Below are 72,089 nucleotides of genomic sequence, written 5' to 3' on the forward strand. Positions count from 1 at the left end.
AAAGCTTTGAATGTCAGGAGAAATACTTTTAGGCTGCAGAGAACTGCTAAAGATTTTTGTGTTGGCAGATGGCATGTTCAAATGAGTTTAATACTGCAAGGAAAATCACTTTGAAAATTGTAAAATTTAATTTAGATATAAAGACCAATGTTTTTAATGAAGATGAGAAAGTGATAAAGTTGTTTAAAAATTAATGGGAGTCAGCATGCAAAATGAATTGGAGAAAGAGAGAAAATAGAGATAGAGGCATAGGTGAACAGAAACAAAGTAATGCCAGGCCTGAATTAGAATGGTGGCAATAGAGTGAATAATACCAGATGAGCAAGCAAGACCATGGACGGAGATCCATAGGATTTCATATTTAAATATTTTCACTCAACACTCATTTGACAAATATTAATTCAACACCTAATATGTGCAAGCTTCAGTTTTAGGCACTGATGATTCAATGATAAACAAGGGAAGTAAAGTCCCTGCCTTCATGGGGCTTATCATACAGTGAAACAGATAATAAATAAATATGCAAATAAAAATATAGCTTAAAATAGTGGTAAGTGGTATGAAAAAAATGAAGCAGGAAAGAAGAAGGAAAATTATAGGCAGAGGAGCAGGTATTTTGCATAAAGTATTTGAAGGAGACTCAGTGAGGAGGTGACATTTGAGCAGAGACTTGAAAGATGAAAAAGATCGACACATGCAAAAATCTAGGGAAGAGAATTCCAGGTGGAAGCAATAACTAATATAAATAATAATTTGATTTTCTTTTTTGTCTACCAGAGAAGAAAGTAAAAGATTTTTAAGAAAGGAAATGGTATGACCTAATTTATGTTTTAAGAAGATCATTCAGACTGTTGTATACATTTTCATTAACAGTGAAAAAAAAGAAACCAACTTTTTGAAGGTAGAACGACCAAAACTTGCAGGTGGATTGAATATAGAGTGAGGAGGAGAGAGGACTCAAGAATGACTGCTAACTTTGATCAACTGGCTAAATAATGGCACCGTTAACTAGATCGGGGAGGATAAGGAGAGTCTGCGGATTCAAAGGTTCGTGCTAGGTTTGAGACGGCTCATTGATATATGTGTAAGTACCGTGTGGGCAGTTAGAAAACTGACTGATCTCTGGGGCACTGCAACAATCAGGGGTTAGAAGAAGAGGGGGCAGCAAAGAAAACTAAGGAAGGGAAGCAATAAACCTAAAAGGTGGTAGTATCTGAGAAGCTGAGTGAAATAAAAGTTTTAAGAAAGGAGAGGTCAATTGTATAAAACTTTGCAGAGAGGTCAAGCATGACAAGAACAGAATATCGATCATTAGATTTGGCAAGATGGAGGTCACTGGTGACTTTGACAAAGGCCAAAGAAAAAAGACTGATTAAGTGAGATAAACACAGAATTCAAAAGAGAAATTGAAGAGAAGACACACAGACAACTATTTTGAGGAGCTTTCTGTGTGGTAGAGCAGAGGAATGGAACAGGAGCTGGTGAGAAATTTGAGTATATGCATATCTATTTACATGTATAAATATATTTAGGAATATGACCTATGTATGGGATATAAAATGGGAAATTGAAGATACAGGGCATTAAGGGGATTATTGTAGAAATAAGGGTCTTGCTTAGGTAAGAGGGCTTGGGATATAGTGCACAAGAGGAGGGGTTTGCCTGTCCTGATAACATCCAGGGTAGTAATAAGAGAAAAGACAAAGTTTGTAAACACAGATGCAGTAGAACAGTTAAATTTGACAGAATGCGGATGTTTGTTTTATTACTTTAATTTTGCCAGTCACATAAGAAGCAAGGTTAGGAAGCCATTAGATGGCTGTCCAGAGAGAAGATAGTATAAATTTATTTTGGGTAGTGGAAAAGCAATTTTGCCAGGGAAGTATAGTGGCATTTCCAGGAAAAGTTTAATGTTCCCAAGAGATTTGGGGTCATTAATTAAAGTGAAACCTCAGTGCGATTGTGTGATTTTCTCTAGCTATGCTCGGCTGCTCTGGGAGGTGATGAACAAGATTAAACTTGATTTGGGGTTTTGCAAGGCATTACGATAGAAGGACAGAAGGGCAAAAGAATTGAGAGTATGCAAAAGAGTGATCTCAGTGAGGAAGCGTGAAATCTGTGTTAGGTTAGGAGGAAAGTGAGCAACAGATAAGAGTTACAGTGGAATTAAATAATTGTTGGAATGAGACACCTAGAATAATTCAACTGGAAAAATATGAAGTAGTGGTCATAATGAGTTGTTTGGAATCAGTGTTTCAGAGAGTATGGCCAAACTGTAGGGTATAGGCAATGGAGCCAGTGGCCAACTTGTGGTGAAAGGAAAAAAGCCTTGGAAGGGAAGTCAAAGAACTGAGACATGGGAAGATCAGGTCTGTTTCTATGAGGGTGTTGAGTTTGCCAAAAATGATGATAACTAATGTTAGTAGGGAGAAAGAAAGTGAGCCAGATGCTCAGGTTTTCAGTGAATAAGGGAAAATGACCTGGACATCAGTAGGTGACGGTATCGAGGTGAGTAGTGAGTGGTATAATCTTATAGAGTGAACCTTAAGAGAACAGGAACATTTTAAAGGGAGAAGAAGACATGGTCTGTTGAAAAAAGGATATATGGGGCTGGCCTAGTGGCATAGTGGTTAAGTTCGCACACTCTGTTTCAGTGGCCTGGACTTCACGGGTTCGGATCTCAGGCACGAACCTACACACTCTCATCAAGCCATGCTGTGGTGGCATCCCACATACAAAATAGAGGAAGATTGCCACAGGTGTTAGGTTGGGGCCAATCTTCCTCACACACACAAAAATAATGATAGTAACAAAAAACAGGATAAGGTATTTATTTCTAAGAGATGCTGGAAAATTTAAAATGGTGAAATGAGCAAGGAAAAGATTTCTCTGTTGAAGGATAACCATTCAATGATTCATAGGGAAAATTCAGGTGGAAAACTTTAATAATAGATAATCTTCATGAATGCCTAGAATTATGGCACATTATCTTACAAAGATATTGCAAGTTAGATATTTATTACTCTCATTGGTAATAGAGGAAAATACAGTTTAGGGAAGTTGAGAATATGCCCAAGGTTGTCACAAGGCTTATAGTAGAAAGGGCTGAACTTGAACCTAGATCTGTCTGATTACGGAGGCTATGCTTCTCCCACTTCAGCTTATTATCATTTGTTTATTATGTGGAATAAAAACAGAACATATGATATATTAAGAGCTGAAGAAAGCGCTGAGATAAAACCCTAAAAGACAAGAATAGTCTTGTTCTCCTATGTTTTAAGAAGCCAATATATTAATTTTTACTGAACACTTAAAATGTACAAGGCGTTGTGGGAAATGGAAAATATAAGAGAACTCTCTACTCTCTAGTTGCTTACTATTTATGAGTAGACATACAATTATTCACATACATTGTATAAGTAAAGGTAACTATACACTAAGTCAGTGTTTCAGTGCTAAATAGGTGTTATAAACAATAAGCACAACTGAAGTGTACTGGGGTGGGAATCACTGTGGGCTGGAGAGGAAGAGAAGGCTTTATGGAAGATGCAGAATTCTGCTGGACTGTAAAGGACGGAGAGGACCCACAACGACAGAAGTGAGGAAGGCATTTCAGGTAGAAGTGAAAATAGGAAGCGAAGGCAGAAATGCTAAAAAACATACTCTTATGCAAAAGAATATAAAGAAATGCCCTCAGCTCTACTTGGTTTCAATATGCATGTGTGGAGGTTTGTATGGGACAGAAATAGGGTATTCGACTAGAAGAGTGAGTTAGACCATATCATGAAGAGTCTTGAATTCCAGGCTAGGAGTTGAATGCTAAGCTTAGGAGATGAAATTTGCAATATTATCCACTAAGGAGCTTCGAATACATTCTTGATTATGGGAGTGCAGGGATGAAAGGTTTGTTGCATAAACTCTGGCTCTCCTTCACTGCTTGCACTAAATGCTAATACTCTCCAAGGATCTTGCAAATGGGTCCCTGTCATTCCTATCCCTTTCTTTTTCTTTTTTTTTTCTTGCAGGCTTTTTTTGGTGAGGAAGTTTGGCCCTGAGCTAACATCTGTTGCCAGTCCTCTTCTTTTTTTGTCTCCCCAAAGTGCATAGTTGTATATCCTAGTTGGAAGTCCTTTTAGTTGTTCTATGTGGGATGCCACCACAACATGGCTTGATGAGCAGTGTGTGGGTCCATACCCAGGACCTGAACTGGTGAACTCTGGGCCACCGAAGTGGAGAGCATGGACTTAACCACTACAACACTGGGCTGGTCCCCTATCTCTTTCTTAGTGACATCTCAGAGTCTCTTCATTTTAATCAAGCTACTCCCAACTTCTGCACACATCTGGTCCAGCATTACCTCTAGATGTGTTTTGCTGAGGTTGCTGCCCTGCCTTTAAGGTCCTCATTCCTCAGCTGCATGACCCCTGCTTTGCTTCCTCCAAGACCTTGCTAGAGGCTCCCTTTCTCCTAGATGCCTTCCCAGACTAACTTCCCTCCTCCGAGATCAGCTCCCAGCTTTGTATTTCTTGGCACTGCTAGATTGTTTGTAGGTATGTAATTTTGGCTTTGCTTATGTTGTCCATTTGTTGTCCGTGTGTTACTTTTGTTTTCCTTGGGGTCAATGACCTTGTCTTCAGTTCTTTAGTGTTCTTTAATGTAATTAGCACAGTGCTTTGAAAACAACAGAAGAGTACAAAGAAACACACCCTTGAACCCAGCTTTGTTTCTCTGGATGAGATTCTCTTTGGTTTGAAGGTAACCATAATAACTAACAATAGCGTTTCAGATTGAACTCTCATTTATAATATTTTGGATCTGATCATAAAATAAGATTTAAATAAATTTCTACATCTAAAATTTCAATGCGGTTTGGCAAAATCTTCTTTTTTTCTTATGAACTCTATCTTAATTGGAAAATTGAATGGAAACTTTACTGAGCCTTATCTGGGGACATTTATAACTTTTTACAATTCATTTTCTGTCTTCCAGTTCAAGTCAAACAAAAAAATTATGCATTCTTTCTTTTTTATTTGTAGCTTCTTTGGAAAGAAGATATTTGCCAATCATAGATCTTTTAAGCATGATTTTCCCTGATATTTCATTTAATGAAGGAAAGCACCCTGCAGAATGTGGAAGCCCAGTGTCCCCAGACTTCTGCCCCCAAGTGCAACTTTCACCTTAATGGAACTCCAATCATCCCACAAACGAATATATTCAAAATAGCTCGCTAGGCGGTTTCTGGGTTCTCAGTCTCTCCTCTACCCAATATAGTCCCCCTTTTCCTTCCTCACTTCTTTTCCTTTATCAAATTTATTAATAAGTTCATGGAAGGGCTTCAGTTTAAAAATATATATAATAAAGAAGAAATCCCCATTTAGTGTTAGCTTGGTTAGGTAATTACTTGAAACATGTTAATACTGGTTTATCTATACATAAGAACATTTGTGCTTATTAACCTGATAGAGTATTTTTATTCTCAATATGCTTGCACTGATTTTCTATTTTACTTTTATAAAATCATAAAATTTTAGAGTCAGAAAGGGCCTGTGATATAACTCCTCATTTTAAAGAACTGAGAGATTCGTCTAAAGAGATGCAGCCAGTCAGCTTCAGAGCTGAAACTGGCACTTTTTAAATTAAAACATACAGACACACAGACTCATATATACCCTGACTAAACTTCTTTGACCCAGGTCGGTGTGGACACTGGGGTTAGAAGATGTTTAGGACATGCCTGGCCCTCTGAATTTACAGGGAGTGGGGAAGACAAATAGGTAAAACCATCAATTACAACACAAATTGTTACAAGAAATACATGTGTGGAGCGATACGGGAGTTCAGGAGAAGGGATTTAGGGGAAGTCTTTAGAGAAATAGTCATTTTAAACTGAATTTTAAAGTTCAGCCAAGATTCTTCTAAACTGAGTGTAAGAAAGAGGGCATCAGAAGCAGAGGAAACAATGGGAGTAACAAACATGGAGATATTAAAAGCGCATAGCTTGTTCAAAGAATGGTGCCTGGTTTCATCTAGTGACAGGTTGAGGAGGGGCCTGAAGGGGAGGAAACTGGCCTGAGACAATGAGGAAAAGGGAAGGTAGAGCTTGTTTGGGGTAGACCTTGTGTACCATGCTGCAGGCTCTAGACTTGTGCTTCAGAGACAATGGAGAGACCCTGAGATTTTTAAAATGACTAAGTCATGTGATTAGATCAGTGTGTCAGCAAGATAAATTGTGACCATAGGATAGCATGGATTAGAGGGAAGAGGTTGTTGAAGTAATTTATATGAGAAATGATCAGGATCTGGGGGGCTGGCCCAGTGGCAAAGTGATTAAGTTCACACGTTCCACTTTGGTGGCCTGGGGTTCACCAGTTGGATCCCTGGTGCAGACACGGCACCGCTTGGCACACCATGCTGCAGTAGGCATCCCACGTATAAAGTAGAGGAAGATGGGCATGGATGTTAGCTAAGGGCCAGTCTTCCTCAGCAAAAAGAGAACGATTGGCAGCAGATGTTAGCTCAGGGCTAATCTTCCTCAAAAAAAAAAAAGAAATGATCAGGATCTGAACTAGGACAGTGTCAGAACAACTAGAGGAAACAAGTTTGATTTAAATATTCTAGACGCAGGAGTAACAAGTGTTGCTGACTGAATAGATTTAGAAGGTGAGAGAGGACTTGAAGGTGGCTTTTACAGGGAATTACTGGCTGCCGTTAAAAGGACAGGAAATACACAGGAACTATGTTAATGTTCTAGACATTAAACCATGCTGACAATGGTTACCTCACTAAATTTTTTAAAGATTACCTAAAAGATCTATTTTCAGATATAGATTTTGTCCAATTCAAGTTTTCTTAAGATAATATGTAAGTCCCTTTCTATATTCTAATAATAAAGAATTAAGTTTAAACTTTAGTGTTTAACAATAAGTACAAGAAAAAGTCAGGAATTTTAAGATGCACCGTTTATTTAATTAACTTTTGAAAGAGCAAATTTCAAAAGAGAATAAGCACTGACAAATGTATGAGTTCATGATTGCTTGAACACTGGGGACACATACCGAGAAATCTGAAGTCACAGCCTCTTTATTCACACATATATTATACACACACACACATATGCATGAATATATATTCATATATATATACATACAAAAACTATTTAGGACTTACTAGATTTTTTAAGTGTTAAAAATTGTTCTAAATGATTTACGAATGTTGACTCATTTTTTCTGCATAATAATCCTATAAGGTAGGTATTATTATTATTCCCAGTCTACAGTTATGGAATTTGAGGCACAGGTTGTTTAAGAAACTCAACCAAGGTCACAGAGCTGGTAGGTGTCAGATCCTAACTTTGAACATAAATGTCTGGCTCCAGAGTCCTTGTTAGGTTTTTTTAAGAATGTAAGAAACTATCATTTGCCTTTTTCCGATATGTTAGTATTCGGGTAAAACTGTGTTCATCCTTTACCACATTAGGTGTTGAAAAACTCTATGTACGAAAGGGAAAAGAATGTATTGGTTAGACAGAACTCTCAACAGCAGCATGTTGGATGAATATTCAGCAGATTGGTAAGACAGATATCGTCTGTTCACTGAATCTGGAGTGCAGTTATGGGTCTTTGATTTAATCCTGCATAGACTCTAACAAACAAAAACCTGTCTGCATACACCATTTTCATTTTACTTCTATAAAAAAGCATGATAGCAGACACAAAACTTAAAGGTGTTATTCAGCAATTGGAAATGAAAGTTTACAAGTGTATAAATGAACCTGAGTGTTATAAAGACCAGTTAGTAACATTTTGAGCCTAAGAAATAATCAATTTATTTATAAATAATTCTGCAATTTTTAAAGTATCTTTTTTTCCCCAGAAAATAATACACACAGACTTTGAGAAGTCAGCAGCAGGAGGAAAGCGAAGGGAGTTCAGCTTCACTGGATTGTGTCAAGGAATAGAAAAAGCCACAATGACTACTATTCTGTTTCCCTTAGCTCTCACGGCCTCTTGAGTTACCATTTATCATTGAGGGATCCTATCCAGGCTCATTTTATCATGATGCTTTCCTTGACTGTCCTTAGCAGTCCCCCTCATTGAAAACCTCCCTCCCTTTAGACTCTACTGGGCACCCAAGGAAATACATGGAACTCATACTAAAAGGGCATTGAACAGGTTAATGGCCTAGTGCCCATGGCTCACACTCACAAATGCTTCATGCTAAAGAACTGCCATGATTTTAATTTCTGCTACCCCATATTGGTTAGGTTTCATAAGTCCATTTGAGAAAAATGGCTGCGGGCATGGCAGACAAATGGATTCATTCCAGGCATAGATCTACGAGGGGAGTGTATTTTAGTGAACCTGGGGTAATGTTTAAATGCATTGCAATATATTCCAGTGGAGGAAGACTGTATCTGATCAGGTGTTTACGGGAAGTGCCACCTCATCTATATCTCTTCTATTATCTTCCAAAATAATAGACACACTTCCACTTACTATGTTCTGTTTATTGCTTTGCAAAGAGCTGGGGCTAGTAAATACCAATTCTTCTTGATTTATACTTGATTTATAGAGTTTCTTTTCAGTATGGGGTAGAAGTCCAGCCACCTGGGTACTAGCCCTCAATTCAACACTAATTAGCCAGATGATGTTGGTGGAAATTCCCACCTCCCCTGAGCCTCATCTGTACAAAGGGATACCACTATGTCTTCTACTTCCTAGGATGATGCAATCATCAAATAATATAGCCATTGTCTATTCGAGGAAAGTCTTAGTTTTTCTGAGTTGCTCTGTCCTGTTAATTCTACTAACAGATGAAGAATAAGTTGTAAGTGAGACATAGAAAGGAAAAATTTAAGTTTGTGCATGTGTGTATGTGGTGCTTGTTTTTCACATTTTAAAAGATAATCTATTAGTAACGGACTTCGCTTCATACACTGATTGTTTTTCTCTAGGGTCACAATGAATTGGGCCAGTTCATTCAAAATATGAGACTTAACCATCATAAAAGACCAACTTTGCTCCTGGAATATTGAATTAGGGTTATCACTCACTGACTGTACAGGAAGTATTATGACATAGTTTCTAGCGGCCTGAAACAAATGATAGAGAACAATGACAACAGTCACAAATATTAGCATAGCACCATTTACAAAAGGGCTTTCACAAGCTTTACCTTGCTGAATCCTCATACTATCCTGGGAGGTATAGGTCATTATTATTTCCATTTCAAAAATGAGAAACAGGCCAAGGGACATCAACTTCCCCAGCACCACATAGCGAGAAAGGGACAGCTGTGACCTGACCTAGGTCGTCTGAAATCAGATTCTGAGCTGTTCCCACTATACTGTGTTTCATTTTCCAAATAAAACAATTCTTTTTAGCTAAAAAAAATAAATATTACCTAATTTTTTTTTCTGGTGATTCTCAGAGCCAGAACTGAAGTTGTTAGGAATGAGGCAAGCATCCCAGGGAGGATTAAACCTGGAGATAATAACAGCGTGGATAACATTCCCAGAGTACTTGCTTCCTGGCAGATACTGCTATAAGTACTTTGCACATATCAATTCTTTTAAGGGTTACAAAAATCCTGATTTCTATGATGTAATATTCCTCTTCTCATTCACAGGCACTGAAATTAAATAACCTGCTTATGCCTGTGCAGTGAATTAGTTGAATATCTGAATTTTCACCCAGGAAGCCTAGCTTTGGGGCCCAGTGCATAACCTCTTACACTAGGTCACTCCCACCAGCCTATGTCAGCTACACTTGGTGGCATCCCCAGCATCACAGTACCAGGGAAGGGCCAGACTGGCAGACAGAGTGGTGACGAGGAGACTAAGTTGGAAAAGGTATACAGTGATCAATGATGAAAGGCAAGAGGGCAAGAGGGAGGGTCTGGCAAGCAGAGTAGGAGAATCTCTCCACGATAGACTGTTAGCATCACACAGTGGGCTTAGCTGCAAGGCTAGCACATGGCAGGAGTCTGGTTCCTGAGGACTCTGGGCAGAAGCAGATAGATAATACACAGTCCCAGAGAGACAAAGGAATCAAATGGTAGGATGGTGGGTCTCACCTGGCTGGACCATGGTGGAGTAAGCCAGGACCTAATTGTTGGAAGGGAAATACAAGGTTGCATTTTACAAAAAGAAAGAAGAAAAAAAGAAAAAGAAAAAACCCCAGAACACTGTAAGAGCCTAGGGCACAAAATTGGAATGGGATGACCAGGATGGATTTATACCTCACTGAGTGTGATGGAGGCTGCCGCGTTAGAGAGAATGGCTCTAGGCATGGTATGCTCTAGCTAAGAAGTTAAGGCCAGTTGCTCTTTGAACTTCTATTTTCGGGTCTGCAATAGTACCCACTCTAATAGATTTGGAATAAATAAGATGAGAGCTCATCAGTATCACTGGGGGGGAGGGCTTCAGATTCAGATTCAAGGGTAAGAACAAGCCTGTATGTGGTAAAGGAAATGGTTACAGCTGTGAGATTGGGCATTTAAGGCTCAATCCAGATGTCACCTCCTCCAAAACATTTTCCTGGATCCCCAAGGCTGATTTTATTAATCCTCTCTGCAGTAATATTGAATGCTAAGCTCACTTCCTGCTCTGAATTGTAATTAGCTGTTTTCTTTCCTTATCCATTTTAGGAATTTGGTTGAGGATTGAGTTATTCATACTCCTCAGTTTGTGTCACGTGATCATTAATAATCAACAAAGACCCCTCTTGTCTTATTTATGTATTTATCCAACCCCTTTTAATCGACAGTCTCCATACCCATGCCTCTCCACACTGAAGGCCATCCTTTAAGTGTGTTTCCATATATCCTTTTATTTGTATGGTAAATGGGCATTGTTGATTTGTGTGAGTGTATCTTAATTTACATGTATGGTATTGTTATAGATTTTTTTTTCTGTTTCTTCCTTTTTAATTTAATCAGCATTCTGTGTTATTTTGTTAAATCTAATTCTTTGATTCGAACAGCCACAAAGCATCTCATAATGTGCTTCCAAGGTGATGGAACCTCTATTGCCTCCACCTGGTTGCTAAACCTTTAAGAGTTTAGATGAGCCTTTCCCTGGCGTAGATAACAGGAGAAAGAGTGCTCACTCACAGCAGTTAGATTACAGATTGCCTAATTGCTCTCCAAATGGTATACTTTTCAGTTCATGTGTCTGTCTAGATTATACATTTCTTGAGGGCAGGGAGAGTATCTTACACCTTTTTGCTTCCTCACAGCCTAGCTCAATGCAGAGAAAGGGATTAGTGCACATTTATTCAATAAAGGAATGGGACCAGACAGGCCAGAAGGTTTCATTTCCAAAGGCAAATAGCATGGTGGAATACATGGTGAGAACCACATCACACCAATTCACCTACAAGGAGAGTCCTCTTTCAGTTTACCAGTGAGGGGGGAAAAAACACTGTCTAAAAGCTGCCAGAGCTTAGAGACTCTGTGTCCTGTCTTTGAATTTCTGTTTCCGCAGAGGAGTGGAAGTGCTTTCCATTATTTTGAGTAAAAAGGACAAGCTCTGTGGGGCTTCCCACAATTGTTCTGAGAGCCAGCAAACAGACGCTCCAATACCACTTCTCCCAGAAATCAGCATCGTTTCCTCTCTCACTGTAGCTTCTGGTTTCAAAAAAAAGGAAAAAAGTTCCTGTTTGTGATGAACAGAGGTCAGATCTCTCCGTGGGAATGTTCACAGAGCATTAACATTCTTCTCCAGACAATGTCATAGTGTCATAGAGTACGTTTTACCTTCCACATAGAATCTCCGTGTGGAATGTGCACGGCCTGGGATATTCATCAGGGGATGACAAACTGATGGCAACATCAGGGGTCAATGCCTGTCCAATTGGAAGATGAACATTGGTTGCTGTTTCAAATAAAGTGATACAGGTTCCTGGCATGAAATCAAGGCTGCAGTAGTAAGCAAGTAGCATTATTGCTTAAAACAAAACTCAAGTATTCCCAAGCATTAGTCTGTGTCCTAAAACAATACAGGTCAAAATATCATGTATTTTTCAATTATTTATGCCTAGAAAAAATTAGACAAAATCAAAATAATAAAATCTATCATCTGTTATAACGTCTAATTTTTAAACATTCTACCGTATTTATAGCTCTTATAACACTGGAATTTTTTACTTTATATTTAACATCCAAAATATGTTTTTTTCCTCAAGCAGAAAGAGAAAAATGTTTAATAATAAAGTGATAATAGTTTGGTAGTGGAAGGGAATATGTAGCATCAACAACTGATCATTTTCATTTGGCACTGTGAACATCAGAGCGCCTGAGAATCTGGAGAGCTGTGTTCCAGAATTGGCATTGCTTGAGTGGCTGAGTGGTCTTAGACGTTGTACCTCTTCACAGGGTTTCTGTATCTGTAAAGCAGAGGCTACAGTGGATGATACTAAAATCTATTCTTGTAGATTTGGTAAAGCCAGGAAATTCGAATCTTACCTGTTACCTATTAGTGGGGTTGGGTCAAACTAAATATCTGACCAAGAGTTTTGCGTTAGTTTTCAAATGACAGTGATCTCCAGGAAAGCTCAGCAAAGGATGGGGAGTTTTAGTTTTCCCATCAATCCCGGCAGGACATGTTTTCCAAAAAGAGTGTTATCACACACACTAAAAATGAAAATAAACATGAAAGTGGTATGTAACAATGGACACGATCAATGTGACAAACAAAGGATAGCTTTCCCAAAATCTAATCAAATTGTCTACAAACTTCTTTTAACAAGATTGGCTTACTACCTGATCAAAATATCCATTAACAAGAAATATCTCAAAGATGCCCTCTGAAAAACAATTAAGCTCTGAAATTGTAGTCACCATATATTATTTGGTCGTGGTATCAGAGAGAGATGCGCCAATGTTAACCTTGGTGGCTAATGCTTATTGAGGGGATACATACAGTTCTAAGTTGTTTTTATGGGCTGATTCATTTAATCCTCACAAAAACCCTATCAAGTAGCTGCTAGTATTATATTATTTTATAGATGAGGAATATGAGGCTCAGAAAAGATAATTAATATGTTCAAGGTTCACAATCAATAGGGAATTGAGCTGCAATTCAACTCAGGTGTTCAGCTCCAGAGTCCATGTTCTTATCCATAATACCATGATGAATGAATATTAAAAATGGTGTTACATTTTTCAGAATTCCTTTTTCTCCCTTTCTCTCTTCTTCCCTCCCTTCCTTTGTCCTTCTCTCCACCCTCTCTCTCTCTCCTTTTCTTTCATCAAATATAATTTAAACACCCACAAGAGTCGGATACTTCTGCGTACTGAGAATTCTAAGGTAAATCAAATGGAATCCCTAATCATCAAAGTATTCACTACTCAGTGGGATAAACAGATACACATGAACGTAAAGATGAGATGCTCTGATAACCACAAAATGGCCACAATGAGAGCCCAGTTGGTCCAAGGAGTCTGGGAAAGAGATTCCAAAAACAATACTTAACCTGGCATCAAAGACTGAATACCAAGCATAAATAGAAGGGACAATGCATTGTCAATAGAAGGAGCAGTTTGTGTAAAATCCCAGAGTTTAAAATTTCATAATATTTCTCTGGAGTAGTAAATACTTTCATGTGGCTTCAGCACACAGACCTAGAGGATGAGATAGACAAGTGATAGCTGTACACTCAATAGATTTGTGGTCTCTCCTTAGTCACTTGACACTCATCACCTTGCAATATTTTAAAATTATGTGTTCCCTAATAATTTAGGTGATAAATGTGCTGTGAAAAAAATCAATTCTGCTTAAGATTCAAATCAGCTCTTTGTCAACATTCACATTTGCATTTGTGATCCTCATAATAACTCTTTGAAGCATATAGAATGAATATTTCCATTATTGTCATTTTACAGTTCAGCACAGAGAGGCTCAGGAAGACACAATGGCTTGGTCAAACTGACATTAACACTAAATGGTAGCACCAACATTTTGACCCCTAATCCAATTCTGTTTCCCGCACCACAGTCTATGGACGGACCAATGCTCTGCCCTATATCTTACCACCACATAAGGTGGGCAGAGCAGAAAAATGACAGGAGCGTGGGTCTCTTATGCTTCAGTGAGTCACTATATCAGTTCAATGCTATTTCCAGATTTCTCATTATGTGATGAAAGCCTATTTGCTGAAAAAGACTAAACAAAATACTGAGTAACCAATAGTCAATTAAAACTGAGATCTTGCTTCATTTGATGTAATAATATTTTTAAATCGCTGCAGTATTGGTCATTTTTTCTGATAGCTGTCTGCCCAAATATTTTTATTAGCTAATTGTGTTAAGAAAAACCTTTCATACAAAAAAAAGAAAAAAAGACAGTACAAAGGAAATATCTGTTGCGAGATGTCTTCGTTTAGTTCAGGTTGCCATAACAGAATCCCAGAGTTTGGGGGGCTTAAACAAAAGAAATTTATTTCTCACAGTTCTGGAGGCTGGGAAGGCCAAGATAAGGTGCTGGCAAGGTAGGTTTCACTCTAAGACCTATTCTCTTGGCTTGTAGGTGGCTGCCACTTCTGTGTGTGCTCACATCATCTCTTCTTTGTGCTCACTCAGAGAGGGAGCAAGCTCTCTGAGGTCTCTTCTAATAAAGGCACTAAAACCATCATGAGGTCCCACCCTTATGACTTCATTTCATGCTAATTACCTCTCAAAGGCCCCACAAATGCTTGCCACATTGAGGATTAGGGCTTCAACATAAAAATTTGGGGGGGGGGGTACACAAATATTCAGTCCATAACAGGAGACAATTCTGCATGAGTCTTTTGTGTTCCTGCATGTTTTATGAGCAGAGTCAATGAAAGCATTTTTCTGGACTATCCTTTCAAAGTTGTTACAAAGCAAATGGCTTTGGAAGACAGAGATAGTGTCTCCTTGTGGAAAAGAGGGCAGTTTTATTTACTGTGCAGTTTAGTAAGGAGAGCATCTCTCTTGGAGGTGAGATTGAACAGATTTGCTTGCAATCCATTATAAAAGATCAGGGTTTCCTAAACTCAGGATTTCTCTCCTATGACACAACCCACTGCAAGTGCCAGTGTCACCTGGCCCTGGTCATGTTGGCCTCTGGGAACTGGGGTTCTGGGAACCAGTGCAAGAAAATGCTGATATCCTGCGATTGCTGGTATTGCTGTGAGTAATAAACTGTCTTTGGTCTCACCCAGATTTTGTGTCTTTTGCCTGCATCCATAAATCTGTGGCAGGCTAACTTGTAGCTTGCAAGCAGGATAAGATCTCAGATCCCTCACGGTTCTTCACAATATCTAAACAAAAAAACCACATTGCAATAAGGCAAGAAGAATTTACATATGAATATAAATAACTCCTAGGCTAAAATGAAGCCCAGTATTGAGGCTGTATTACATATTTTAATGTTTCGATTATCATTTTACTTCCAAGGCTCTCATGTAATGTCAGAGGCAGAAATTATCTCAGAATAATTCAGTCAAACCAGTTCAGCAAAGAAGGCCTCATCATGGGGAGAACCAAGTCTCCTTGATGGAAATAGCTTAGATATCAGTAAAAAGCTTCACACATATTTAATCCAACTAATAAAATCAAGCACACGTATTAATTGACTGAACTATTTCTTTATTGAATAAAGTTTATCAGATACGTATGGACTGCTCACAGCTGTGGCAGGTATTCCTCTCGACACTGAGAAAGACAAAAGCATAAAGAATGGTGAAAAGTCTCTGTGCTTAGGAAACCTGGATTCCCATCCGGGAGAGAGTCAACAGTGAATGAATAAATATCATTTCAGATGGGGAAAAGTCCATGAAAGATAAAAAATCACAAGAGGATAGAGAGTAATAGAAGCCAGTGGAGCACTTAACATATGGAAGAAGGCCTCTTTGACAAGAGGATGTGTGAGCAGAGACCTGAATGTCCTGAAAGAAAAAGTCATGTGATTTGGGGAAAAGAGCCTCTCAGACAGACAAAAAAACAGCCAGTCAGGAACAGGAATGAGTGTAGCCTGTTCCAGGAAAAGCAAAAAGGCCACTGTGACAGAAACAAATGAACTGAGTGAGCAAGTGGTTGGAGATAAAACTGGAGCTAAAGGCAGGGGCCCATTCGTATGTGACCCTGTAGGCCACAATAAGGACCCGGACATTGCGGTAAGTCAAATGGGAAGTCATTCAAGCATGTTGGCAGAGGATGCTTGTCCAGCGATTAGACTGTATCAGCGTAAACAGGGAAGCATTTTAGAAGCCTCATGTACTACTTTAGACATTGTAAGAGAAGATGGTGGCGATGATTATAACAGATGATGGTGAAGGCAGTTAGAAATGGCCATCTCAGGGACCTATTTTGAGGGTAGTCACAGAATTTGCTGATAGATTGGATCTGTGGTGTGAAGAAAAGGCCTTATTCAATGAGGATTCCCAGGTTTTTGGCTGAGAAATGGACTGAGTGGTGGTGCCTTTGACTAAGGAAGGGAAGAAGGGGGAGGAGTCAGTTTTGTGGAGGAAATCATGAGTTCTTTTTTGCCATAAGAAGTTGAATTTTCTGTAATATATTGAAGTGAGGCTGTTGAGTGGGCAGGTTCCAGAGTACAGAGGAAGGGTCTAAATAATGTTCTGATTATCTGTTGCTGAGTAACAAAATCCCCAAAGCTTAGTGGCTTAAAACAACAGTAACATGAATTTTGTTTCAAATCTTGAACTTGAGTAGGCTTGATGGGGACTTATTTCTGCTTCATTTGGCATCAGCTGGGGCAATTGGAAGGCTGCATTCTGGATCATCTAAAACCTCACTTACTTACATGTCTGGTGGTTGATGATAATGGCCATCAGCCATCTACTGGGCTAGGCTGGAACTCCTTCACATGGCCTATCCATGTGGCTGTGTGACTTCTCAAAATCTTGTGGCTGGGTTCCCAGGGCGCACATCCTAAGAGAGAGAGAGAGAACCAGGGTGAAGCTGTACCTCATCTCCTAACCTCATCTCAGGAATCCCACAGATTCACTTTTGCCTCTTTGTATTCATTAGAAGTAAGTCACCAAGATTGGTTCATATTTAAAGGGAGAAGAATTGTATTCCATCTTTGGTCGGAGGTACAGCAAATTATTTGTGGATGTGTTTTAACACCATTGCAGCTAAAGAAAGAAATTTGGGAATCAATGGCACATTGATGACACTTATACCCATTAGAGGGGATGAAATAGTTAGGGAGAGAATAAAGTTAGAAGAGAAAGAAGGGCAAAGACTAAGCCCTGGAGGACACCAACACTGAGAGTCTCTTGGAGGAAGAGGAGCCAGAAAAGGAGACTGAGAAGGAGAAGCCATTGAGGTAGGCGGAAAACCAGGAGAACATGGTGTGCTGGAAGCCAAGAGATGAAAAGTTTTTCACGAAGGAGAGAAAACTGGGTCAAATACTGCTGATGACTCAGATAGCTTGCGTAAGATGAGGACAGGAAGCTGGTGACCAGATGTCAGAAGATGGACATTGTTGGGGACTGTGACAAGTGCAGTTTTAGCTGCATGGTAAAAACATAAACCTGATTAGAGTGTCTTAAAGAGAGAAGTGGGAGGTGAGACAGCAAAGGCCATTTTCCAGTCTCCTTTCACATGTTCTGCACTATACAAGGCCCCATGGGGTCATAATATGGAAGATAAAGGAGGAGAGCTAAGGAAGAGCAGAAGTGTATAGGAAATCATTCAGGTGGGGTGTTTATTTTTGGCTGTGGTTGAATATAGTCCTTCAGGGCATATCGGCTGCACTTTTTTCCTCATTGAACTTTTGATGGCTGAACTATCTCCAGTTTTAACACAAAGGTATAACTATACATTGATTCTTAAAATTGACTTTTAAAGTAGTTCTTATATCCTGGCACTGACAGTAGGAGACACTTCTTACCCCACGACACTGCCAGAGGAAACTTTGAGTGAATAGACTGAAAACAAAGCAGTATCTTATTAACTACAGGGCACTTCTCAATGAACAGTGGAGACAAGAACCTACTGAAAGTGAGCGCATTTTCAGTTGTTAATCTGTGTTAAATTTCTTTTTCATTTTAAAGAGAGAAGAAAAGAGAAGTTCAAAATGGGTCTTGACCTATTTAACTCTAATTTTTAAACCTATCCTTTAAAACTGTACTAAATTAGGTCAAGTACATTTTCTAGGGAAGAATATTAATGACAGCTAACACTTGGTGACGACTTTCTAGTGATCACTGACCTAATTTTACTGTTTCCCATCACTCTTGAAAATAGTTCACCTTTAATCCCATCAACATGGCATGAGGTGGGTGCATCCCATCTTACAAATGGGGAAACTGAGGCTCCGAGGGACCAGATGACTTGCTTAGACTCAGACAACGAGGAGGTGGTAGAGACAGACTACTCAGTAATCTGGCTCAGAGTCTGGGCTCCTAATCCCTGAGCAGACTGCCCCCTCAAAAACATGCTCTCTTACCAGAAAAGGCAAGCCAAATGCAACTGCTTGTCAACAAGTTTTTTTTAAGTGGCCAAATAAAATTTTATTGGCGTATGAAAAACAGGCACCTTTCAGCTAAGAAGAGAATGTGAAACTCTCAGCCCCGTGGGTGACTTTTGTTTTTAGTAGGGAAAAAAAACATATTGTATTGTTCTAATTAGAAATACACCATCACGGAGGAGACCGCCAGTTGCCTCTGTACTTTCCGACAGCAGAGAGTTGTGTCTTGAAAGCAGCTTTGTTTGAAAGACAAATACTAGGAAGAAAAAGCATTGGTAAAGTTTCATCAGGAGGCAAGCCCTGTTCTCCGGGCTGGCGGCCATCTCCCAGTTCTCAGAAATGTTTAGGGTGCTGCCCTTCTCCAAATTCAAGTTAAAGGAAAGCTATCTGAATAAGTAATATCAATTATGCCCCTGAGGTCAAAACCCGGTGGAATTAAGACGAGAGCCCTGAGACCTTGATATAGCTGGTTTCCTTGCCCATCAGCCCATTGGCATCCAGCTAGGAAACAATATTTAATTTAATTCAATAAAAATATCTTGAGCAGGGGCCGGCCCTGTGGTCGAGTGGTTAAGTTTGTGTGCTCCGCTTCAGTGGCCCAGGGTCTTGCTGATTCAGATCCTGGGCGTGGACCTAGCACTGCTCATCAAGCCATGCTGAGGTGGTGTCCCACATAACACAACCAAAAGGACCTACAACTAGAATACACAACTATGTACTGGGGGAGCTTGGGGGAGAAGAAGAAGAAGAAGAAAAAAAGAAAAAGATTGGCAACAGACGTTAGTTCAGGTACCAATCTTTAAAAAAAAAAACTGAGCAGCTACCATGTACTGGCACTATTCGTAGTCCTGGAGATACAAGGTGAAGGAAATCAAGCTCCCCAAAAAGCCGATAGTCTCTCTAATATGGAAGAAAGACAAGTAAACAGGTAATTAAAGTATAGGGTAGGCACAGTTATTATTGTTTGGGCCGGTAGGGAATAATTCAAGAAGAGGTTATAGTTCAATGAAGCTTTGAATGATAAATATTGACATTTTGTAGCAAGTATGTGGGACAGGGACAGAACAGACATCCTCATAGAAGAACACATGAGATAGTTTTTGAAAGACAAAACAGGAGAAGACGTGCACATGACCGTTTTAGTAAAAATACACATTCATTATAATGTGGTCAAACAATATATAAATAAGAAAGTAAAGAAATCTGAAATCCCAATATTCAGAGACACTGTTTCCCACATTTCCATTAGAGAATCACACGAGAGTAACACTTGTGACCTTTCTTCCATCTTGTTCATCTTTCCCATAGGATAAGAAGTGTTTCTCTGATCATGAACGACACAGCCTTTGGTAGAGTTTACGCTATTGGGCAGGACATGCTCAGCTTTGTTCCTGCTTCCATGCAGCAAGCACACGTTCTAGTGGCAGATCGGAAGACTCATCACTTTGTCCCCACTGCTGGAGCACAATAAGCACAAAGAGGAAAATTTCCCTTTACAGATATCTGGGTAGGAGTCAAGTTTGCAAAATTAGAATCTCCGTTGGGTGGGTTATCCCAAGGTAAGACCCTGCTGGAAATACTGGGAAACGCATCTGGCCCTAGGATCAATTCACATTCTCCAATCCAGAGCTAGCAGCATGAAAGCTTATAGACATTTTAATTTCTGCTTGCTTTCTGTATTTGTTTGTTAATTGTTTCATGTGTATTCACCATCTACAAGGCAGGAACAATCTTACCTTAGAGAGCTGATGTTGAATTACTCGGCATTAAATGTGAATGCTGCCTAAATATGCTTGGCATATATTTGGTGAAGAGCAGTAGTTAGTTCCTCTCTCCTTCAGAATTTTAGAGGCAGAGATCTCCAAAGCGATCTCAGTCTCTTCCAGCCTCTCTACTGATGCATGTTCCTGACCTAGAGTCCTAGGTTTGAAGGAATCTAGTGAAAGGAAAAGTACTATCTGTGATTAACCCTAAATTTAAGACTCATGCAAAACCTTCCATAGATGAAAAGTTTTAATCATTGGAAAGTTCTGCAGTAAACCATAATCTACCTATCTATGAAGCTCCATCACTGTTCTAGAATTTGCCTTCTGGAGAGACATAGTAAGTCTACCATTTCTACTACTTGGTTATCATTCAAATATCATGCCATCCTCCCTCAAGTTAAAGACCCTTATTTCCTCAGCCATTCCTTGCTTAATATGGGACAAACAGTAATTGCTCGATATCAATTAACTGAGCTCCAGTCTCATAATAGCCGACTGTCTACTTGACACATCTCCGTTTGAAAGGAGAAGCTCAAACTCAGTGTACCCAAAATAGTACGATTGATTTACTCCCCAATCCTCCACTTCTAATCTTTTTTATTTCAAAATAAGACACATCCATTCACCCAGATATTCATGAAAAATTTAAGAGCCATTTTTGCATCTTCTCTTTTATACCCAAAAGCAAATCTTGTTATATCTTTAGTAATACTTCTAAAATATCTTTCATCCACCTATCTGCCTCAATCTTTATCTCCTGCAGCCCAGTTCCAGACACCTTTCTGCCTGCCTGGACACTTATAAAGACCTTCTCATTGTTTTCCTAATTCTGCTCTCATGCCTCTTTTTCTTTTTTTTGGTGAGGAAGACTCGCCCTATGCTAACATCCGTTGCCAATCTTCCTCTTTTTTTGCTTGAGGAAGATTAGTCCTGAGCTAACATCCCTGCCAATCTTCCTCTATTTTGTATGTGGGATGGCTCTGCAGTGTGGCTGATGAGTGGAGTAGGTCCGCACCTGGGATCTGAACCTGCAAACCTGGGCCATCAAAGCGGTGTACGTGGAACTTTAACCAAGTGGCCACAGGGCCAGCTCCCCTACACTCATCCCTCTTTGATGCAACTTTCATACAGCAGACGGAGTAATCATTTAAAAATAGAAAATAGATCATGTTGTTCTCCAGCTTAACATCTTACAAAAGCTTTTCACTGTATTTATAATTAAATCCCGAAAAATTACATACTTTACAATCTCTTCTTAGTTCTCTACCCTCACCTTCTATGATTACCTCTCTTTCTCTACCCTACTTCTGTATTCTATACTAGCCTTTTTCCATTTTTGTTCTTGAAACAAGTCAAGATTTTTCCATTTCAGGGCCTCTGTACATGCTGTTCTCTCTGTCTTGACAGTCTTTCCCTCTTCTCTGGGTGTGGTTCTCTCTATTCCTTGTATTCCCGCTGATACAAACTCTCAGACAGGCTTTCCCAAGCCAGCCTAGGTAAAGTATTCTCCCTCCCCACCACGTCATTATTATCTGTCATAGTGCACTTCCACATTTCATTTCTAGCACTTAGCACTATCAGAAATTATCTTAACTGTTGGCTTACTTTTTTATTGTCTGTTTTCCCTTATAGCATATTTCTTGTTCATTACGTTATCCCTAATATCTATAACACTGCCTGGTATATAGTAGGTGTGAAATCAATATTTGCTGAAAGTATGAATAATAAATGAAGTTGCATTTAGAGTCTTGGATGCTAGAAATAGGGGTCTCAGAGATGCAAAATCTGTAAGTGTTGGGAAGATCCAAAATGTGGTCATGAATGTGGAGAAGAATTGAAGGTTCATGGTATAAGGAGGTTAAGGTATGTAGGAACCAAGAAGCTGGATGGTCATCTATATGGACAATCACCCAGATTGATGATGGATCTTGGGTGGGAGAAAAGTGTCCAACTAATGTGTTTTTATTCTTGCCTTTCATTCTTCAAGTTTCTGGAAAAGTCTTCCTTGGAATTTGATTCCTATCGGTATAACAGAATAGTGGTACAGTTTTATTTCCCTAATTTCTACTTAGTAAATTCATGGATTTTGAATTCCCATAAACTCCATGATGTACTGATGTTAACAACTGGCTCCTTGGAATGAAGAAGTCCCAAATCATAGCATTTGCCAATTTCTATGTTATAAGTTTTCCCATCATGACAGATTTCAAGCTACCATTGTGACATCAGCCCAGTCACAAAATTTCTGAAAATTAAACAAGTGACTCCTGAGAGCCCGTATGAGCTGATTCCAGCACACCACTGTGAATAAACCCCATAAGAAGCTCTCTTTCATTCCCATTCAATCTCCCTTTTCTCCTCCAGCTTCCTTTCAAAAGTATGGCCATCTTGCCTGGGAGTTACTCATCTTGTCTAGCAAGTTGAAGATGGTGATAGTTTCCTTAAGCATTTTCATGCTCCTTTGGCATCAGAAGTAGAGTTTCTGTGAAGCTATTGAAACTTGTGTCAGGACCCCTTACTTGCATGAGTCTTTTCTAACACCCAGGAGGTGCCCTCACAATTCCTTATTAATAATTTTTAAAATTATTTTTCTTAGGGGGCAGCTCTGGGGCTGAGTGATTACAGTTCTGTGTGCTCCACTTTGGTGGCCCGGGTTTGTGGGTTCGAGTCTCAGCCAGAGACCTTCATCTCTCATCAAGTCATGCTGTGACGGCGACCCACATAGAAAAACGGGGAAGCTTGGCACAGATGTTAGCCCAGGGATAATCTTCCTCAAGGGTGAAAAAAAAAAAGAAGAGGATTGGCAACGGGTGTTAGCTCAGTGTCAATTTTCCTCAGCAAAAAAAAAAAAAAAGAAAGAAAAGAAAAAAATTACTTTTCTTAAATAAGATGAGGGTCTGCAAAATGTTACAAACTTTAAGATCCCACAAAGCCTGACTCTGCCCCTGTATAGGACATCTAACTGATTACGACATCAAGCAGAAAGATGAATAGACATATTCTGCAGGTGACCACCACAGTTACCTTGGTTTTTATGCTTCTGAGTCTCTGAATGAATTGAATATGCCTCCTGAGCACTGAAAATGTTCCTGTGGATACTGCCACTTTGTGATTTTTTTCTCTCTCCCTATAACCTTGGCTTATCTCTTGGGGTATTAAAAATCTGTACTACTTTGCATCAGGCAATATCAAGCCTAGCCTTTTTTCTGCAAATCCAGATCACACACAGGTATAACCTTGATATCAATATGCCCAAATATTTTAATCATGCTGTCCCTCAGTTTCGTGGCATCAGATTATCTCTATGGTTTTCTCTCAGTGATGGTCCTAGGCCTGTCCACAGGCAATCCAAGGTAAAGCAAACTCAGAGTAACCTCTAGAGAATGAGAGGGTCTGTCTTCTCCTGATGCTGCTCTTCAGGACCAGAATCTCCTTTTAGCTTTGATGAAAAAAGCAAAGACATAATTTTACAAAATAGAATAATACCTGTCAAAGATACAATGACAATAATATCTTTTAAAATCTGAGTTTTCAAAGGTTGAAAACTCTTAGGTATTTTTAGCTAGATAATTCTATTTCCTGTAATGCTTTTAGCCAATACTCTGCAGGTACATGGAAATCCGGAGACTGACAAATGTGGACACCAAAGCACTCGCTGGGCCTGTTTAGAATGTGGGGGCGTAGCCACCTATGTAAGCATGCAGCTGTGTTTCCAACACAATCAGCTGCCTGAATTCCATGCCTAAACTTAGCCAATGCATTTTCATCTGTTAGTAATTAGGAGTTATTTTTAAATGTTCCCTGATTCTTTCTTTGGCATTACCTATAAATCGAATTACCGGAAAACAAATTTGATTTTGAAATCATTTTGGAAATATTTCTTTTTTGTGTGTATTGTGTTGGTATGCAATATTTACAGGCTTAGAAAACAAAACATGAGAAATATAACCAACTATGACCAAAAAAAAGCAAGAAAACACTACAAAAAGAAAAAGTAGAAGCAGAACCATGTAGAAAGCAAGAAAGGATAGATTTCATTGATTTAAAATCCAAACATCAGAAAAGATAGAATTATTTAAGTTGATTTAAAAAAAAAAAAAAATGTGTGTTTTACACTCCATGAATGAATCCTTAGCTTCACTTAAGGTCAAATGATTCTATTTAGTTAGTGCCCCAGGACTTTTAAATGTGATTTAGTTTATAAAAATTCAAATTTCATGCTGCTCTTCAGGAAAGAATCAGTTCTGTAAAATAAAATAAATCTATCGTATCTTTGCTGGTTTCTTCACCATCCTTCAGGCTTGCTCTATATGCTCACATATCGTTGCTTGTCATGCTTATCTCAATCTGGAAAGCTCTTCTGCTTTTTTTTTTTTAAAGATTTTTATTTTTTTTTCCTTTTTCTCCCCAAAGCCCCCCGGTACATAGTTGTGTATTCTTCGTTGTGGGTTCTTCTAGTTGTGGCATGTGGGACGCTGCCTCAGCGTGGTCTGATGAGCAGTGCCATGTCCGCGCCCAGGATTCGAACTAACGAAACACTGGGCCACCTGCAGCGGAGCGCGCGAACTTAACCACTCGGCCACGGGGCCAACCCCTCTTCTGCTTTTATAACTTAACAATTCTCGAGATTTAATCCTCCTCCTTGAAGCTCCATTTGGAATTTTTTCTCCTTTTTCTCAAACTGCGACTTGCTCTACCCCATGTTAGCACTTATTTTACTCTCGTGTATTCAGATCAGTTATTCTCATCTTTCTTTCCAACTAGATTACTTTTAAGATGGAGGCTCTGTCTTAGGCCTCTGTGTATTTCATGGTGCCTAAGAGCAGAGCTTTAGGTATGACAGAAAATATGAAAGTAAAGATGTTTAGAAGTTGGCCCGGTGGCACAGTGGTTAAGTTCGCACTCTGCTTTGGCAGTCCGGGCTTTGCAGGTTTGGATCCCAAGCATGGACCTACACCGCTCATCATGTCATGCTGTGGCAGTGTCCAACACACAAAAGAGAGGAAGATTGGCACAGATGTTAGCTCAGGTACCATCTTCCTCAAGCAAAAAGAGGAAAATTGGCAACGGATATTAGCTCAGGGCCAATCTTCCTCAATAAAACAACAATAAAAAGATGTTTAAGGGCTTCTAGATTTTAGACTATTCTCTCACCTGACAATGTCAAATACCAAGTGCTTAAGCAAAAAATAGTGACAGTTTTTAGGCTTAAAAGAACATAGACTTTGAGTCACATGGCTAGTTTTGAATCCTAGCTCTGCCACTTATACACTGTGTGATTTCAGGCAAATGGCTTAAGTTCTCAGGACATCACTTCCCCCTCCCTAAAATGGAGAACTAATAGTTATCGTAGACTCATTGAACACGCAAAATGAGACATGCACAGAAAGATCTTAGAGTAGTACCTGGCATATAAGCTCTTGGTGTATTCTAGCAATTATTATTAGTCATAAAGCAAATTGATACACTGCTAGAAGAATGCGTAGCACAGAACTATGTTCCCATTATGCTAAACAAGAAGAACAACGACCGACAAATAAGACCTATATCTTGATTCTAATATTGTGACAATGATTATTGGTTATTTTAATTTTCCTTGTAGGCTTTTTAAAAATTTGCTAATTTATCTACATATATTAGTTTATAATGGGAAATTAGATATTGTTTCTTAAAAAATTGAGGATGAATATCAGTAAAACTTTGAAACAGGAGATGGTATAATCTATAAGCTTAGTCCAAAAGTATGCATTTGACTTAAAATTACGTTAGGAGAGTATGAAAATCAAACTTCCACTTCAACCACGAACTATATCAATGAGGAACATGAAGGGAAAGGCCTATAGTAAGCTTCCGGGAGTCTTCTGAGGAGCTGATGTTGCATGCTGCGTTCTCTGGAAACATCTGATTATCTTCCAATGCTGAGATTGAGTTTGAGTTTCAAACTGTTTATTAGGGATCAAGATTTGGAAAGGAAGGAGAAGGAAGAAACTGAAGTGTGATGCAGGCCCACCGAGGCCTTGGTTACCCTGTGGAGATCTCTGGGATGGGTGTTAGCTGTCTGAGTATCCTAGGTCGGGCCCTGGACTTGCTTAATCACTGAGTGTGGGCTGCTGTAAATGTTTTACATATATTTTCACATAATACAAGGTAGTGATGTTATTTGTTTTATATTCGTTTTATCCTTCAGTTTTCCAGATGAGGAATCTGAGACATAGAGAAGTTACAAATCTCTCTCAAGATCACACAGCTAGTGAGTTTAATCCTAGCCAGCCTGACTCTAGAGCCTGATGAATTAACCACCATGTTACTCTGCTTCAGAGATTAAATCTTGTAACCACCTTGTAGGACTTAGGTCACCAGGCCTAGCTGAATTCATTCCAAGATAGTGAAATATATCATAGATTGAATTCTATCAACATTCTTGGTAATGATTCAGATTATGAAAATTCATGGAGAATTAGGTATAAGGAATGGATAGATATTATAAAAATTTCCTGAAAGAAAAGGTGAGCTGTGCATATGAGCCATAAATTGGAAACACTAAAAATGAAAATAATATCATGGACCCAAAATGGGTTCACTAAGAACGAATCTCACCAAAGAATATATTTATTCTTTTACCAGTATGTTTATGTATCACTGGATAATTACAGTAGGATTGGGTTATAAAAGGCATTACTTTCTGTTGTGAAAGAGATTACAAAACAGAGATTAGACCTGACTTTAGAATCAGGCAGAATATGTAGTTGCTTTCACAACATAGCTTGAAGAGGGCATTTGAGAAAGTTAAATCAAATCTATCAAAATCCTGTCATAGGGGATAGATATTACCATTTTTAGTGCTATTACTACTTTAAGCTCTTTTAGATGTCATTCAGTCAACAACAATTATCTTGGGAATATCTGTGGTGTGTGAGATACCACAAAGGCCAAAAGTCTTATGTGAGTGTAAAATTCCATGGTTCTTAATCCTGGGGAGTTTGCATCCCTTGCATTAGCACTGAGTTACCTGGGAGTGCTCAAGCATCAAGCAGACATTGGTTTTTGTAATGTCACGTTATCCTCCACCATCACTCAGCAGATATAGGGATGCCAGTCAGTGTCAGGACTAAACTCACTCAAGAATACTGGTACCTACATCCTTTTAGGAATAAAATAGGAGGAGCATAAGGAAGAAAAGAGTAGCAGTGAAGAATCCATAATCTTCACAAGGTAGCGGTAGTATCCTCCATTTTTGCACTGGGCATCTCTCACAGAATGCCAAGTGAAAACAAGTTATACCTAGGTGATGAGCTGAGGTGTTGCAAGACTTTAAATCTAGTGAAAATACCCAAAGATTTTGCTACATACGCAGTAACATTTTAAACTTCTGAAAGGGGGCAAGGAACAAACCTTTCATTGTTATGTAGATTGTGCGGAGAATAATCCAGCAACTTTAAAGTCAAAGGCATTGCTGACTCATTGGCTTTGCCGAGAGAACAGGCAAGCTAGATATTGACGTGTATTCTGCTGTATGTAAAATTTTCTCCAAAAACAGAAAGGTGGTTTATTTTCTATTTTCTCCATGATTACAAAATATTATAATAATTAAAAAAATAAGAAAAATTAATAGAAGAACATTTAGCACATGGGTATTCAAGATAGGTTAGAGTTGAAATCATCTCAAAAAATATAACATTAACTTCAAATAACTGATATCTCTAGGAGACAGTAATCTAGAGTTGAGAAAAAAAAACAAGGGGTTGATAAGGCCCATAAAAAATTAACACTAGATTTATCTGTGCTATATTAAAAAAATATTGAAATTATTGATACGAGTAAGTGTAATAAAAATAAAATCCTGAATTAGGGGATATATTTTCTTCATAGAGTGTAAGGTACTTTACTAGTTAATTATTTTTTTTTTATTCTCCACATACTACCCCCTCCTTAGTATGTGGATAATAGATTCTATTTGCTTCACAAATCAAGAAATTAGGAGACATAACAAAAGTAACAAGGTCAAGTTATCTTCAGGCAACTTGCCTTCACAAGGACGTCAAACAGAAGCAGGACAGACTGCTCTATAGAAAGTGTTGCCTACTAACGAATAATGGTGGCAACAGGTCCTAATTCTCTACTATATACTTCGTATATTTTCTTCCTTCTTTCTCCCTCCCTATGTGGCAACTTTTTCTCTCTTCCCACTTGTTATTTTTACATAAAGAAAATAATCACTGCTCCATGGAATCCCATGACTCTGCAAGATGAGAAGAGCAGTGGCCAGAAGGAATGGCAGTAGTTGCGTACATACCGCAGAGCTGACATGCAAGCATTTCATTAAATCAGACTTTTCCACAGGGACCATAGAATATCCAGATTGAATTCCAGTTGGGGGATTCTTGGGCAATCATCATAGCAGAAAAACCAAGAGTGAGATTTTTTTTTGTGTGTTTTAACAAAGGTATTGGGCAAGCAATGTCACAAAAAAGATAGTATCGAATAGCAATCAGCTTTAAATATTTAAATTCTGACCTCAAATAACAAAGCAATCCTTTCAGCATGCCAAATAGCAAAAGCTGCTGTCTTCTACGGGAATACAACACCATGCTTGGGATACAAATCTTGTGGCAGGGACTATGTCAGCTGCCATCTGCATGAGGGCACTAGCCATCTAGGGACATGGTCTGGGAGAGTAGGGGTCAGAGGAACAGAGGGAGGGCCCCTCTTTCACCCTCTACTTTGAATCTTGCCTCTTCTCTGTACTCTTAAAAATACTCTCAGAAAGCAGTCAAGTTGAGACGCCTATAAGTAACCAATTGAAAATAGTGGATTAATTTGGCTATCACCTTATTTTAATCAATATCATTCCTCCTGCAAGGTATTTGTCTAAACAAATTTGCCTAGAAGAGTGAACCTTTAATACGTGGATTTTAGGCATCATGAACAGAATGGTGGTAAGACATTGTTGAGTTTTTGTTCAAATCTCTTCACATCTTTTGGGCCTGATTACATACATACGTGTATATGAATGCATATAGATATATATGAACATACATGTATGTATGTATCCACCTTTTATACATATGAACTTCATTTGAATTAATGCAAGGTTTGTCCACTAACCACATCAATGGTTAAGCCAATTACAATTGCCCCCTCTGTTTGACGGTTATTGGAGTTTTTCTGAGTCTTCTTATTGTCTTATTTTTTTTCTCTCCCTGGATGAGGTGAGTAAAGTTGAAGAATTTAAATACTATCTTAATGCTGTTAAAGAAGAACCAGGGGGGAAAATTTACTTTACCAGCTATTAGGAGATAGTACAGAGCCATATTAAAAAAACAAAACGTATGATCTTGATAAAAACAGAAAAATAAATTAACAGACCATAACAAAGCTTAGAAGAAGACATATAGGATATAATTTATGATATCATTGCAAGAAAACGCAACATGAAAAGGGCAATTTTTCTTAGTAGATGACATTGGAAAAATTGGTTTATTATTTGGAAAGCAACTAAAGTTGTGCCCCTACCTTGTACCTCATACAAAAGGAGTCCTGAAGGATTGTATGCCTGAATGTGAAAGGTAAACTCTAACAGAAAAAAATCTTAGGAGGATATTTTTGTGTCCTAGGAGTGAGAAAATATTTCTTCAGAAAGTCTCTAAAATCTCAAACCCAAAAGTGAAAAATTGATAGGTTGCTATATTAAAATTAAAGATTTATGTCCAAAAGCAACAAAAAAGCCAATAGACAGAATAGCCAAAGGTAGTTGGACTATTAAATTGTAATAAGGGATTACTCTCTAGGATATACAATGGTTTCTACAAATCCACAGAGAAAGCGAAGACAGCTGATGGACAAAAAGGGACAAGATAACGAACAAATGACCCCTACGAAGGACAGCCCAAATGGCTAACAAATATATGAAGAGATGCTCCTTCTAATGTTATTTCTAACAACAACAACAACAACAACAAAGGAAACAAAATATCAGACACCACTGTTTAGATACCAGAATATCAAAATTATAAAGGTTCATAAAACAAAGGTTGATGGGAGTGTCAGGGAATACAGCCAGTTTTCTGAAAAGCAACATGAAAGCTCATAAATTAGGTATGCACGTGCCTGTGCACAATGCCGCCCCTGAGCATACCTTCTGGATCATTTCTTACTCAGGTACACAAGCAGCTACGCAGAAGAAGTTTCATCCCAGCATTATTTGTGCGGTTAGGGAATCGGAGTCCATGGCTGGCTCAGGGAACAGACGTGTGAAATGTGGATGCATTGTTTGGAATCCATGTAATTTGGAATTCTATGCAGGGTGAGAGGCAATGGACCAAGTGTCCAGAGAGCAACACGGATAAGCACAGTGTTGAGTGAGAGGAGGAGAAGACAAAATGAGACTTTAGCGCCATTTATGCAAAACCACATGAGCATACAAAACACTGCTGTACACGTGAGTACGTAAATCAAGGACATGAGAGAGGGTGCTTGCAAGGTGAAGTACCAACGGTGAGTGGGAGTGTGGGTTGAGAAATAAAAGGAAAAATAAAACAGAGGAGCCTTGCTCACACTGATTCGCTATGAAATGAACAGAATGACCACTGAACTCCATTAAAAGAAGAAATAAAAATATTGTTTATAAATGAAAATTTTTGTTATAAACTTTCATGAAAACTTCTTATTGCATTTAAAATAATTTTCCCAGTAGCTCCCCTGGGCCTGCATTCCCCCTGCATGACCTGGTGCCCGTCTATCTCCTATCACCTTCCGGCCATATTGGCCCTACCTCAGCTCCTGGGACACAGCACGTGCTTCCATAGCTCAGACTCATTCATTCGGTTTCCTCTCCCTGGAAGGCCTTTGCTCCTCCTTGTGCGCTTGCTTAATTGTTACTTCCTGGGGATATGATTTCTGTTCATGCTTTCGGGAAGGCCCTCCTCTCTTATTCTCTATCACAGCCCCTCCTTGATTCTTTGTTCGCACTTACAACAGTTTGCAGTAATTTTGTTTGCCTCTTCATATACCGATTATTCCCTGCTAGCACGTATGCTCCATCAGAGCAGGTGCTGTGTCTGTCCGGTTCATCACTATATCTGCAGCAACTAGCACATAGCGAGCATAACAGCATTTGTAGTGAATGAATGAATGAATAAACTTTAGATACAAAAGTTCACAAGTTTGCAGAACTTGAAAACTTAAAATCAAAATTAAAGGATATTTTTTGTGCATGTGAGGAAGAATCGCCCTGAGCTACCATCTGTCGCTAATCCTTCTTTTTTTTTGCTTGAGGAAGATTAGTCCTGAGCCCACATCTGTGCCCATCTTCCTCTACTCTGCATACGGGTTGGCTCTATAGCATGGCTGATGAGTGGAATAGGTCCACACCTGGGATGTGAACCCATGAACCAGCCACCGCCGAAGCAGAGCATGGGGAATTTTAGCCACTCAGCCATGGGGCTGGCCCCTAAAGGATATTTTTTTAAAGGGATAGATAGATATGACGGAGTTTTTTATAAAATCATCTTCCTACCTTAGTATATTAAAAAAAAAAGCTCTCATCCATAAGATTTAGGGAACATTTTACATGAATAGAGTACTATATTTAATTCAATTAATGATTTAATTATTAAAAATATTTGCATTGTTCAATATGTCTTGTATTCAAAATATCAATATTGTTGCTATGACATAGTTACAGCTTTCAAACGTTATAGGTATATTTTCAGTTGTTCTTGGTATGTCCTATACAAACCACTCTTTTTTTTTATAAAAAAGAAATATACATATTAAATATAAAAATAATCTTTGAGAAGAAAGTAAAAATGGATACAGATATGACTGAATTATTCACTTGTGAAGAAAAGAGAAATCAAAATTTAAAAATAAATTATGTTTTGCCTTTTAAGATTTTAAAATACCTGTTAATATCAGCTGAGGCTCATACTACTAATTCCCTCTATTATGTGAGAGCTATTTGCCTTGAGAAACTGAGTCACAAAAGGATTGTTCAAGGTCAGACCGTGAATCAGTGACTTTGCTCGGAATGAAAACCCAGAGTGCCGACTCATTGCATTCTAGGCGGTGAGCGCTCAGCCACAGTCCTCAGCTGCCTTATTCAGTTAGTCTGAGGTCAGTAACTGATTTAAAGAAACCACAACTGTCTTCAATCATGGCAGTTGGAATTCTATAGATATTGACATATGTCCTGTGGTATTTCTATTTTTCTTAAAAAAGGAAAGCCTATGAATAAAACAATCAAAGTATACTAAAACAGCAGGAAAGAGAATCTTTAGAATTTTTATTTACGTTGCATAGATTTTATAAAAACCCAAAGCCTTCTCAAATACTCATGCACAACACCGCATTTTACAAAGAACAAAATTCTCAGTTCCTTACTATTAACAACCCAAGGTACATCAGCATTTTCCTATTCTGTTATAAATACTTTCAGTCATAAATGAAGTGAGTTGTTTAATTGCTGAAATGGCTGGTACTTTTGTACACCAAGGTCAGTTGTATTCATTCATTCAGTCAGTTATTCATTCAGAATGCATTTACTTAGTGTGTTAGGCGCCGTGCTAGGTGGCAGACACAATCCTTGCTCTCATAAGGCTTACCTTCTGTTTTCATGAATAGATAAACCGTGCTTGTCCATGAGCTTAAAAGACTAGATCTATTTTATTTTTTCCTATTAGACTGTTTACTGAAAAGTGACGCTAATATTAAAATTTTTCTCTAAAATATAATATCTGCAGATATTTATTGCTAAACTTGAAAAGAAGCAAAAATTATTTGAAGATGTGAACTGCTTGCTATATGCACTGAAAATGAGCAGTGATCGTGCATAATGAAACGTGGTTTGTTACTGGGCAGAAATGACAAGTCATGATACATTCATAAGGATGTGGATATTATGCTTCTTTTGAAAAATCAAACTATATATACGCCATAATAGAACTGAACTCTGCTGGAATATTTGGTTGATTATTTTTCACTATGGCCCTAACAGACTGTTAAACTCCATAGTAGACATTCAGAATCCCATTTAATAATGATCATGTAGAACAGACTTTGAGTACAATTAAAAAGTATATGTAGCTTCCAAGTGGACACCTGATAATTAGGAAATTGTAATCCTTCTGTGGTTAAGAAAATATTTGTATGTTTTTTATGATAAATTACAATTCAAGATTTGAAATTTGACTTAGAAGGGGTGCCCTATCTTTCTCACAAATGTGCTTGTGAGATTTAAAAAAACGAAAAATATACCAGAATGGAAAAATCGAAATGAAGAATGCGCCATTTAGGGTTGCACAGCAAACAAGATTTCTGTGACTAATGGATAAAGTATAAAGCTAGACTGTTTGGAAATCTACATATGTGGACAGAACAGAGGCCAGAAGCCCTGATTCAGTTCCCAGCTTTTAACCACTACCTTACTTCAAATTACCCTGACTCTGGTTGGGAGGGAACAACACATGAAAGAAAATTGCAAGGAATGAAGTTTCTGAGTTGCAGAAAGCAACAGGGTCTAGTGGGAAGAGTTTCGAAGATAGAAAAACAGAGTGAAAATCCCAAGCACACATAGTTTTTCCTCTTTAGATTTCAGTTTTCTCATCACTAAGGTAGACATGATAATGCTTAGCACTTACGGTAGATCATGACGATAATCGCCATTGGTGATGATGATGACTGCAGATGGTGGTGAGAATTCCTAACATTTATTTCATGCTCGTCCTGTGGCAGACCGTGTTAGGTGCTCTGCATGTCTGTGCAGCCTAGAGTAGTGATAAGAACTTGAGCTATGAGGGACTCGGAGGGAGCAGGGTCTGAGAAGTGGCCCTGCGAATACTGTATGTCCTTTGGTAAGATAGCTTGCCTCTGATTCTCAGTTTTTTAATCTGTAAAATAGCACAAATAATCATACCTTATTCTGAAAGTTGTTGTGAGGGTCAAGTAAAAAACTTTATGTAACATGCCCTCCTCAGTTCCTGGCATATGTTGGGTCCCTTCCTTCCTCCTTGATATGACACCTGAACACATGTAGCCAAACCTAACACTGGCTTGGTTTTCTTTATGTGTGGTGAGAATCTCTCACTTATCTAAAATAAAAAAGGGAGTGGTGTTATGGGCTGAATTGTGTCCCCTCAAAATTCCTCTGTTAAAGCCGTAACCCTCATTACCTCAGAATGTGACTGTATTTGGAGACAAGACCTTTAAAGAGGCGACTGAATTAAAGTGAGACTGTAGGGATGGGCCCCAATCCAAACTGACTGGTGACTTTAGAAGAAGAGAAAATTTGGACACACAAAGAGGGGCTCTAGGGGCATGCACTGATAGAACAAAGACCAGGTGAGGACACAGAGAGAAGGTGACCATCTGAAGTCCAAGGAGAGAGGCTTGGTTTCAAAAGCAAGCCTGTCAACACTTTGATTTTGGACTTCTAGCCTCCAGAACTATGAGAAAATACATTTCTGTTGTGTAAGCCCCCTGGCCTGTGGCATTTGTTATGCAGTCCGAGGAAACTAACATAATGTAAGGGGTTGGACTACCTGCATGGTGCTTGCCTGGCATGTGTCTAAAAAGGTGGCTAGGTGGCAGCCTCCAGGCAGTTCCTGTAGCTGGCTCAGCTGTGCCACCAATGTAGTCTCTAAGGCCCAGAGTTCCAGGCATTCACTGTCTAAACTTCACATCAGAACTCTGAGGTCTGCTTTTTTCTTACCCAGAAGATTGTATCATTAAAATGAACATTTGTGCGATCCATTTTTGCATATGCCAGTGGTTTAGAAAATACACAATGAGTGAAACCAAGCATAGAATGTATTACCAAGGAAAAATGGATAAATATTATTATGAGTGAACAAATGGATGGGAGTGCAAGAAATTTAAGAGGTACCCATCCTTCCAAACAGCACAGGGTGTCTCCTATACAACGGGATATGTGGTCTTATACTAATGCTTGGTTGAAAAACTTTATACTCTATTATCTCTGAAGAAGAAATGTATTCCAGCTTCTACTGACATTGAAAAATAGAGCATGCTATGCTTGAAAAAAATTGGACATTTTTAGAAAAGCCCTTAGGCATTTGAGCTTTCACAAGATGCAATACAAAACCAGGCAGTCTGCTTTAAAACAAAGACTAGTGATGGAACAAACATGGGGGGCTGGGGGACAGAACAACTCTGAAAACTAGGATTGTGTAGAAAGTGGAATGGCAGTCAGTGGAAAAGTCTGTAGAGTAGAAGCAGGAGAGAAAAAAGAAAGCACAAAGTAAGTTATGAAAGAAGACATTGAAGGTATTGTGGAAATTCTTAATTCTTAAGCCTTTTTTTGCTTAATATTTAGGAGACCAATTAATAGGTACCCAGGCTAGAACTATAATTTAGAGAAGAAAAGATTGCCTCCCCTGCATCGATTCCTACTGCCTCGTTGTCTTGGGGCCCCGTTTGCATATGCAGTTTCCTCTGCCAGCAGTGCCTTCCTTATTCTTGCTTCCTAGGAAACTTCTCATTTATTCAAGAGCCAGATCACTGTCTCTTTGTTGTATGTCTCCTGACTCTTCCACATAGATTTGTCATTCCCTGAACTGTGTCTTTCATCTCTTTTTGTTAGCGTGACACTGGGTACACCTTGATTATGGTCCTTGAGATGGTGTGATTCTTCACATGATTCAACATGCTGAGGCATCTATTTCTCCTAGCAGATCAGACACTTGAAGGTGAGGACCCTATTTTTGTATCCTCAGTGCCTTATTCTGTGCCTACCATAAATAGAATCTCAATAAAAGTTTGAAAAAGATCATTTTTCAAATATATATAGAAATGTACATATTTCAAATATAACATAAGCATTGATATAGTCTCACTGGAAAAATTCAAATTATGCAGAACTATAGTTAGCAAAATGGGAGTCATCATTAATAAACTTACTCAAGCTGTAATATTCCTTTTTTCTCTTAATATATATGTAGATATTTTCTTGTCAGTAGCTTATGTCTATTGGTGACAGCTGTGTAATATTCCAGAACTTAATTTTATTATAATTTAAATAACCACTTACCCATTCATAACATTTAAGTTCTCACCTCTTTTTTATTTGTTTGGTGGGTTGGTTTTGCTATCACAGCTAATGAAGCAATGATCATCTTTGTACCAACATCTTTCAGCACGTGTATTGGTATGTTTTAAAAATAGATTACCAGAAATAGAAGTGCTCCAACAACAAAAAAATACATTTAAAATATACGCAGATATTGACCATTACTTTCTAAAAAGATCTAACCAATTTAGACTGTCCTCGACAATGTGAGAATATTCTTTTCAATGAATTCTAAGCAATAATTCATGTTGTCAATCTTTGAATTGTGCTATTCTGATAGAAAATATTATGTCATTAAAATCTTTTATTTTCCTGATGACTGTTGAGAGTGAATCTAATTTCAAGTGTTTACCGGGCGGTTACATGTCTTTTAGAATTATCTTTTTTGTCTTTTTCCCCCATTTTTAAAAACCTAGATTGCTTGCCAATTTCTTATTTATTTATAAGAACTCTTTATATAGTCTGATATTAATGTTTAGTTGTTAAATAAGTCATACATATTTCTTTTCAAACTGTTGCTTGAGTTCTCACATTTGTATGGTGTTTTTGTCTTATAAAAGTTTTTTGCTCAAATATATTTGGTAAAATTGTGGCTAAATTTGTTGGTTTATTCCTTATATTTTCTGGAATGTTTAAAATCTCGCTTAGGAATGCTTTCACTGCATACAATTATAAAAATATTCTCCTCTATTTTATTTGTTTTATAGCTTACTTTTTATGTCTACTTTTTTATTCATTTGGAGTTTATTTTGCATAGGATATGATACAAAGAGGTCTGATAATGGTTTTCTAAATGAATAAACCATTGTCACAAACTATTTATTACATCTTTCTCCTACTGATTTGAAAAATGACCATTATCATAAGTATGTGCATATATAGGTGAATTCCATTCATCTCTTTCTCTATATTTGCACCAAATATAATAATGACAATTACTTTAACATCATAGAATCTTTTGGAATATGATAAGGCAAATCTTCTTTCATTCTTTTTTTTTTTTTTTTTTGAGGAAGATTAGCCCTGAGGTAACATCTGCTGCCAGTCCTCCTCTTTTTGCTGAGGAAGACTGGCCCTGAGCTAACATTCATGCCCATTTTCCTCTACTTTATATGTGGGATGCCTACCACAGCATGTCTTTTGCCAAGTGGTGCCATGTTTGCACCCAGGATCCGAACCAATGAACCCTGGGCCGCCGAAGCAGAACGTGCGAACTTAACTGCTGCGCCACCAGGCCGGCCCCCTTCTTTCATTCTTTTTAAAAATGTTTTGCTACTAAAGATTTCTCTTTTCCATATAAAGTTTAGAATTAGCTGGTCAAGTTTTATTTTAATGTAACAAGTGGGATTTTCATGGATCCATGAATTATAGATTAATTTGAGAATAGAGTTATTTATGAAACCTAGTTTTCCCATCTAGGAACATGACATAATGAATGACTCTAATTATGTGATTTGGGGCAAATCACTCAAACTTTCTGTGCTTTAGTTTTCTCACCTATAAAATGGGAATTCTAAGAGTGCTGATCTGAAGGAGTTATTATGAGGATGAAATGAGATAATATAATAAAAGATTGCATGATACTATCTGATATTTAATATGTGCTAGTAAATAATGTTGTTACTAATATCATTATTGTTATTATTAGTTGATTAGACTATTCTATGTCCTTCAGTAAAATTTTATAATTTTCATCTTCATTTAGATCTTATACACTACTTGTTAGATTTAAATGTAGGTATTTTCTATTTTCTAATTGATATTGTGGTTTTATAAATTATTGATTTTTGTTTATTGATACCATAACTGGGAGTATTGATTGAACTTGTGTTACCTTTAAAAGTTTTCCAGATGATTTTCTTAGATTTTCAGATAAAACAATCATACTGTCTGTAAAAAGTGACTTTCCAAGACTGATGTCTCAGGTTTTACTTGTCTCCCTGAATTAGCAAGGCTGAATTGTGGCAGTGGTCACAGACTCAAATGTCTGTGGAGGCCAATTAACATACATGAGTGAAGTGGGAACTGAGTAAAAAGAGGGAAATTGGTGGGAGCCTTAGTAAACCAGGGAATGCCCTGTTTAAAGGCATTAAACATATAGGGAGGGGACCAATATGTTTGGTCCAAGGAATGCCATTTTTTGGCTCCTATTTGCATAGTCATTACACTAGATTAGAAATTCCCAAAGTGTGGTCTGCTGGATCCTGGGAGTTCTCAACACCCTTTGGAGGTCAAAACTATTTGCATAATAATGCTAAGACATTATTTGCCTTTTCACCATGTTAATATTTACACTGATGGTGCAGAGGCACTGATGGGTAAAGCCGCTGGCTCCTTAGTACAGATCAAGGCAGTGACTCCAAACTGTCCTAGGAGTTCTTGCATTTTTCATTGCCATGTGCTTACAGTAAAAAACAAAAAAGAAAAAGGAAAAGAGAAGCAAGTATCACTTAATATTCTTGAAGCAATAAAAGCATTAAATCTCAATCTTGAGAACATCTCTTTTAATGTGCTGTGTGAAGAAAGGGAAATATGCACAAACACCTCTGCTGCCTACGGAAGAACAGTGGTTGTCTTGAGGAAAATCACTTTTGCGATTGATTTCTGAGCTGAATGAACTAGCTCCTTTTTTCATGGAACACCATTTTACTTGAAATAAGGGCTAATGGACAAACCATGGTTTGGGGGACTTGGGTGTTTGGCAGAAATCTCAAAAATGAACACAGTGAGCCCTTACCTTAAGGAAAACAACAGAACTGACTATTTACTGTAAATGATAAAATTCAGGCTTCCAAACAAAAATGAGAAATTTGGAAAACTTCCAACCAACACCAGGAGCTTCCCAATACTAAAAGACTTTTCTGATGTGTTCAGTGGTGATATTAACTGATGCGGGCTCGGTGAGTCAAGAAGTCAAAAGAAAGACTTCTTGGACTCTCAGGGTCTGGCAGTAGTGCTCTCTTATTCAGAGAATAGCATGGAGTAGCACGGGGACAGGACCCATGGGCAGTACAGAGCTGTAGGCATGGGGACAGGACCCATGGGCAGTGAAGAGTTGCAATGTGTTGAGGGTTAGAGCTAAATTTATAAGGCATAGGTATGCGAGTTATTTCTTTACAAGACAAAGGAAAGATGATGTAAAAAGTCATTAAATGGTATCAGTGCAAGTGGGGTCTGGTTATTGGGTAGTCCTATGACTTTAGATAAGAATCAGATTGGATTGAGTCAGGACATCCTATGCTTCCCGGAGGATGATATAGATCACTGTGTAGGGCAGGTCACCTTGGGCTTCTCTCCCTGGGGCAGCCTTGATCCTCATCATTAACGAATGTTCTTTCTTGATATTGTATAATGAAATGCATCAACATTTAGCAGTTGTGTATTACTCAGTGACTCTGTATTTTCCTTATGACTAATGTGCAATGTTCTAAAACCACACATGGGTAAAAAGATCCATTCAAAGTGCAAGATGGACCAATGGATTATAATGTAACAGAGAATGGAAAGTTCATGACATGGTTTCAGATCCCCTGTTGTGATAATCTTAAGAAACTGTAGCTTGTTGAGTTTTGGTGTAGTATCAAAGAAGAATATTTAGAATTATCCACAAAGTCTACTTTTCCCTTTTCCAACTACGTATTTGTGTAAAGCTGGATGTTCTTCATCGACTTCAATCAAAACAACATGTTGCAACAGACTGAATGCAGAAACAATATGAGATTTCAGCTCTCTTACATTAAGCCAGGCATTACAAAATGTTTTTCAATAAAAAACGTAAATGGCACTCTTTTTGCTAATATTTTTCTTTGAAAAATACAGTTATTTTTCATAAAATCATTATTGGTATGAGCTGTAAATAATATATTAAGTGTAAGATCACCCATGTGATGCGTTTTTTGATATTTCCAATGTATTAAAAATATCTCCGTTTTTACTGCAAAGACTCACCTTCCCCATAGGACTTAGTAAGAATCACTGCCAACTTTCTCCTGATTCTCGACTCCCCACGACTCCCTTGTTCACCTTTGACAATGCTAAACACAGACTCTCTAACTTCCCATTCTTTGTCTCCTAAAGAATTAGCTGGGTTTCCTCTCCCCACCACAAAAACCTATTTAGAAGCAGGGACAAACATTTTGTGTTCAACAGACTGACTAAGACCCTTCTAATGAGAAAACCAGTCCCACTGTAAAATCACCCACCTCTGACTTGTCTCCTCCTCCCTATAAAAGTCTAGGAGAAAACCACCCTACCAAGACACTCTCTGACCTTTGGAGCTAGAGTGTTCTCCCTATTGTAATAACAGTCAAATAAAACCAAATTCCTCCTCACTTGTATGTTGATTTTTGTTGTTGTTGTTTTCACCTTTGATCTTAAGAATAATTTCATACTTTTGTTGTCTTCTAGCTTTCAAAATATGTTGAAGCCTACGAAAATAAGAAACCCTTGGCTGACCTTTATTTTTAAAAACATAAGATTACAATGCAAAATTTATCTATTAAAACTTCAACGTCATGAAAATGAAGTTGTATTTCCTTATGTACACACAATTTTCCCTATGATTTCATTCAAAAGAAGGAAAGCACCAGATGAATCAGGCAGGGGTTATGTGGCAATACAAGAGAAAGGGCTTCCTATGTGGGCCACACGATAGGATGAAAGCTGCACAAATTACATATAGTGCAATTTGTAGAGCAGAGAGCAGTCCTTCAATCCTAAAATATCTCTCCTTTACACTTGGGCACCTGTGTGTGTGTGTGTTGGACGGAAGGAATCCAGAAAGTGGCATTTAAGTGAATTCTGCATCAAGAAACAGAAAACATGAGACATTGATTCAACACTGTACATTGATATCAGCCTTGCCTGAGCAGGACCTAGTTGCCTGCTAAGAAAGGAAGATGACAGGGTGGTTATCACAAAGTAGGAGTTGCGGGGAAGGAGGGAAGGAAGTACATGGAAGCTGACTGCAATGTTGAAAGAGTCTAATTGTTCTTCCTTCGCAATTCTGCCTAGGGCCTATCCTTCCTGGTTTCAACATGTTGGTCTTTTGAATCCATTCAGTGACTCAGGAAATCAGGCAGCTCCCAGAGAGATCAGGAGTCAAGTGTTTTTTATGGGCCGTTCATCCCTGCCCTACTGCTGGACACAGCAGCCTTCAGGCTACGTGCTTGCATAAGGGCCCCAGCTAAGAAGCAACCAATGGCAGGGCTGAAACTTCCTAGGGAAAGACATGCTGTCCTCTAATACTTGAATCTGTAACTACTGTCACCAATACAAAGCATTTTCAATAGTAATAAGTATAAAAACAAAGGGAAAGGACAGTGGGTAAAAGGTCCTGGATGAGTGTCCTGCTCCTAATATAATTCTAGCTTCCTGTGAAGAGAAATTATTCCCAGGAAATACAGAACTCTACAAATACAGACTTTTGGAAGCAGATATACTTGTTACACTTTGGCAAGGTAATGCAGTCTAAAGACTACCAAGAAGAATCTTACCAACTACATCCTGTATTGTTACAGAGAACTCAGAGTTGAGGAAAAAATGCCATTATTGAATATTTTAAAAGTCAAGGTACTTAACATTGGCTATTAACCCTGAAATGTTTTTGATTGGTTTATATAATACAACCAGAGAACTTATTGTAAATTGGGCTATAAATTGATCAATTGATATAAAATTAAATCTTCACCAAAGTTTTCCTACATTGAAACATTAAATGTCCTTTATCAACATTAATGTTGATAAAAATACAAAATATTTTGTCAATAATACCTTTGGAATTATGTATCATCATTCTACTAAAAAATTTAAATAACCTTATCTTTTGGGAATTAATTAGTCTCATTCCTAAGAGACATTTAAATACATTCAGATATTTTAAATTATTTGGTTTCTTCCCTTAGATATCACTAAGCTTAATTTGGGAACTGTAGTGAGATGAAATCATATTACATATTACATATAGGAAGTGTTTTTTCTGAACACAACTGAATATAAAGAAAAAATTTGAGATCAAAATGTTTCTGCATAATTTGAAAAACAGGAAGCTATCAATGTTTTGCAAATTTCAAGATTTACTAAATTTAACAGAATTTTTAGTGGAATATTAAAGCAGACTACTATTGGAAGGCATACCTATTATGTCCCCATTTTTAGTGAGACAGAAAGAAAAAAGGTAGATTAAATATTTTAGACATTTTCATACTATGTAAAAATGTAATATTGAAAATTCTCTAGAGAGTAAAATTTCATAGTAACTTATTTTTTACTATTTTTCTACAGCAACTTCTTCTGAAAAGAGGACTGTTTCTGAAGTGAAGGGCTGCTTCATAAGACAAAACAAATCAAAAGCTTCTGAACTTAGGAAAGCACATAGCCAGTGCGATAATCCTCTCACGCGGCTCTTGGAGGCCACTCAACAGACTTGTCATGACAGTGTGAGAGGAACTTTCCAGAGTTCTGCAGTGAATCAGTCCTCAGCAGTTCAGAACGTACCAGAAAGGAAGCATGATGAAATCATCTCCGTATTTTCATCAACAATATCCTTGACTGTAAAAGCTTGAAGTGCATTAAATAAAACTTCAGAGAAGTCCCTCACAGAAAAAGACCAATCATCTCACTCTTCTGTGAAAAGAGCGTTTGCCATGAGTGCAAGGACTCCAGTTCAAGTCTCAGCTTGGCTGTTAACTCACTGCACGACTCTGGGAGAGATTCCTGCCTCCCTGGGTTTCTCCGCACATATCATCCAGAAGATAAAGAGATTGGGCCAGATGACCCAGAAGATTTCTTCCAGCAAACTTACTGTGTTCCAGCCGTAATTAGTTAAAGAAAAGTTTTTTACTATCATGAATACATATGATTATAAAAGAAAAAAAAAGTCAACCATTAATGACTAGAAAATTCAAAATTTTGGAAAGAAAACAAAATGATTCTGTGACATTTGTGAGACAAAATATATGCCCCACATAGAAAAAGCATTTAAAACAAAAAAAACTAGCTAATTCAATTTTCTCTTCCATCTTCTCTCTCCAGTAATCCTTCTGTAGTTTTTACCAGGAATGTACGGTATGACCAAAGTTAACAAAAGCAGTTCTCTACGCATGGATAATTCCTACCCAGTGATCAAGGGCGAAAAGCAGTGACCATGTGTTAAAGGGTCAGAGCTGTGTGTCCGAGGATGGTCCACATTCCCACTGAGAACAAGGCAAAGCTCTTGGACCCTGTGACCCCGAGTCTGTTTCTTTGTAAAGTTCAAAAAGAGACTCAGTGAAGTGCTAAATAACAAACTTAGCCACGGGTGCCTGAGAACGGATTGACTCCACAGGACATTGAATCGGAGCTCTTAAGGGCCTGAGTTCATCCGCATTTTTTTAAAATCCAGTTTCTTACAACATAACCCAAGGCCTACTTTCATTGCACCACCCACTTCACTCGTGCTCATGGAACACCAATTTTCTCAAGCCATTGACACATTAAGATCAAAAAAAAAAGGAAGGATGTGCATCATGGACACAGAAAGTTTTGGTTTTTCTTCGACATAGCTTTGTTCTAAAAAACAGAACAGAAATAGTAACATCAAAACAACAGCAAAAACAAATTTAAGATTTCCTGCTTGAGACGGAGAACTAAGATAGAGCAGCATATTTCAAGCTGGGATAGGATAGAAAATCTCCCTCGGATCATCATGCAGTTTGATACTTAATTATACGGACATGGATGCAGCACATTTTTGTTACAAAACTAAGGAGTTGCCCAGCTTGTATTTTTTACCTTAGAATTGGAAGAGTAAAGCCAATAAAGATGATAAAGCATAAAATACTGCTCTGGATAGATTTTACATCATAATTTACAAGTTGGCTTGGAAATACTTATTCTTGTTAGAGGAGGTAGCTAGCTATAAGTTCCCAACTCTATTGGGCAAAAACTTAAAAAAGAAGGGGAATGAGAGGGAGGAGGAGCGGGATGGTGAAAATATCTTCTTATATCAATAAATTTAAGCAAATTTGAACTATTTTTATAGAAATGAAAAGCATATAAACAACATGTAATTCTAAGTTAACTTATGCCTTAATAAAAAAATCCAATAGTTTTTGTTCTTGATTTTTAATGACAAATGTCCTCATAACATTATGTATCACTGTTGGAAATCTCTTCCTGGGTTTCTAATTTATTACTTAGATTTCTGTTTTCCAGTCGCTCTAATTCTTCCGTCCATGATCTTTTCCCAGCTTTCCTCTTCCTACTACCTCAGTTTTCTCCTGTGAGCGTTTGATGGCGGGGCCCAGCCCTCAATGTCCCCACAGACACTTTAAATGGAAAGCCCTGAGGAGCAAGTGTAGGCGAGCAGTATGCAAGGGGAGGTCAGGACAGCAGTCAGGCTGCAGACCACCGGGAGATGAGCTAGACTCAGAGAGTCAAGCAGACATCAGAGGCCCAGGGAGGAAAGTCAGAGTGACAGCTTGCCCTGGTTGTAGGCAGCTGGCCTATTTTTATTCCAGTCCCTCTCAAGGTGGCCTGTACTACCTCTCTGTACCAAAAGGTCCCTTCAGTCTCTCCAAGATAGCTTCTCTTCCTTTTTCTCCTCCTGCATTTTTATTTTTAGTCTTTGGAAAGTTGGTTTTAACCAGACAAGCTGCTATAGACTGTTTGTGACCCCACCAAATTCCTATGTTGAAACTGAATCCCCAAAATGAGGGTATTTGGAGGCGGGGCCTTCAGGAGATGATTCGGTCATGACTGTGGAGCCCTCCTAAGTGAGACTAGTGCCCTTATAAAAAAGACCCTAGAGGACCCCCTCATCCCTTCCACTATGTGAGGTTACAGCAAAAAGACAGCCATCTATGAACCAGAAAGTGGATCCACCCCAGATATCAAATCTGCCGGCACCTTGATCTTGGCCTTCCAGCTTCCAGAACTATGAGAAATAAATTTCTGTTGTTTATAACCACCCAGTCTATGGTATTCTGTTATAGCAGCCTGAGCTGACTAAGGCATGAACCCTGATTTGTAGCTGTCCCTGTGCATATTATTCCTGCTATGGTATTTTCAAAATAAGTAGTGGTTTATGGCTTTAAAACAATGGGAATGTCCTATGTTAATTTGACAGTCTGAGAGAACAGAAGATGTTCGTATCAACTATTTTCGTTAAGTATCCCTGGCTAGTTGTTACAGTTTTGAGCATTCAGAAAGAGTGAAATAAATATGTACGAATTGACAGACAAGTGCTGTCCTTCAGGAGAAACTGGGTCAGCAATGCAGCACTTCCAGAATTAAGAAAGAGGAAGGGAGCTGACATCTATTGAGCAGTGTAATCTGATATCTCATTTAATTGTCACCCTGCATCATCTTCTTGTTGAACCCCAATCCTCCTACTTTCTTTCTGTCTTCCTTCCTACCGTCCTTCCTCCCACCCTTCCCTTCTCTCTCTCTCCTTCCTTCTTTCCTAACCCATGGTAATTATGCTAATTAGATCCCAAATGGGCCCTGGAAAATTATAGAGGAGAAGCCCTGAAGCATGAGGACAGGGAAGGTATCCTTTAGGAAATGCCAAATGAAAGAGTCTACATGGACCACAACTTTTTCAGAAATTTCAGAGACAGTTGGAGTGAATGGGAGTTTCTCTGGATGCAAATATTTTTAATGTTCCGTGCAACCTACAAAAGCTGTTTTCTTGGATTTCTGAGTATATTTAATTGACCTTTATGTTTGGAGTTAGAGGAAACATGTTCACTGCTGTCTCCAGGTCCCTCCTGGACATAAGAGGAGAGGATCTCTCTTCTCTCCCAGACAGGAGTGTGGTAAAGAACACATCCTGCTTCTCTCCAGGCTTGGCTCACCCCTCAAGAGGGAGGCCCACTTTGCTTCTGCTCTCCTGTTCTATACGTGATGCCAGAGGCTGCATGACCTAATCTCCTTGTTTCGGGTTGTCCTATACCTCGGTGCGTGCATTAAGCTAACATACTGCAGAGGGGCACTCTGTACCCCTGCTAGTTATGTTCTTCAGAACTTGAGATCCTTACTGATGTTTTGTCTACTCATCTACTCAGTGTGCCCACAGGCTAAGAAAGATGCATTTAAAGTCATCCACCACCATTCAAATTTTAGTGATTTCTTTGTGTTCCCTTCAGTTTTTGTTTTCTATATATTGATACTGTGTTCTTTGGTTCATCAGTGTTCACAGTAGTTTTATGCTTGTAGATTGTACTCATGAATGTTATATAAAGACAGTCTTTGGACTTTTAATAACTATTAACTTCACACTGTTAAATACTGTTATCAGAACCATAACTCTAAGTTTCCTATGTCTGGTATGTTTGCCCGTTTTTAGTTTAAATATTTTAAAATTATTTTTCACAGATTTAGCTCCTATTTAACATATAGTTAAAAAAATTTTTGTGGTTGCAAATGAAAAGTTTTTTCTTTTAATAGAGCATTTTATCCTATTTTTTAAACAGTTGCGTCAGATGTGCTCTTCTGCCATCTTCTATGTTATCAACTCTTAATCTTCTCTTGCTATTTCTTTTTATTAAATTTTAATCTTTAGTTATATAGTTTGTACTATCTTTTGTCCATTCAGCCAAATTTAAAATATATTGCCTATTTTTAGTTCTACTAAGGATTGCACAATTTTAAATAATATATTTAAACTATGTCTCTTATTTTCTATAATTTCACAAGTGAAATACACTGATGATCCTTTGAGAAATCAGGAAAAGTAGTTGTCTTTTGCTATCAACTTTTCCTTACTCAATTCTTACTTTTTGTTTTCTGAAATTTTTGTTTCAGTTTGTATCTCATCAAATTAATATTATCTTTTTGCACTATATATGTTCTGCTTTAAGAACTATAAATGTGGCATTAGATTTCTTTTTCCTTGTAAGGAAGATTGTCCCTGAGCTAACATCTGTTGCCAACCTTCCTCTATTTTATATGTGGGATGCTGGCACAGCATGGCTTGATGAGTGGTGCTATGTCCACGTTCAGGATCCAAACCGGCAAAACCCTGGGCCACTGAAGCAGAGCGCCTGAGCTTAACCACTCGGCTATGGAGCCAGCCCCTTTTGTGTTATTATCATTTTTTTTTTGCAGGGAAATATTTGTCCTGAGCTAACATCTGTTGCCAGTCTTCCTCTATGTCTTCCCTCTCCAAAGCCCCAGTGTGTGGTCGTATATCATAGTTGTAAGTCCTTCTAGTTCTTCTACATGAGCCTCCACCATAGCATGGCAACTGACAGACAAGTGGTGTGTTTCTGTGACTGGGAGCCGAACCCAGGTTGCTGAAGTGGTGAGAGTGCTGAACTTTAATCACTAGGCTATCAGAGCTGGCTCTGTTTTCATTGTATTTTAAAAATTCAGGGGGCCGGCCCTGTGGCCGAGTGGTTAAGTTTGTGTGCTCTGCTTCAGCAGCCCCAGGTTTTGCCGGTTCAGATCCTGGGCACGGACCTAGCACTGCCCATCAGGCCATGCTGAGGTGGTGTCCCACACAGCAGAGCCAGAAGGACCTACAGCTAGAATATATAACCGTGTACTGGGGGGTTTAGAGGAGAAGAAGAAAAAAAAGAAAATGGAAAATTGCCTACAGATGTTAGTTCAGGTGCCAATCTTTAAATAAAAAAATCCAGCTTCAAAAATCAAAAAAAAAAATTCATGTTCAGTGTGGCTTTATCTAGGGAAATATGTTAAATTTGTGGTGAAAGAGGTTTTGCATCTTTTTCTGCTGAGTATCTCAGGACTATCATTTATCTGACTTTACATTTTTATTTTTATTCCTCAATGTGATGGTACTTGGGCCATATACGTGGTATAAATTTGAACCGCAATCCCCTATGAGGGCAGGTCTATGTTTATCAATTCCTGTGAGGGCAGGAAGACACAGAAGAGTTTTTTGTTTTCACTAGCTGCCAATGAGTGAATTTGCAATAGTCTGTTTTTCACTGTATTTATTTCAGTTTTATGGATAAGGTGTGTTTCTGTACTAACTTCTCCTTCCTCCACGTGGATGCTAAATCCAAACTCTCCAGCAACTATGATTGACAACATTCCTATCTTCATTCTATCCTCAAAAATGCGGTGCCATAAGTTCATCAATTTATTTTTCTGTAATTCAGTTATTTCTAGAAGTTTTTAGTCAATTTAAATTTCTGTCAATTTCTTGTGAACTTGTCTATTATATCTTCAAATGTTTCTGGTAGTTTTCAGCCATCCTATGGTATTTTCATGCATACTAGTTCTCTGAATATTTTATCATCACTATTTTTCCATCGTAGCTATCATATTTTCTCCAATTTCCTCATTTCTGCTTTTTGCAGCATTTTCTCAAGAAAAATCTTCATATCATTGATTTGTTTTTCTGTAGTGTCTGTTTAGATCAGTTTCTAATTAGATTTTATGTCTTTCAGCGTCATTGCCCTTGATTTCTTTTCTTACTTCCTCCATTTCTTTTTTATAAAGTCTACTTATTGGTAAGTTTCCTTAAAAATATGAAGAAGTTATACTCTGTAGTTTTCTTCTGCTACACGGACTATGTCTTCTAAAATACTGCTCATATCTATATTTTCCAATTGGTATTCATTTTCTTCTTGTTCTGTAAAATTTTTGCTCATACCACAAACATTTGCTTCTGCCTTCTCAATTTCATCTTTTTGGATGATTTTAATTTACATGGGTCTGTTAGTTGTCTAAAATAGAATGAATGGAATCTCCTTGATAGTCTTTTCGGCTTTTCTGGATATTGTTTTTGTTGAAGATATTTGTTCTATGTTTAATTATCTGGTTGCACGAGAGTGACAGAAAGCCAAAATTGTGGTCAATGTGAAAGCTTTGTGCAATGTCTCCTTAAATTTTTTTGTAACTCTTCACCTGACTCCACTGGGCTGGGGATTTTCCTGTCACTGTGAGAGTTATCCTTTAACATCACTTAGCTTTCCACCTTTAGGGTGAGCTAACAATTTTTCTAAGAATTGAATTTATAGTTTTTCCCTCAGCTTACAGGCCATATGCCTTATTAACCAACGTGTATTTTTCTCCATGTCTTTAATTCTGGTCTGCTGTCATAAGGCTATCATGCTCCATATCTCACTCTTCTTGATTAGTCTGATGAGAAAAAAAAGGGAATAGGGGGCTTACATCTTTATTGAACAAATTCTCCTCTAGCCCCACTTCCCTTCCCACTTTGCAAAGGGAAAATGGACCTCCTGTCTGCTATTTCTTGACCTTCTTGCAATCCACTCACACTTCCAGCCTGTGCCTTTCCAAGTGTGGTGTGAACCATTGGGCATTTCTTCCATCCTCTCCTTGTAGCACTGTCCTGTGCTCACAAACTAGGGGATTATATGTCAGCTTCCAGTGTCCAGTTCAATTTGGCCCAAATTATGTTACATATGATAAATATTCCTCAGAGATTTTAATATTATATTGGGACCTGTCTTATTTTCACCTTAGATGAAAATTTATTTTCCAGTTCCCTCTTTGCTTATTTCTATGTGCATTTTTAAAGTGTATTTTCTTTCAAGATGCACTCTCACTCATGGAGCTGGAATAGTAGTTTATTTATACTAGTGGAAACTCAGATTTAAAGGAATCCTCTGTTAAATACGTGAGACCATACGTTCTTGTCACTTTGGGCAAGTCACTTTATCTTTCTAAGCTTTAATGTCCTCAGCTGTAAAATGGGGATAACAATACATGGGTTTTTATCCTTGGGTTGTTGTGAGAATTCAATTAAGTAATAAATACAAATCCAATGATCACATTGCCTCAGTGTTAATGATTGTTGCTGAATAGTAGTATTTCAAAAATTGAGATTTTTCTAATTGGGGGTCTGTTTTTAATGTAAAGCACCATATGTATATTTCTTTTTAAAGATTTTCTTTTTCTTTTTTTTTCCAAAGCCCCCTGAGTACATAGTTGTATATATATTATATATATATATATATATTTTTTTTTTTTTTTTCATTGTGGGTCCTTTCTAGCTGTGGCATGTGGGATGCCACCTCAGCATGACTTGATGAGCGGTGCCATGTCCCCACCCAGGGTCCGAACCAGCAAAACCCTGGGACACCAAAGAGGGGTGTGCAAACTTAACCATTCAGCCATGGGGCCGGCCCCAGGACCCTATATTTTTGAAGAGACAGAAGCACACTTAATTTATTTTAACCAATCATTCTCTATCACCTGGCAAGGTTTGGTGATCACGGGAGAATCCTATCCAAAAAGAAAAGCTGTGAGCTACTGTTCTGAATCTGCAATAAAAAATAACTATCTCTACCAATGGACATTGGCACAGTCTGGTAATTACAGCATTTCCATCAGGATAAAAGGAGGTTAGAAATGAAAGCTACAAAGTAAACAAAGCAAAAAATAAAAAAGGAAAGCTTTGACTTTTGAGCCATGTCATGGCAAATGTACAAAGCAAGCCCAGTCTATTACCAGACAAGAATATAACCAAAAGTAAAAAAAATAGACAATGAATAATTAACGTGTTCTATTGACAGTGTCAAAAACACAACACACATAGCCATTTTAGGTAACATATTAGTAAGAAAGATTCCTTTACTGATGGCTTTGAGCTTACATCATTCATTTTTGCCATCTGCAGCCAGAAAAGATTCACATTAACCTCCAAGAACAAAATGTGCCAGACTATGGTTCCTCCTTTAAATCAAGTTTCAGTAAATCTGAAGAGAGGAATGATGGAATTAGATGTTGTTAAGGAACAGTTAATAATTACTTAGGTATTTCTGGCTGAATATTATCCTTAACTCTGTAACCTAAATATTTTTAACTCAGTACTCAGTGACTAAAAAATCATGTCATGTTACATTAGAATCCCAATTGCCATGCACTGGAGTGTCTACCCACTTCCCTTATAGAAATTCCAGTCTTCTTCAGTGCTCCCTCGCCCAAATATCTTGAAGTCTCTCAGTGCTCAGGAATCAATTCTCTCTCCCTCTCTTTTTTTTTTTGCCCGCTGAATAGGAATTCATTTGACCCAGTCTATACCACTTCCTCCCAAAGAGCCAACTGCTCAGTCCTTCTGAATTCTGGAGGTTCCCAATCCACTGTATTCTGGAGCCACTGAGAGTTCCTGAGGTTTCCATGGCCACTGCCTTCCTTGGGGTGATAGTTTAAGTGCCAGGTCTTGATAATGTCATAGACTTCTGGTAGGTTTCATGTCCATCTTCAGGCTCACTGCCACTGAAGCTTGGGTCTTTGAGTCTGCTAAAACAAAAGTTTGGCCGTGACTGAGTCACTAGCTTCCATTAGTTTAGGTGGATCCTCCGAGAAAAGGGAGGATGCTACTTTCTTCAGTCAAGAATTCCCAACCCACAGGCACATTAACTCGGGCCCCAAAGCTTACAAATCTAGTGGTGTGAGCCCAACTTGTCCAGAATCGACATTCTCTACTCACATTCTCATCTCCATTATCCTTTCCTGACATCTCTCCTTGGTTGGCGCTTCCCTTGTCTCATTGTAAATATGTATTGAGTGCTTTCTACGTCCAAGGCACTGCTCAAGCAATGGTAGATAAAACAGAAACAGTTCACCATTTGTTTTAATCATTTTTATCCTCAAAAAGAAGGCATGATACCTTCCAAATCCTTTTCTCCTAGAAGGTTCTTCTACCTCATCCATATTTATGTATTCAAATAGCTCTGTGGGGTCAGCCAGGTAGTGCCTAAGGCCCAATCAATATGTTGCATGAAGAGTTGTACAACTCCAAACATCTACAGATTCTTAGCCCTAGGTCCCTACTCAGTCAAAAACCTCTTGTACACCTGTGGTACACCAAGGACGGGGCCGTGGCTACAAGCAGTAAGTGTACACCTTCTCTATGGTTGTTTTGCTTTTTATTATCACCAAACAACAGGAATTCTAAACAATATCAGAGTTAAAATACTCTTCCCAGAAAAAAATATTTTAGTGGTCTGAAGTTGTCAGCAAACCTTTTCTGTAGAGGGCCAGAAGGTAGCTTTTTTAGGCTTTGGGGGACATAAAATCTCCGTTGCAATTTTTCGACCTTGCCATGGTAGAGAGAAAGCAGCAATGGACAGTACATAAATGAATGGGAGTGGCTGTGTTCCAATAAAACTTTATTTACACAACCAGGCAGCAGGCAGGATTTGGCCTGCAGGCCCTAGTTTTTGGTCTAAATTCTAAATAATGGTTGTGTTTATTGATGAGTTGGTCTACATTCTAAATAATTGCTGTGTTTATTATGAGTTTTAATCATATATGTAAAATTAGCATTTTTTTAACTTATCTTCCAGTAAACGTTGTAGTCTATGTGCAGATTAATTCAGAGAACTCCCAGTTATACAGAGGCTCCAACATAGACTCAACTACAGGGTTTAATTTCTAGAGTAAATTCTTTTTTTTTTTTAAAGATTGGCACCTGAGCTAACACCTGTTGCCAATCTTCATTTTTTTCTTCTTCTCCCCAAATCCCCCAGTACATAGTTGTATATTTTTAGTTGTGGGTCCTTCTAGTGTGGCATGTGGTATGCCACCTTGACATGGCCTGATGAGTGGCTCCTTGTCCACACCCAGGATCTGAACTGGCAAAACCCTGGGCTTCCAAAGCGGAGCCACCAACTTAAACCACTCGGCCATGGGGCTGGTCCCCTAGAGTAAATTCTTAACAGTGAGGAATCGTTTTTTTTTTTGAGGAAGGTTAGCCCTGAGCTAACATCTGCTGCCAATCCTCCTCTTTTCTCTGGAGGAAGATTGGCCCTGAGCTAACATCAGTGCACATCTTCCTATACTTTATATGTGGGACACTGCCACAGCATGGCTTGTTAAGCAATGTGTATGTCCGCACCTGGGATCCGAACCCATGAACCCTGGGCGGACAAAGTGGAGTGCAGGAACTTAACTGCTACAACACTGGGCCAGCCCCAATAGTAAGCAATCTGCTGAGTTTGCTTCTGCCTGGTTCCAGTCTCAAACCCCTGTAGTACTATGTATATTTGTGCATCTAGACATAGATTTAAAATAAAGAATGATCACAGTGGTGAAAAGAGAAGGAACAGAAGCTGCGTCAGTTTAATTTTATTATACTATGTCAGAGTTGGCAAACTATGGCTTCTGTAGGCAAGCTAAGAATGATTTTTGCATTTTTTAATATTTGAAAAAAATTCAAAGGGAGAATAATATTTCATAACATGTGAAAAGTGTATGAAATTCACATTCAATGTCTATAAATAAAGTTTTATTAGAACATAGCCCCATTCATTGGTTTACGTATTGCTACAACAGCAAAACTGAGTAGTCACAATGGAGATCATATGGCCTGCAAAGCCTAGAATATTTATTATCTGGCCCTTCATAGAAAACATTTACCAAACCATTTATGTTCTATGTGACTACTTGGAGTTTAGAGTACAGTATTTTTGTTTGGTAAATGTAAATTTTTATTTATCCATGAGATGTTTTTCAGGTTTTGAATATTTAAAATTGAAAGTTATTCTTCTCTTTTACTTGGTTAAAAACTAAGAAGGAGGGGCTGGCCCCGTGGCCGAGTGGTTAGGTTCGCGCGCTCCGCTGCAGGCGGCCCAGTGTTTCGTTAGTTCGAATCCTGGGCGCGGACATGGCACTGCTCATCAGACCACGCTGAGGCAGCGTCCCACATGCCACAACTAGAAGAACCCACAACGAAGAATACACAACTATGTACCTGGGGGCTTTGGGGAGAAAAAGGAAAAAATAAAAATCTTTAATAAAAAAAAAAACAAACTAAGAAGGAGTAAAACTGATTAATACTATTGTACATTGTATTAGTCTCCTAGAGCTGCCATAAAATATACTACAGACCGAGTCGCTTAAACAACAGAATTGTATTTTCTCCCTGTTCTGGAGGCTGGAAGTCTAAGATCAGAGTGCTGGCAGGTTAGGTTTCTCCTCATGCCTCACTGCTTGGCTTGCAGATGGCTGCTGTCTTGCTGTGGCCTCCCTCTCATGGTCTTTCCTCTGCACAAGAATCGCTGGTGACTCTGTGTGTCCAAATTTCTTCTTCTTAAAAGGACACCAGTCAGATTGGATTAGGGCACATTTAATAGACTTATTTTAACTTCATCACCTCTTTAAAGGTCCTATCTCCAAATACAGTCACATTCTGAGGTTCTCTGTGTTCCAGCTTCAACATATGAATTTGGTGGGGGCGTGGAGGGGGAACACAGTTCAGCTCATAACATACACAATAAATTAAAAGTATAATCTTAGCTTTTTAAACCTGAAGGGAAATTGGATTCCACTTGTCTGTTTTACAGATGAGTGAATAAAAATCTTTCCAACGCAAGCCAGCAGCAAATCCATGGGAGCCCAAACCTGAGGTCAATGACTTTTCCACTAAAGTTTGGAGGATTTTTTTTGTTTCTTTTACTGGCTGCCATTGAAATAGCAAATTTGCATTATGTCATTATGTTACCTCTAGTAGAAAGTTTCTCATTTTGGTTTTTACACATTATTGTAGATACTTCTATTATCATACTATGCAAAACATCAATTTGGAAAAGTCTTCATCAAAAAAATAAAAACAAAAGGTCTAGCAGCTCAGTTCTTTGGTAGAAATGCTGATAGGAGCCTGACAGAAAAAATTTGTACAGGAAGTCAATATTTTTGATTATTTTAAAGGGCTTTGTCCTTCTCGTCTGTCCCCCAAGCTGCCTTTTAAGGAAATAAAATATATTTGGGAGAGCTTAACAAATACTTCTGATTCAGGGAAAAAATCAGGCATCATGTGTTTTCCATAAAAGAGCAATTTAAGTTCCATTCCAAGAGGATAGAAATATTTGCGAAACAAAAAATGTAATTTTAATTACTAAAATCAAAGAAATTACACAGTGGAAAGATTATTCTTCCCAAAAGAGGAATATTTAAAAGCTGCGGACATTTTTCCTGCAAGTTTCTTTGCAAATTTCCCAATTTCTAAAAGTCAGTTAGTGATCATTCACAAATGAAAAGCACACATTGTTATCTGGGGCGGAGGCCAGACCAGTTTGTTTATAAAGAGGTCAGAACATTTCAAAATGCTTATCACACACATAGGCTCAGGCAGTAGGCAGTGGGATGAAGGGAGGAATTTTCTTATAAAACTACCAGAAAGTGATCTTGAAAGCATACCTAAGATTTTTCAGATAAGGAAGAAGCACGTAGTGCCTTTTTTTAAAGGGTTAGGGTGACCCTGATTTTGTAGAAACCTTTTTTTCTCTACAAATGTCTGAGACCCACTCCGGAGTTTTGAATCTGTTAACAGCAGTGGGTAAGGTGTACTTTAAAAACTAAGGCTGACTGGCCCATTTTCCTGCACGTGTGCTCTCCCAATCTAGCAACATTTTAGACTCTTGGCCTATAATATCTCGGCTACTGGAATTTTGGCCTCAATTTTGTTCTGTTCTCTGTAATCCCTATGCGGATGGTATAAATTAGGGTGGTTAATAAAATTATGGAATACTTTGAAGCACACTAATTAAATTTGCAACAATAGCTGAAGTTTTGATTTTTTTCTTTCTTTTGGAAATAATATCTCATTGTTGTTTTGAGCTCTCTTTCTTCTAGGGTTTATTTACACTATCCTATTTTCCTGAAGGATTTGCAATTAGTGGCCTGTAGAAAAATGAAAGAAGTTTCTCACTGAAAGGAATTTTAGAGATAATCTAACTAAAGCACGAGTTCTTAGATTTGAGGCAGCTGAGATGTAAAAGATTGAGGTGATGTCCTAATACCATGTGTTAAATAGTGGCAGAGTGAACACTTGATCCACGTCAGATAATTCTTCATCTACTTGTCCCGATGTGCCATGCAAAATATAAAAATTCAGATGTGGTAATGATCTTTAAAAGAAAATATAATAGCAAGTCTTATCAATGGAAGAGCAAAGGTCTTTTTCTTTTACCAGTTTAGTAGCTGTTTTTTCCCTTCTGCAATTTCACTCCTTACTGGATATAGTTTTGATTTTTTCAATGTTTAAGCAAAGAATTAAGAGGACTCATGCTACCATTTTTGTAGTGAGAGGCCAACTGGTTACTCAGACAGGGCTTTGGCAAGAAAGAAGCTTTAAAGTGAGCATTGCATTCCAGAGATTGATTCGCCAGCTTTCTAGATCCTTAGAATTTTTTATCAGTATACTTTGAGATGATGAATTGTCTTATGAAACTGACACACAATAAACTTACTAGAAACTGATTTATAAAGAAAGTCCAGTGACTGACATGCAGTGAAAACTATAACTACCAAGCAGACAGCGTATTTGTGTTTACTGAACAGCAAACAGAAGAGATGCCAAATTATAATTGAGAGACTGCTCAGAATGATTCAATCAGCATGAGGCAAATTAGACAGGTTTAAATTGTTAGCGTTGGCAGTCTACTGATAACATGATTTTTAACTCAAGCTTATTCACAAATTTTAGTTCACTTGCATAATGAGAAGCCAAGGCACAGAGAAACTTTTTGAAAATGTATTGTGTATGTGATATTAATAGTTAACATACACTTTTATATCTATAAAATAAAAATGACTGTGCATGTAACTAAGCACATTTCCTCAAATTTATGTTATTCCTTGCAACGGCTTTTGACTCTTTACATCTATGTTAAGAAAACATCCATTTTAAAGAAACATTTGGATATGTGTAGTGGTAATACTTCAGATTCCTACCTTAACAGCAGAAGATTACTTTGAGATCTGTTTTACCCACTGTTAGAATGTTGCTCTGAACACTGATTTAGTGCTAGGTGTTCAGACTCTCTGTACTGACCTCTAGTAGCCTCCTAAGATAGTCATGTACATTTACCTGGAAGGTCCACTCACTTTAAATGTTCTCTGTCCATAAAAAATCAGTCCCTCACCTCTTTCAAAATTCATCTAAGAGTTCCTTACCTCCTCAGAAAACTCTGCATGATGAATTCTGTCTGATTCTGACTATGCTATTATTTCAGAACTACATTTATTTTTAACTCTATTAATATGCATTTTTTGATTTTAAATGTGCTTTTTGTCCACTTTATTTAATTACTGTGATAGCCAGCCTCCAGAATGGACACAAACATTGCCCCTCCTGATATTCTTGACCTTAGCAGTACCCTGCCACAGTGAATAGGGCTCAAGTGGATAACCAATTGGATATTGTGAAAATGACAGGCTGTGACTTCTGAAGCTAGATCATAGAAAACATAGAAACTTCCCCCTTGCTCTGTTGCATCACAGAATCTGGGAGAAACCATCTGCCATGTCGTGAGGACACTCAAGAAGATCTATGAAGAGATTCCTATCGTGAGGAATTAGGGCTTCCTGCCAACATCCTTGTAAGAAAGACATCTTGGAAGAGCATCTTCTAGCCCCAGTCAAGCCTTCAGATGATTGTAGTACAAGATAACATCCTGATTGCAACTCATGTGAGATCCTGAGCTAGAACCACCCAGTTAAGCTGCTCTCGTTTTCCTGCAGCAACTTTAAGATAATAAATGTATATTGTTTTAAGCTACTAAGTTTTGCAGTATTGTGTTATGCACTATAAATAACTAGTATAATGATCAATGGTGTTCTAATATTTAAGCTACTTGAGGTCATAAAATTTGCCATTTATTTCCTTTTTTGCACAATCCTTCAGGCATAGGAGAAGCAGCAGAATAGAGATACAAGATTAAAGACAAATGTAATAGAGAAAGGGTGACCTTGCCACTGTGATTTGCTGTCATAGGGTTTTTCTCTGTAAACTTATTGATGGAAGGGACCACAGTTTACTCGTTTTTATATTCTGTAATCTAAACTAGATGAGCAGGTACCATAATCCAATCTTTTTTTTCCTATGACAAATTCTCAATGGTGGAATACTTCTTTGGTAGCCAGAAAAATGTTCACTTTTTTCTTTGTCCCAAGTCCCCACATTAGGTAATAGTCTACTGAAGTTTTAGTAAACTGTGTAAAATTATTTTCAATTTCTCTCTCTCCCCCTCTTTCTCTCTCCTCCCCTCCTTCCTTTTTCAAATAACTAGCTGAGGATGGAGAAGAGGAAATTCCTTTGAATATTTTTATTATTGATGAGTAATAGTTTTAAGAATTTATTGCATATATGCCTTTTTTCCCCTATTTAAAGTAGGAATAATCTCTTCTTCTGAAAGAAAATTTTAGAGAATTGCCTCAGTTTTTTATCTTTGACTTGTCATTTGACCTAATCAATCACACAATGTCCAAAGGTGGAGTAACCAATGAGGAATTGAAGTATAGAATAGAAATCAGGTTGATTGAACAAAAGACGAATTAGGGAGTTTTAATTTACAGCCATTGCTGGCTTATAATGAACAGTGACAACCATTTTGCAAATCCGAGGGCTGTTTTCATCCATGTAGAAAGGTTGTATTATTTAGAAGGTATATCAGCCAGTGTTCTTCAAAGAAGGAGAACAAGTAGAAAACATACAAATGCAAGTATATAAAGAAGCTTATTTCCAGGAATTGGCTCATGCTCTCATGGGGGCTAGCAAGTTTTTAATCTATGAGACAGGTCTGTAGGCTGGAGACATCAGGAGCTGATGCTCAGTCTGTAAGTAATTTCTTCTTCCTCGCAGAAACCTCAGTGTTTGCTTTTAAGGCCTTTCAACTGATTGGACAGGCCCACTCACATTATGGAGAATAATCTCCTTTACTTAAAGTCAGCTGACTGTAGGCCCTAACCACATCCACAAAATACCTTCACAACAATACCTAGTTTAGTGTTTGATTGAATAACTGGGTACCATAGCCTAGCCAAGCTGACACATAAAACCATCATGGAAAGTATGAATTTAGAATCAGGCATGCAGTTCCCATCAACTGTAGGAATTAGAAATTTCCTAAACGAGTTTATGTTGGTGACCAAATGCTTCTAAAAACATTCAAAGAAGTCAACTATAAATTGATTTTTGCTGTTGCTGAATTTAAATAATTTTTTTTTTTAGTGAACTGGTTTGTCTTAGCACCGTGTCTAAAAAGAGGTCCTTAGAGGTGTCTTAGATTTCCAACTTTTAACATTAAACTTCTGTTTCTCAAAACAAAATGACCAAGGGCCTCTAGCACATCATCTGAGTGGGAAGAAGAAAGTGGAGATCTGCACAGTCATGTGACACCCACATTTTTTTCTTTTTATCTGCTGTAGATTCTCCACTGGTGAAAAGCTTTGGTTTAATTTTAATCGGAAACAGCTGTTTCAGGCAGATGCTCAGAGTTCAAAGACGTTATGTACACAATTATAAAATCTTCCATTTTGAGACAACAGGAGTAAACCAATCTAAGTTTGCCTAAGTGTGCCAATCTAGCATGCCTACAGATTCAAATTATATCCTTGTGTTTTATTTAAGAATCTGCCTAATATAATGCTTCCCGCCAGCTAAGGAAACAACTCTGTCAATTCTCAAGGCCTGGAAAAGCCAGTGTCGGTCCCTGGGGAGTCTGCCTTTTGTCATCTCTCCAGATATGCAAATTGCTTATCTAGGAGCAGAGATGTTTACTCTATCTCCAAATAAATGTTGCTTATCTTTTCCATTGGCAGCATTAACAACAAATATTACTCAGAGTTACTGACCTAATTACATTTTTCAAAGTAAAATTCTTGGCTACCTGTTCTTCCAATAGGCTGCCAAGAGATACTAGAAAGAGTTTCTAACTTCCACTAACATTTCCAAACCATTTAAAATCCAACTGAGAATTCTAAGCCCTTGCCCTCCTGGAATGTGAATGTTTGTCACTTGCTAGGCTGATGTGTGGTCACTTAGCTTCTCTCATTTATTAGGACAGAATTGCCTAATGGATTAGGTATTTCTGAAAGGATGAACCAATACTAAAAGTAAATACAAGTGGAAAGGCAATATTTTTATATTGGGTTCTCTCCTCAAATGTAAGTAATTTAGATATGCATAACACAGTTGTTTTTTTTTTTTAAAGATTGGCACCTGAGCTAACAACTGTTGCCAATCTTCTTTTTTTTTCTGCTTTTTTTTCTCCCCAAATCCACCCAGCACATAGTTGTGTATTTTTTTTTTTTAGTTGTGGGTCCTCCTAGTTGTGGCATGTGGGATGCCGCCTCAATGTGGCCTGATGAGTGGTGCCATGTCCACCCCCAGGATCCGAACTGGCAAAACCCTGGGCCGTCGAATTGGAATGTGTGAACTTAACCACTCAGCCACAGGGCCGGCCACCTGCATAATACAGTTTTGATAATCCAACAAGTATTGCAACTTTTAAAACAATCCATTTTAGGAAAAACGTTCAAAATTCTGCATGGGAAATGAGGCCATTTATAATCTTCAAAAAAGTTATATTAATGACCACTGATAAAAGACTGAAAATGGCTGGTTCCAGGCCTGGCGCTGCCACTGATTAGTTAGGAGATCTTGAGGAAGATATTTCATCTCTCTGGGCCTCCATTTCTTCCCCTGCAAAATGGAGAAGTAGGTTGACAGCATCAGCTCCCATACTTGTGGGATTCTTGGGTAACTAAAATTAAAAACAAAAGAAATCAACATTGGGCTGCAACCTTTTTTTCTGTTTTCTTTTTGCTAAATAAGGGCATCATAAAAATACAGACTTCTGCAATCTACTATCCTCATCACTTGATCAAAGTAGAATTTGGATACCATAAAGTCAGAACAACATGATCTTAGAATAATCAGTCTTTTAAATGGAATAAACCTAGATTAAAGAAAAAAAACCTACATTGTCCCTATTTATCTCATTTCTACATAGACTTATAGAACATTCATAGCAATGTTTTGGAATGACCAGTGAAAATGATCTCCAAGATTTCCTCTCCCTCCCACTCACAGCCTTCAACGTCAGGTGGAGCCTATAATTCTAAAATTGCACATTTATTGATCACTTCCATGTTGGTTTATTTTTTGTTTTCATCTATTTGCAATCCATTTTACAACATAGATACTTTTACCTACATTTTTGTGTAAAGGCACATTTATAGTTCTATAGATAAACCTAAAGATTTATAATAAGTCATTTCTCTTACTTCTCTCAGTAGTTGTGTTTGTATGTGTGAGATGATACTAGCTCTCCACTGTGTGAGACCTTCTTTATCAGGTCATTATCAGAGTGTATGAAGTGCAGGGAATACATTCAAGAAGAGCTGGTGAGATTCTCTTCTGTAAATGTTGTGTTTGACCTTGGGAACACCATGATTTGTTCCCTATGTATAGCTATATAAATAATCTATCTGACATTTTGAGAAATGACATGTTCTTCCTAAGAGCATTTTACAGGCAAATAAAATCTAGGATTTTTTAAATTAAGAATTTTTAGCAAAAGAATATTCACCTTTCCTTGCCCTCTTAAAGTAAGAACAACATGCAAGCTTTAACTTCTTTTTGATAACTAGGTCATACTGATAAACTCCAAATACTGTGACTTTGAGTGCCATTGAAGTGAATAGTGCAGTTTTGCTCCCATACTGAAAGTGCCCACGCTACTATTCTATGCTACCATGACTAAGATTCTATGTGGCAGAAATTGTACTAAGTATTTTGCAAGCATTATCTGATGTGATCTTTCCAATAACTGTATTAGGACATAGACATCTTTGGGGTTCCTTATTCTGCCAACCACAATGACCCAGATTTTTAAAAAATAAAGACACAGACTGAAATAATTTGCACAAAGAAGATGGAAAAGTCATACTTGAACCCCACTTTTCCCACTTTGTAGAGACCACTGATCTGCCCGTGACTCTATGGCTTTGTCTCCTCTCACAACGTTCCTGTCTCATCCATCTCCCAGTGCTCTAACAATGCCATGCCCACAAACATACTCCCAATTTAGAACTTTTAATGCATATCTGGACCCAAACCAGAACATCAAGGCTGTTAGAATTAGGGTTCAAACAAGGAAAAGGCTTTGACTGAAAAGTTTTTCTTCAAGTATAATTTGCAATTTTAACACTTGGATTTCATGACACTTTGTGTCTTCTTAGAGGCCTTCTTGCTTGAATTCAGATCTTTGTCCTTAGGAGAGCATCCTTTCTGTGAAGTACCCGGTGATGAGGTCTGCATATGAGGTAAATGTAGTGCCTATGTTATCCATTTGATGGTCTATTATTTTATGTATCTTCTACTTATCTAGTCATACTCTTTAGCTATATTGCACCATAAAGTGAAACAGGGTGAGCACCTCAGAATGGTCCCTCGTGTTTTGCTTATTCCTGTATGACATCAATGTTTAATTTATGATGTTCTTCTACAAAAAGCAATGACAATCATGATAACTGTGATGTTGTGATTTGTAATAAGAATTATATATTTGGTGGTCCCTGTTTCTGGCACAGAGCTACTAAAATCCTTGGAATTCCCTGAGTGACTCAAGCAACAAGGCTGTCTTTCGTTATGTTCATAAGGGAATTTTGCACCATACCTAAGGATGGGGACTTGTTGCTAGGGGAACGAACCACGTGAGTGGAGGGGTGGAACTTGCAGTTCCATTCTCCTGATCTCCTGGGAGGGGAGAGGGGCTGGAGGTTGAATTGATTGCCAGTGGCCAATGATTTAATCAGTTATGCCTAAAACTGAAGTCTCCATAAAAACTCAAAAGGACAGGCTTCACAGAGCTTTCAGATTAGTGAATACTGTAGATACGGGGAGAGTGGCATGCCTGGAGAGGGCGTGGAAACTCAGGGTCCTTTCCCCATAAGTTGCCCTATGTGTCTCTTCTCATCTGACTGTTCCTGAGTTTTACCCTTTTATAATAAACTGGTGATACAGTAAGTAAAATGTCTCTCAGAGTTCTGTGAGCCACTCTAGCAAATGAATTGAACCCAAGAAGGAGGTCATTGGAAACTCCAATCTATAGCCACTTGGTCAAAAGCACAGGTGATAACCTGTGCCTGCAACTGCCATCTGAAGGGGGTGGGGGATAGTCTTGTGGGATAGAGTGCTTACCTTGTGGGACCTGATGCTGTCTCCAGGTAGATAAAGTCAGAATTGAGTTAAATTATAGGACACCCAGCTGGTGTCAGAGAATTGTTTGGTGGTGGTGAGAAAAAAACCTGCATCCTGGAATTGGAGTCAGAATCATTCATTAACTCAAGCTATATGTCATAAATTAACCTTAGTTTAGTAATTGCACAGGCCAGGATCTCTTGAAAACAGATTCTTAGATGAAAATTGGCCTGTGGATGGTTTTTTGATGAGTCCTTTTTGTGACAACGTTTTGAAAGATAAGAGAAGAAGGATTCGGCACCGAGAGAAGCTGAACTGCAATGCAGTTGCAACAGAGACCTCGGCCAACCCCACAGAGAACTCTGCACTTCAGAGATGTTCCAAAGGCAGGAGGGCTGGGCCTTTGTACTCCTGCATCAACTAGTCATTAGATGCAGGCTTTCTTTGGAAGGAGGCAAAACCTTGGGCGCATCTCCTTTCAGCAGAAAGCGTACTTGAGAAGACTTAGCTGACAGCCATCAGCAGATCACACCACGACCAGCAGCTGTGGGAATGAGAGCCTTGGCCCTTAATGAGGCAAGGGAAGAGCACCAAGGCCTTCATTGTAGTGTACCCTGCACTGCGCAGATCCATTTTGCTTTGTAAATAAGTTCACTCCATCTTGGAACAGCTTTTTCTTGCTGTGTTGCAAGGCATAGTGCTCACCATCATTTTTAAGCATTCACTTTCAAGAGGGAACAGTAGGTTTCCTCTGCGGGCCCACAGGGTTTAAGGGAATCTGGGGTTACAAGATTTTTAAGTACATTGACTCTGATGTCCCATCACAAGTTTCAGGGTCCTGTTCCTTCCTAGTTAAGTCCCTGCAGGAATGTTGAGAACTCATCCGTTCTTTGCAACACCCTTATATAAGGCCTGGACCTGATCCTCAGCTTTTTGTGCCTCTGACTACAGAAATGAGTCTCTTTATATGCTTCCAAGGCCTTCTGGTTTTCACACTTCACTTGTATTTTTAGTTAATTGCCCTGGACATTTTATTATGTTTTTCCTAACGTCTCAGTCCCTTCTGGCAACAACCATCTAATTCTACCAGCTGTATAATTACTACTTTTTATGAACCTCTAAAACATCTGAAATATTTCCATTATCAGCTTCTTGCATCCCATCCCAGTTGCACTGTGGCAACACTCCAGAGACACTCTGAACTCCACCTAATATCGGTGATAGATCCTCATTGCTGCTGGGTGGAAGTTGATTCCGCTCCAAAATCCCGTTTTAGAACAGACTCCTACAGCCAACTCTCTTAGATGAGTTTTCCAGGCAATAGGCTTTGATAGAGGTTTAAGTGCAGGAAAAACAACTCTCAAGGAAAGAGAAACAAGAGTGGGAAGAGGGATACCCAATATGCGATGCAGTGTCTACGGGGGCTCTCAGATGATCCCTAGTTGAGGCAAGTGGGTTTGCGCCCTTGTACCCCAGTATCCAACAATCACTGGATGTGAGCAACATCACCTTGGGTGAAGAAGAGGGCGATTCCTGGGGAGGGACTCAGCTGTGAGCCATCAGTGGGCAATGATCCTAGCAGCGAAGGGATTGAGCACTTTGATCTGGAATGAGAATCTATACTTAGCGACTCAATCACATCTTTCAAAGTAAATTCCTGGCTACCTGCCTTTCGTATAGGCTGCCAAAAGATACTAGAAAGAGTTTCTAACTTCTGCTACCACAATAGCTATTGCAAATAAATTTTTATTTGTAGCCTAGAAATGTTTACATCTATTATCTTCTTCAGACTCTGTCATTTATCTTGCATTCAATAAATATCTAAAAAATAACTAATGAGCACTCATCAAGCAGGATGGGTGATGGGAATACAGCAGTATATCTGACATGCAAGTTCCTTCCCTCATGGAAATTACATTTTTGTGAGGAAGACAGGCAATGAACCACTTATTAATTCATTTAGTTAATATTTGTATTAAGCATCTACTATTTTCATAGATTTTACTCTAAGTACTGAAGAAGTCACAAAGAATAAAACAAAGAATGTGCCCACTCTCAAAGATCTAACGTATTAGTGGAAGAGATGGAAAACTTATAAGTGAGCAAACGAAAGAATAGGATCATTTAGATAGTGACAAATGCTATGGTGAAAATAACACACAGTAATGAGGTGGAAAGTGACAAGGCGTGGACGATGATCAAGAAGGGCATGTCTAAGCAGGTGGCATTTGAAATAAGACCTGAATGATGAGAGCACACCAGTCTCATAAAGGCCAGAGGGATATGTGTTCAAGCATAGGCAACGAGTGAATGCCCTGAGGGGAACAGGAAGAAGCCAACAGAAGCATAGCTAGGCAGAGGGAGGAGGGAAGGTAGATGGGGAGGTTAGAGAAGTGGGCAGGCCATGGTAAGGAGTTTGGATCTCCTTCTAAGTGCTGGGAAACCACTGGAGAATTTTAAGTAAGTACATGAAGAATCTGATGTAAGTTCTTCAAAAAGATCATTATGACTATTATGAAAAAATTGAATATGAGGGGATGGCTGTGGAAGCAGGTCCTCCAATTAGGGGGCTATCACAGTAGTCTATTGTAGAGATGTTGGTAACTAGACAGCATAATAAGAGCAGACATGAAAATCCATGAATATTTACTGAACACAGTTTGTAGTTAGGGGTGATTGGCTGGTAGACTGGCCACAGGAGTGAGGGAAAGACAGAAATCAAGGATGATCCCGTTTTCATTTGAGCATATAATAGACAAATACATGAGACAAATGAAGTGGTAAGTGCTGTGAAAATGATGTGATAGGGAGTAATAGGAGAAATCTTTCTATGGAGAGAGTATGGTCATGGAGTGCTCTTGGGAAGCTAGTGTCTGAGCAGAGATCTGATGCATGAGAATGAGTTGGCCAGATGAAGATATGGGGCAAGGGTGAACAGTCCAAGGAGGAAAGTCTGGACATCACAGCAAAGGCTTAGTATAAAAGGAGCCCTTTGTGGCTGGAGAAATGCTGTGATATGATTGGAGAGGGAAGCAAGAAGCATAAAATAGCTACTGACTACTTTGTTCCTAGACCTGTATTTAAATCAGCAAATGCATTGATTAGATAAAAAGCTATGAGTGCGAACTGCAAGAAGATCAGTATGGCTGGGGGCACAGTGAAGTTTTTACAATTCCCAGTATTTGGCAGAGTTGATTTGTTTTACCACTTATTTCCAAGGGCCACTTAGAGATCTTTTAATTATGCTTCAAGGTTCCGTATGACTGAGTTAATGAAAAATTCATTTGTGGCTTTTAGTTTTAAATTTAGAATTAATTTTTGGCAAGTCTACCAACAATAATAATCTAGAACACATGTCATGTTCAAAACACTCTCTATTTTCAACATTTTTGTAAGACGACACAAACATTATTCTACTCATTTTATCAATGAGTTAAAATGAGTCATAGAGAAGTTTAGGATATTTGGCCAAAATGAATTCCTGATTAATGGAGGAGTGAGGATTAGAATTCAGGTCCCTCATTTCTTAGTGCAGAATCTTTCTAACAGACCCCTTCTCTATAAACGATGAATCATTGCAGAGAACGATGCTTAGCAGAACAAAATTTTGGACTCTTGGTATGAGCAAGACTACAGGGAGAAGCTGCAGGGAACAGCATTCTGCACAGGAAAGAATGCTTAAAGGCAAAACGGTGAGGAAGAAGCAAGCTGGGAAATTCAAAAACTGAAAAGAGAATATTGCCTAAGCCTTTCTTCTCCCATTTCCAGTCTTCCCCTTTCCTGGAAAATGCCAATTTTTCTAAGATTAAGAAAAAAATTAAACTTCTGGTCTCTCATTCACATCTACTTTATAACTGGGGAAGTTAGTCCTTTTATTACATCTTTCTTTTTATACTTCTATTCGTTTTAACCTTATAGATTGACTTTGGATTTTGTTTAAAAAAACATTTAGATCTTAAGCATCTGACAAGCAGGGACAGGATCATCTGTGCATTCTGTACAGGATACAGTACGTTGGGTGAATACCTAACAAACATTTTCACAAGGCGATTTGGCTTTTTTTAAGAAAAAAAACAACAAGCAATTATCAAAGGACAATGACTACTTACTGTTGGTTCATTAGCTAATAAATGCCTGGCCAAAGAATATAACCATCATACCTGAAGCTGAGTCTCAACACGTTCAAGTGGGTGCACGTGGGTTTGGAAACTCACATTGGTCATAGATTGTGGCTGACTTGACAAAAAGGAGTGTAGACATAGACTAAAGCATGTGCCAACAATGAAACTCAACTCCTCCTGTTTCTCTTGAAGGAAATCTTTAAAAAGCATTAACCTGAAACTCTGTTGAACAATTCTGCATACTTCTGCTATAAGAGCATTAGATCTTTGTGTGTGCATTGGTCTTTCTGGCAGTGAAAGTGTGAGACCCTTACTTCAAAGTGATCCAATGCCTTGAAAAGATGTTATTTGTTCACGTGTTAGAAAAGCAACTCGATTCTTCTCAATAGTCTGTTCAGGATAAGTAGTTCTTCCGCAGTATAAGCTTTTGTGACATATATGGATAATTGTGAAATTCCCTTTAAGTTCTTTAGTTTCTCCATCTGAAACAAAAGAATATATTCCTTCTTCATCTCGAAAATCAATTAACTATTACTATTAGGTGAAAGAATCTCAAATTAATAATAACAAAAAAAGATATAACTCAGAAGATTTAGTTCTGAAATTGAATTTTAATAGCATAGGTAAAAAAGCTAGGTGTGTGTTTAAAATATGTTGATTCTAATAATTTGAAATAATATTTGAAATAATTTGAAATAATTTGAAATAATTATTATTATTACATAGTGTATAGTTATATATTTTAATGTCTATTTGATGTGGTTGAAACAAACTCTAAGATGAAAGCCAACAACCTTCCATTTCTTTGCTCTCCTTCCAAAACCTTCTCCACTGATCACAGCTGCTCACCTGACATGCACCTTCACTGGGTGTCCTGAAAAGACACGTTTGAAAATGGCTTTTCTCTGAGGGAAATGAAATTTCACTGTCTATCTCATGCCCCTTTTCCTCTCTCTGCTTCATGAGCGGTAAAATCAGACAGCATGTTTTGTTATCCCAACACTGTGAAAAATATTCATCTGCTAAACTGAACATTCTTCATATACAAGTTTTTATCAAAGAAAAAGAACGCTTTTTTTTTTTTTTCTTTTTTTTTTCTTCCCAAAGCCCCCCGGTACATAGTTGTATATTCTTCGTTGTGGGTCCTTCTAGTCGTGGCATGTGGGACGCTGCCTCAGCGTGGTTTGATGAGTGGTGCCATGTCCGCGCCCAGGATTCGAACTGACGAAACACTGGGCCTCCTGCAGCGGAGCGCAAGAACTTAACCACTCAGCCACGGGGCCAGCCCCAAAAAAGAATGCTTTTTTTGAAGCTGAGTTTTTTTGGGGGAAAAAATCTAAAAGAAGATTCAATACAGATATGCTGAGTAATAATAAAGAAACGATTATCTCTTCGTTCACATCCTTCTGTTACATCATATGTGCGTTGCACATGTATTTCTTTCTTTACCAGAGTCTGCTTTGAAGACTGATATACTTTGCATAATTCATTCCTGTCAAATAACTATCTCAAAATATACTTTATAAAAAATAGAAATGAGCTTTGTATATACTGCAGTGACACTCTAGGAAATAGTTTGGAACCTCACTAAGAATATTGTCAGATTTTGAGAGGGATTTGTTCTAGGCGTGACATAAAATGTAAAAACTGAATTTCCTGCACAAACTTGAAACCAAAATGTCGTATAACCTCTCTGTGTTTTGGACCCAACAAGTCTCTGTCTATTTGGATAAAAACTATTGAATGCACATTTTTTGGTGAATTGTCAACAGTGAAGCATGAAAACAGATGTGTTTCTGCTATTTGCATTATTAGGGAACTAGAAGCAGCTGTGCTGGGCTGGTGTGCGAGGGAGGTTCTTAGAGAGGCCTTCACACTCTGGGAGTCGGAAAACCTGGCAGTGTAGACCAGGATTTACATCATGTACATCTTCAAACAAGGTCACTGGGGATGGTTCCTGGGCATTGTTCAGGGCCTCAGTCCTTTCTGGAGTTAGTTTTTCTGGTATCAAAGTTTTGTATGGGAATGCATGCTAAAGCTAGGTAAAGTTACTATGGCCTTAATTTGCGTAAAAACAGAAAGGCTATTTCAGAACTGGACCTTGTCAGAATCTGAGACTCTACCATTTAAAACAGTGACTGTAGTTTATCACATTTGGGATTAACAAGACAAACTAATGATAGTGCTTCAATATAGTTCTGCTAAGGCTATCTGGAGAAGCAGGACCAAATATTTCTAGACACAATACACACTGGGGATGAAGCCCAGCATGTTTGGTGAAAGAAAAATAAATCAAAGTATAAAAACAGAGTCTTCTTTTAGGCACTTGCTGACCTGACAGTAACCAGATGGTAAGGTTTTTGCAATGAATTGGTGGTTTTTGCGCAGAAGGGCTATTTTTGGTTCACTTTGGGAAATTTGTCACAGTAGTTCGTTTGTCTCAAGCTGCCTTCTGTAGGAGTCTGGCGTTTGTGTTTGTGTGTGTGTGTCTGTGTGTGGGGTACTTATATATGTGCTTATGTACTCATCCTGCCTTTGTATAGAGCAGAAATTATTCCTTGGCGAAGAGAACAGAGACAAAACGTGAGAAAGATATAATTGGATTTCTCTGCATTGATCTGAAGTTTGAACTGATGTTATGTTGGTGACAAGGGTAAGAAAGATTAAAGTGAAGAGAGTGATATGAGAGGACAGTGACATATTTAACTCTATACAAATTTTCTAAGCACAGCATTTATTAACAGTATCTTGATAAATTTTCTGGAGGGAAGGAATAAGACCAAGAATGAATATGATTATATGGGCTATAAATTATCAGACAAACAACTAAATTCAAAAAAGTACACCTTGAGCTTTCAAATAAAGATGCCGTACTTTCTTTAGGGACCTGTATGAGCGCAGCTCAGTGCTGCAGCCTTAGAATGTGCAAGGTAAAGAAGTAGCTGCAGGTGTTTCTAATAAGAAATGAAATTCTGTAGTGTCTTCGCATTTATTTTCACAAACTATCTGTGTGCCAGAATCTCCTAAAACCCTTTGATGTGTTCCCCTTCTTGTTATAGACCTCAAAAGAATCATATGGTAAAGTAGTTTTAAAAGAAGAAGGAGGAAGAAGAGAAAATTTAGGGATGGGTTCCAAAAAGCCTTGGTTTAAACTCTGAAACTGCTGCCCACACACGCAATCACGGACAGCTACTCAGAGAGAGTCTTTCTTTCTCAGGTGAAATAGTTTGGATTCTGCAAGTTCAGCTCATGTGTTAATTTTAATTTTCATAACATTCCTTTTTTCTCTATCTCTGTCTGTCTCTCTCTTTTTCTCACTCTCTCTCTTTTCCCTTTTTTTATGGTTTTCAAACCATACTACTACTGGCTTATATTTGACTAAGCTCAGAAAAACTTAGTATGAGAAAATGGTTTAAACATTACAACCATGGAATGGTTATTTGGAATGTCGGTTCAAATGTGCTAGATGTTTGATCAACTATAAAAGAAGTGTTATTTAAAAATTAGCACAAATTTGGTCAAATCCTGTTGGTTTTTAAAGTCCAATTTTCAAAAATAACTATGTCCAGATTGCCCCTCCTGAACATTTTGGACTGATATGGACTGAATGGGAACTCAGGGACCTCCACTCTGCAAGAGCAGGAAGTAATGGCCGATGCCAAGGGAGGGTAAGGAGGCAGCCTCAGACTGTGCTTTCTCCAGTTTGCACCTCCTAGAAGAGAAGGAAATGACAGCAACCTAACCCCACAGCAGGGCCTGCTGGGCTCAACTTCTAAGTTGTTACCTTGCTTCCTCACTTGTATCCTGCCTTCTTGCCAGACATTTAACCCCCATTTCTTTGGGCTTGATCTAAATCTTGTGCAGAGAAGGCAAAGATAGCAGCAGATCCCAAACCTTGCCCACTCACAACTTCTTTACACTCAGCTGCAAAACTGAGTCCATGGTGTAAAAATCCCTCAACTTACTTTTTCCTAATTCTGATACATTGACTTGCATGCCCACCCACCAGTAGGTGTGATCAACGTCATGGTGACCTCATGTTCAAGGTCAATCTCTCCACTATGCTTATGATTTTCTCTCTTTTTGGAATGGGACCTTACTCCATTGGTTATCACCCCCAACACCTTCAATCCCCTTCTCTTCACCTTTGCCGTTGGCCTATATTGTCAACAAATCTCTCCTAACCTTAAAAAAGCCCAATCTTGACCCTATTTCCTCCTCTAGTTATTGCCCTGTCTTTCTTCTTTCCTTCCGCTGCAAATATCAGAGCAATATTCGCTTACTCTTCTCATCACTTCCCCATTCCCTCTTCAAGCTACTGCAATCTGGCCTCGTTCCCGCCACTTGGAGCAATTCTCTTACACCACTCCGTTGTTTCTCATTTACTTCTCTGACTTTCCTTCTTGGTTTCAGCAGAGGCTTCTTTTCCTCCGCCTTCCTCTAAAATTTTGATGAGCCTCAGATTTTCTTCTTACAATGTAAACTTTATCTGAGAGACATCAATTTTAAGACTTTAATCTTAAAAGCTTTTCACTAAAGAGTCCTCTAATCGATTTCTCTGGTATAATCTTCTCCCGAGAAAAAGTATCTTATATTTACCTCTTCTGGATATTTACACCTGGAACTCATACAGGATCTTTCATCTCAATATCTCCCAAATGAAGCTGTCTCCTTTCTCTGCTCCTCGTGTGATTTCCTTGGCTATGCCTTCTCTCTCTCATCCACGCTATTACAACCAAACCACCACCAA

The 72,089-nt window shown here is 38.3% G+C and overlaps 1 long non-coding RNA gene across 1 annotated transcript; it reads left to right on the top strand.

The window, feature by feature from the left end:
• Positions 1–1,361: 1,361 nt before the first annotated feature.
• On the top strand, positions 1,362–44,399 carry LOC139041837 (uncharacterized). The gene is made up of 3 exons (XR_011497827.1): positions 1,362–1,481; positions 35,825–35,930; positions 42,593–44,399. It is a non-coding gene; the product is annotated as an uncharacterized lncRNA (long non-coding RNA).
• The last annotated feature ends 27,690 nt before the right edge of the window (positions 44,400–72,089 follow it).

This window comes from Equus asinus, chromosome 24 (assembly GCF_041296235.1).
Source record: "Equus asinus isolate D_3611 breed Donkey chromosome 24, EquAss-T2T_v2, whole genome shotgun sequence".
Lineage (NCBI taxonomy): Eukaryota > Metazoa > Chordata > Mammalia > Perissodactyla > Equidae > Equus > Equus asinus.